The following is a 72089-nucleotide window of genomic DNA, read 5'->3' as shown; positions in this document are numbered from 1 at the left end:
ACCCAAAACGGGTATGTTTTAAATATTTATATCGCAAGCGCGCAAATCGTTTATATAGAATAGTGATCGTATAAGCAAGGATGTCGAACACAAAGGAGTTGTCTTAAAATCAAAAAGAAAACTATTTTAAATCAAAATTAATAAATTCTAACCTAGTTCCAAAGATTGATAGGAATTTTGTATAATAAAAAATAAAATAAAATATAATAATAAATAAATTAAAAACAATATATAAAAATAAATTAAAAGTAGAAATCAAGATAGTAAAAGAAAGATTATTAAGGTATTAGAATCCACGAAATATAAGTTCAATAATATTTATAAATACATTGATTCCCAAGTTTTAGTGATAGTTAAAATAAATCAAACTATCATTTTCCAAATAGATTTATAATTTTAAGCACAAATTACTTCAAAAAGATAGGATTTTTCTTCACTTTTCAAAAATTATAATTTCAAAGTATTTAATGTGAATCAACCTAATGAAACAACAAAAAATCAAATAACAATATTTATAAGACAAAACATGATATTTTTGTTCTAAGCATGGATGTGTGCAATTTAATGACACATCTTACACAAAGAATATTATATTTTTGCAAAATGAAGAACAATGTGCATATTATCTAACAATCCAAAATATCAGATATTAAAGATAAAAGATATATATGAACAAGAAAAATCCATAAACTTTGTTGCACAAAATGGGAAATCAATATACAAAATAAATACTATCTAGTTACATATTGTTTCATCTTCACGTTAATAATCTTAAAAATATTAGAAACTCATAACTAGATGGTAGACCCAAAACGGGTATGTTTAAATATTTATACTCGCAAGCGCACGAATCGTATTTATAGAATAGTTTTCGTGTAAGCACGAGGTCGAACCCAAAGGAGTTGTCTAAAATCAAAAAGAAAACTATTTTAAATCAAAAGTAATAAATTCTAACCTAGTTCCAAAGATTGATGAGTTTTAATATTATGAACATAAAATAAAAGATTGAAAAATAAAGCTATTTAAGAGAATGAAAATAAACCAATAATGAGTTGACAATAAGTGTTAAAAGAAAAGATTATTAAGATACTAGAATCCACAAAATGTAAGTTTAATAATATTTATTAGTATATTGATTTCCAAGTTTTAGTGATAGTTAAAATAATTTAAACTATCATTTTCCAAAAATATTTATAATTTTAAGCACAAATTTCTTATAAAAAGATAGGATTTTTCTTCACTTTTCAAAATTATAATTTCAAAGCATTTAGTGTAAATCAATCTAATGAAATAACAAATAAATCAATGAACATTACTTATAAGGCAAAACATAATATTTTTGTTCTAAGCATGGATGTGTACAATTTAATGACATATCTTACACAAAGAATATTATGTTTATGCACTAATGAAGAACAAAGTGTAAATATGTTCTAACAATCTAAAATACAAGATATTAAAGATGAAAGAAATATATGAAGAAGAAAAATTCATAAACTTGTTGCATTACAAGGGAAATCAACATACAACATTAATATTACCTAGTTATAAGTTGCTTCATCATGATCTTAATAATCTTATGAAAAAGATTAGAAGCACATAACTAGAGTAGAAATTACAAAATAAAAGACATACATACTTGCAAAATGCTCTTGAAAAACCCAAATGGAAGAGAGAATGGTAGAGAGAAAATGAGAGAAAAAAAGATGGTAACCAAAATTAAGCACCCCAAAATGGTCTTCAAAACCCTTATTTATAGCCAAAATGAGATTATTAAAATAATCAATTTAAATTAAGTAAATTGATTAAATTAATAATAATATGGTAAATAGGGGTAAATTGTAGGAGTGATGATGATTTTGGGGTAAAAAAGTGTGTAGAAAATGGGTAAAAAGGTGGCATTTTTGTCATAGGGGACAAAATGTGATTTTATGGGCTCAAGAGGCTGATTGAAGGCAGGTGGCTGGGCTGTTTGTGCCAGGCGTGGAGCTGCTGGGCCGTACGGACGGGCTGGTGCAAGGCTGGGCCAACGTGGTCCTGCTGAAGGAGATGAGGCTGATGCTGAATGAGATGGCCAGGCGGGCCGAGCCTGGTGCAGAGGCAGAAGAGAGCCCACGTTTGGGCTGAGTGCTGGCTGAGATGGTTGAAGAGCTGCAGGCGTACGGCTGGGCTGCTTGTGGATTGATGCTGCTTGAAGAGGCTGGGAGACATCAGGCTGCGACAGGTGGCGTGGGCGTGTGAAGATGCTTGCTTCATGAAGAGGCTGGGTGATGAAGCGTACGGCTGGGAGGAGAAATGCTGAGAGAAAGGGAGTTGGGCCAGGCGTGGGCCTGGTTGTGAGGCCCAATCCGTGGGCTTGAAGGAGATGAAGGCTGCTGGGCTCTAGCGTGGGCCTGGAGTTGGGTTGGCTATGGCATATTTCAAAAATGCTATTTTCTCTTCATAAATGCCACTTTTGTTTTCTTTTCTCTTCTTTCTTTCAAGCATGCAATATAATTCCTACAAGATAAAAATAAATTAAATAACAATCAAATATTTTCAATTATAAATAAATCATATTAATTATTTGAAAATATTGATTATAACTTAATTTAATAAAGCATTTAAGTTCAAAAGAATTACATTTTTAACTTCTAACTTAACAATACAAATTTCATATAATTAAATTACAACATATTATAATAAAATATCTATAAAAACATATAAAAATCTATAAAACTACACTAAGACTAATAAATTAAAAATTACATAAAAACTTAATAAGTTAATTAAAAACTCAAGAACTAAACAACAATTAGCATATAAAATATGGTAAAATAACTCTATTTTGTAGAGTTATCACTAGAATAGATAATACAAACAAAAAAATTACAACCATAACTTAGGAAAATTTGAAGGAAAACCCCCAAATTTTTCCTCTAAAACTCATAGAAAAGTAACCAAAAAGAAGAAGAAGATGAAGAGAATAGAGGATCTTGAAAGTGTAGGAATTGAAGTATATCGTCCTCTAAAATTTAGCACCCCAAATAGTCTTGAAAATTTCCTATTTATAGCCAAAATTGATTAAATTAATAATAATATGGCAAATATGAGTAAATTATAGGGTGTAATGATGGTTTTGGGGTAAAATGTGTAGAAAATGTTGGGTAAAAAGTTGGTATTTTTGGCAAAGGGGACAAGTAGATAAAATGTATTTGTTGGGTTGAAAAAATGGGGAAAAGGCAGTTGTTGGGTGGCTGGATCGGTGTTCAGGTGGCTGGATCAGGTGTTCAAGCGGCTGGGAGGGACCTTCGGCTGGGCTTGCTGGGCAGGAAACGGGCTTGAAGGCTGAGTGGGAAGCCCGAATGGCTGGAAGAGAGGCTGGTTCACTTGGAGGCTTGGGCCACTGGTAGGCGTCTGGGGAGACGGCCCAAAGGAGCAGTTGGAAGTTGCTGAGTACGGCTGGGGCTGGAGGAAACAGGCTTGGCGTGTTGGGCTTCGCTGGCAGCAGGTCCGAATGGCTGGGCTAGATCCTCTAGTGGGCCGGCTGGTGGAGACGGGCCCAGGAGGGGCAGAGGTGCAGCAATGACAGGCAGGCTGGGCCTTGGCGAGCTTTTGCTTGCTTATGGCATTTTAAAAATGTCATTTTTTCTTTCTTTTCAAAGCTCAAAAAAAGTAATAAATTCCTTACAAAATAAATATAAAATATATCATAATAAAATATTTTCAATCATAAAATAAAAAAATTTAATTCATTGAAAATATTAATTATAACTTAATTTATATTTAACATTTAAGTTCAATAATACAACATTTTTTTGACCTCAAACTAAACAACAATAATTCAAATAATTAACTACAACATTTTACAACAAAATAATTATAAAAATACACAAAAATTTATAAAATTAAAATAAACATAATAAATTCAAAATTACTTTAAAACTTAATAAATCAATTAAAAACTCAAGAATTAAGCAACAATTAGCACATATAAAGTGGTAAAATAACTCTATTTTGTAGAGATATCAAGATTGTCATTCTTTTGAGAATAAATTGAATGGTTGGTATATTTAGGTAATGAATAATTTATGGAAATGTCTTAGGATTTTTATAGTTGGGCTTGACTTTGTGTTTTGGAGATGAAACTATAAATTTGGCACCACTGCAGTCGAATGTTGCGCACAAGACTAAAGAAGAAAAACAAAAATATAAACTAAAGGAATTACAGTTTGAATTGAATAAATCAGTCTATATTCTATATATTCTAACTCACCACGAGAAAATACGGCCATTCTTATTCTTGAGTGTTATCTATTTTGCACCGCTATATCCATTTGTTACGCAATAATAAATATTCTTTCTAAAACAAAAAGTGTATGTTAATATATAATTGTTAAATTATACCATAGAAACACATAAAATAACTTATACTTCACCTTGTAAGTTTTTCCCAACCCTTACTAATGATAGAATCTTCCACCCATAAAAAACCAACAAGGATAAGAAATTAGTATCGTTCTGTTGATCCACATTTCTTGGCCTGAGGCATGCAAGACCTCTTACGCACATATTTACTGGTGCCTGGTAAACCTCATCTACCATCACCTTGAGATGCAGAAGACGTCTACAATAATGAACTGAGCAGAGGGTGGGATGCAATTGGTATAGACGAAAAAGACGACTAAGAAGAAAATAATGGACCTTAGCTGGTGGAGGTGGCCTGAGATATTGACCCGAATGGCACTGGTAGAGACAACAAAGACAACTTAGATGGAAAACCTTGGCGGGTGGAAGTGGCCTGAGATGTTGACTGTAATGCCCCAAACTCCAGGGACCGTTAAGGTGTGCCTTGTAAACAGTGCTAAACTCGCTAATCGAGTCATTTGGCCAAAAACGTGATCTAGGTATGATTAGCGATTTAGGGATTAAACATTTTGGTTAAGATGTAACGTTTCACTAGAACGTTTAATATATACATTAGGATCTCGAAAATAAAGTTTCTGAGTTTATTACATAAAATATTTACAACAAGCCGTTCTAAGCGGCAAAACAGGGTTCAACCCTAGTTCCACTTTAAACCCCGGCCGTGACGGACGAGCAACTGCATATGTACACATCATCACCTAAGCTCTCCAACTCAAGGATGGTTCAGCTTCCTCTTGCCTTTACCTGCACCACGTAGCACCCGTGAGCCAAAGCCCAGCAAGAAAACACAATAAAGCGTGACATAGTCTCAACAACGATCATAATAACCATTCAGAACTATCAGTCCAAGCAGATAGGTGACAATAGCCAAAAGTCACAATAATGAGCATCGCTCCTTCTAGCCATGTGACGATAGGGTCACCAGGGCTTAACTGACAAGTGATCCTTTCATAAGTTTGATTAGGACAGGTGCATGGTGAATGGTCACCAACATAACCTTCCTCCCGACCCTAGAGTCGTGCTTGGACAGCGTCCCTTGGCCATGTGACAAACAGTCACCGGGGTCATATACCTTGGCCATAAACATATGATCATAGACCAGGCAAGCGCTTATAGTTCTCATTGACCTTCCGGTCGGTCCAGCATTAATACCCCATATGAGTCATTCAATGCCGACCTCGATTAGATCTAATCTTTAATCGGCCCGGCGTTCACAACGCTCTGCCACTTCTGACCCTTGGGTCGGTAAAACGCGACCAGTGCTCAGCCCGTGGTGAACTTAACTAATAAGTCACAGCTTCACAGACGGATCTGACACCATTGTCGATTCTGACTAATAAGTCAGCGCCATACATAGGTAAGCCATGCCACCAAACATATATCACATGTTCACTATCCATAAACAAGGTATTTAACATGCTTACTAAACAGATACCAGTACAATTAGGACCATGAACAACCACAGAGGCACAAGCTCTGAACAATATCATACCCAGTATACAAAGCATGTGCTAATCACATGTTTCTCAAGCATCATATGCAGCATATTCAACAATCCAACATGCACAAATAACCGCCATGCACGTCACGTTTAATAGCCAACCTACATGCACCGAGAATAGCCATGCATGTCACACATAATAATCAACCGACATGCATCAATAACAACCACGCATGTCATACTCAGTAATCAACCAACATGCATCATAATATCCATGCATGTCACATATACACAGGGTGCAGTTTTCTTACCTCAAAGTCGAGCTAGAACGATTTAAAGAACGACCCTTGAGAACGATCAACTTTTAGTCCTTTAGCACTCACCTAGCCATAACCAAATATAGGGTATCATCAATAAAAATGATCAACATAAGTTCCCAAACCAATATCTAGCCTCTGGGACATCAATCCCCACTTAACCGGGTACTAGGATCAACCCCGAGGCCTTAAGCTAGCATCCCTAGGCCAAAAACCCATTTTTGGCCAAATCTGCCTTAATGGGTCGCGGCTCACCATAGCCATGCCGTGGCTCACCCCCTGACAAAGGCATAATTCCTCCCAGAAACACACTCAGGCCGCGGCACACCATAGACAAGCCGCGACACATTACGCAAACCAGCAACAGTCAGATTTTTCTCCCCTACGTTTTCTTCGAAACCAACCCTTCAAACTTTTCCTAAACCCCAACCTAACACCCAATTTAACCACCAAACATCCTCTACAACTCATCCTCATCAAAACCCAAAGTAAACATCACCCAAACCTCCATTAATTCAAACTTTTCACAGTGATACACAAGTTAAAAACTAAAACTCAAAACAGAGTATGAACCAGAAACTAATGGTTGAAGCTTACCTCAAACACGATTTGAATCCTCTTTAATGGCTGAACTCAAGCTAAACCTCCCCAAGCTTGACTCCCTAGCTTGTTTCCTCAAGATAGGCTCTCAAAACCTAAAGAAGAGGGTGAAGGAGGACTTGTACGGGAAGGAAGGGAGAAAGAGAGGATAGGCTCTGTTTTAACTCTGTATTTTCTACAGCCTTCATGTCATATATATCCTTAGGGTCAAAAGACCATAATGCCCCTAAGCCAAATAAACCCCTCTAAAAGCTTCCAAGGGTAAAACCGTCCTTTCCCGCCTACCTCGTTAATTATAATTAACGCTCTCCAATTCCCGCTATTCTCAATATTCCCAAATACCAATAAATCATATCCCATTACCCTTTAATTCCCGGTAATGCTCTAGTCATCAAAATGACCCCGAGACTCACCCCGAGCCCCGAACTTTAACCCGTTATGACTAGACCGAACACTTACATCTCATGATCGTCTCATGTCGATTAGCTCGAACCAATCCACCTTATAATGTGGCTATATTAATTAATTACAATCATGCACCCAAAATATACAATTACGCCCACAATGGCCAAATTACCAAAATACCCTCACAATAATAATTCCTCCCATATGCATGCATTCACCATCATATAATAATATAATTCACATAAATATGCATATAATCATTAAATACTATAATAAATCAATTATGGCCCTCCCGGCCTCCTAATCAAGGTCCCAAATCTTATTAGGAAATTTGGGGCATTACATTGACCCAGATGTAACTGGTAGAGACGGCAAAGACAACTGAGATGAAAACCTTGGTTGGTGGAGGTGGCCTGAGATGTTGACCCAGATGCAGCCGGTATAGACTGCAAAGACAACTTAGACGGAAAACCTTGGGCATTGGAGGTGGCTAGAGAAGTTGACCCGAATGCAACTAGTAGAAAAGGCAAAGGCGGCTGAGAAAAAAACCTTAGCAAGTGAAAGTGGCCTGAGATGTTGACACATATGCAATTGGTAGATAAAGCTTAGAGGGAAAGGGGAAGCTTGGGTAAGTTGAAGTGGTGGCCTGAGAGATCGATACAAAAGTATGCATCTCAAGCAACATCGCTGAAGGGTACCACCATGGTAGATGCGGAAATACTCGTTGCTCTATACACTCCAACTCCACAAGGTCCATCTCCGAAAATATATTATATTGGCTAAAGAAGCTAGCCCAGGATTTTGAATTGAATGTATAAATAAGTTCGTACAGTGATTCCGGCCGATCACTCAAACCTTCAATCCCAAAAAGAAAGAAAAAAATCAGCCAAACCCTAAAACCAGTAATCATAAATTGAACATATATATCATAAATAGAATCTAAAACTATTCCTACATTGAACATATATATCTTTACTCCATGCACTGGTCAGTTCAAATCCTATTTTATGAAGAATAATTATTTTTTTTACAAAAAGCCTAAACTAAAACTATGATACATATATAGGTTGAACAAACACCTAGAGAGACATACCTGCACAAGAGTGCACCATGCCCTCGTAAGTTCAACCACGATCTCCTTCCCCTTCAAACAATTTTTTAGAAAGAAGAAGAAATAAAATTTAGGGAAACCCTAAAACTAATGAGGTATATTTAGGTTTTGAGTAATATATGGAAACGTCTCAGGCTTTTTATAGTTGGGCTTGGCTTTGTGTTTTGGAGATGAAACTAGAAATTTGGCACCATTGCAGTCAAATGTTGCGCACAATACTAAAGAAGAAAAACATAAATATATACTTAAAGAATTTCAATTTGAACTGAATAAGTTAGTCTATGTTCTACATATTTTAATTCACCACGAGAAAATATGGTCCTTCTTATTCTTGACTATTATCTCTTTCACACCACTCCACCCATTTGTTACACAATAACACACCTTCCTGAAAAAGTATAAGACATATGTAAATATATTATCGTTTGATTAATACAATAGAAGAACATAAATAAACTTATACTTTACCTTGTAGTTTTTTCCCAACCCATCCTAATCATAGAGTCTTCCACCCATAGTAAACCATCATGGACAGGAAAGTAGTGTCGTTCTTCTAATCCACATTTCTTCACATGAGACACGTAAGACCTACACACATATCAGCTTGTGCCTGGTAAACCTTGACTGCCGAAACCTTGAGATGGGGAAGACATCTGTAATGATGAGCTGACCAGAGGGTGGGATGCAATCGGTTAAGACGACAAAGACGGTTGAGACAGAAATAAAGGACATTGGTGGGTGGAGGTGGCCTGAGATGTTGACATGGATGCAATCGATGAATACGGTAAAGTTGACTGAAATGGAAAATCGTGGCTGGTAGGGGTGGTCTGTGATGTTGACCCAGATGCAACTGGTAGAGATGGAAAAGACAGAAAACCTTGGCCGGCGAAGGTGGCCTAAGATGTTGACCCGGATGCAACTAATAGAGATGACAAAGATGGCTGAGACAAAAATCCTTGGCCAGTGAAGGTTGCCTCAGATGTTGACCTAGATGCCATTGGTAGAGAAAGACCAAAGGGAAATGGGAAGATAGGGTTAGTGGAAGTGGTGGCTAAAGATGTCAACAAAAAAGTCTGCATCTCAACCAACATCGCTAAAGAGTACCTCCATGGTAGATGCGGAGATGCTCATTGCTCTATACGCTTAAAATTCATAAGCTCCAACTCCACACAATCCATCTCAAAAAGGATATCATTTTGGCTCAAGAAGCTAGCTCAATATTCTGAATCGAATGTTTCAATATATTCGTACGGTGATTACGACCGATCACTCGGACCTTCAATCCCAAAAAGAAAGAAAAAACAAATCAGCTAAACCCTAAAACTAATAATCATACATTAAACATATATATCATAAATAGAATCTAAAACTAATCCTACATTGAACATATATATTATAACTCCATGTCGTGGTTAGTTCAAACACTTTTTTATGAAGAAGAATTTTTTTTAGAGAAACCTTAAACTAAAACTAATGATAGATATAGCGTTTGAACAAATACCTAGAGACACTGGCCAACACTAGAGTACTACATCCCCATGTAAGTTCAACCATGATCTCCTTCCCCTTCAAACCATTTTTTAGAAAGAAGAAAAATAAAATTTAGGGAAACCCTAAAACTAATGCTATATATATATCAATATAATACAAAGTGAAACAGTCATACCTGAATCTTCATAAGAAATGGGCATCTTGCTTAAACACTTGTCAATATAGCGATTTCAATTCTTTTAAGAACAAATTGAATGGCTCGAATATTTAGGTTTTGAGTAATATATGGAAATGTCAAAGGATTTTTATAGTTGGGCTTGGCTTTGTGTTTTGGAGATGAAACTAGAAATTTGGCACCATTGTAGTCAAATGTTGCGCACAAGACTAAAGAAGAAAAACATAAATATATACTCAAGAAATTTTAATTCGAACTGAATAAGTTAGTCTATGTTCTATATATTCTAATTCACCACGAGAAAATATGGTCCTTCTTATTCTTGACTATTATCTCTTTCGCACCACTCCATCCTTTTGTTATGCAATAATACACTTTCCTGAAAAAACATAAGACGTATGTAAATATATTATTGTTCGATTAATACCATAGAAACACATAATATAACTTATACTTTACCTTGTAGTTTTTTCCTAACCCTTCCTAATGATAGAGTCTTCCACCCATAGAAAATCATCATGGACAGGAAAGTAGTGTCGTTATGTTGATCCACATTTCTTGGCACGAGGCACGTAAAACCAATGCACATATCAGTTTATGCCTAGTAAACCTTGGCTACCAAAACCTTGAGATGTGAAAGACATCTGCAATGATGAGCTGACTAGAGGATGAGATGCAATCGGTTGAGACAACAAAGATGGCTGAGTTGGAAAAAAAGGACCTTGGTGGGTGGAGGACACTTGAGATGTTGACATGGATGCAACCGATAGATATGGTAAAGTCGGCTGAAATGAAAAATCATTGCTGGTAGGGTGGTATGTGATGTTGATACGGATGCAACTAGTAGAGATGGCAAAGATAGAAAACCTTGGCCGACGAAGGTGGCCTGAGATGTTGACCCGGATGCAACTAGTAGAGATGACAAAGATGGCTGAGACAAAAATCCTTGGTCGGTGAAGGTTGCCTAAGATGTTGACCTAGATGCCATCGGGAGAGAAAGACCAAAGGGAAATGAGAAGCTAGGGTTGGTGGAAGTGGTGGCTTGAGATGTCAACACTGAAGTCTGCATCTCAACCAACATCACTGAAGAGTACCTCCATGGTAGATGAAGAGATGCTCGTTGGTCTATATGCTTCAACTTCATAATCTCCAACTCCACACAATCCATCTCGAAAAGGATATCATTTTGGCTCAAGAAGCTAGCCCAATATTCTGAATAGAATGTTTCACGATATTCGCACAGAGATTACGGACGATCACTCGGACCTTCAATCCCAAAAAGAAAGAAAAAACAAATCAGCCAAACCCTAAAACTATACATTGAACATATATATCATAAATAAAATCTAAAACTAATCCTACATTGAACATATATATCATAACTCCATGTCGTGGTCAGTTCAAACACTTTTTTATGAAATTTTTTTTTTTTTAGAGAAACCTTAAACTTAAACTAATGATAGATATAGAGTTTGAACAAATACCTAGAGAGACTGGCTTGCACTAGAGTACTCCATGCCCATGTAATTTCAACCATGATCTCCTTCCCCTTCAAACCATTTTTTAGAAAGAAGAAGAAATAAAATTTAGGGAAACCCTAAATATATTGAGATATATGTATATATAATATAAAGTGAAACAGTCATACCTGAACCATCATAAGAAATGTGCATCTTGCCTAAACACTTGTCAATATAGCGATTTCCATTCTTTTAAGAAAAATTTAATGGCTGGAATATTTAGGTTTTGAGTAATATATGGAAATGTCTCTGGATTTTTATAGTTGGGCTTGGATTTGTGTTTTGGAGATGAAACTAGAAATTTGGCACCATTGCGGTCAAATACTAAAGAAGAAAAACATAAATATATACTCAAGGAATTTTAATTCGAACTGAATAAGTTAGTCTATATTCTATATATTCTAATTCACCACGAGAAAATATGATCCTCTTATTCTTGAATATTATCTCTTTCGCACCACTCCACCTCCTGTTACGCAATAATACACCTTCCTGAAAAAACATAAGACGTATGTAAATATATTATTGTTCGATTAATACCATAGAAACACATAATATAACTTATACTTTACCTTGTAGTTTTTTCCTAACCCTTCCTAATGATAGAGTCTTCCACCCATAGAAAATCATCATGGAAAGGAAAGTAATTTCGTTGTGTTAATCCACATTTCTTGGCACGAGACACGTAAAACCAATGCACATATCAGTTTGTGCCTGGTAAAGCTTGGCTACCAAAACCTTGAGATGCGAAAGACATCTGCAATGATGAGCTGACTAGAGGGTGAGATGCAATCGGTTGAGACAACAAAGATGGCTGAGTTGGAAAAAAAGGGCCTTGGTGGGTGGAGGTGACTTAAGATGTTGACATGGATGCAACCGAAAGATACGGTAAAGTCGGCTGAAATGGAAAATTGTTGCTGGTAGAGGTGGTATGTGATGTTGATACGGATGCAACTGGTAGAGATGGCAAAGACAGAAACCTTGGTCGACGAAGGTGGCTAGAGATGTTGACCTGGATGCAACTAGTAGAGACGACAAAGATGGCTGAAACAAAAATCCTTGGTCGGTGAAGGTTGCCTAAGATGTTGACCTAGATGCCATCGGTAGAGAAAGACCAAAGGGAAATGATAAGCTAGGGTTGGTGGAAGTGGTGGCTTGAGATGTCAACATTGAAGTCTGCATCTCAACCAACATCACTGAAGAGTACCTCCATGGTAGATGAAGAGATGCTCGTTGCTCTATACGCTTCAACTTCATAATATCCAACTCCACACAATCCATCTCCAAAAGGATATCATTTTGGCTCAACAAGCTAGCCCAATATTCTGAATAGAATATTTCAAGATATTCGCATGGTGATTATGGCCGATCACTCGCACCTTCAATCCCAAAAAGAAAGAAAAAACAAATCAGCCAAACCCTTAAAACTAATAATCATACATTGAACATATATATCATAAATAGAATCTAAAACTAATCCTACATTGAACATATATATCATAACTCCATGCTGTGGTCAGTTCAAACACTTTTTTATGAAGAAGAATTTTTTTTAGAGAAACCTTAAACTAAAACTAATGATAAATATAAAGTTTGAACAAATACCTAGAGAGGCTGGCCTGCACTAGAGTACTCCATGCTCATGTAAGTTCAACCATGATCTCCTTCCCCTTCAAACCATTTTTTAGAAAGAAGAAGAAATAAAATTTAGGGAAACCCTAAATATATTGAGATATATATATATATAATATAAAGTGAAATAGTCATACCTGAATCATCATAAGAAATGTGCATCTTGCCTAAACACTTGTCAATATAGCGATTTCCATTCTTTTAAGAAAAATTTAATGGCTGGAATATTTAGGTTTTGAGTAATATATGGAAATGTCTCTGGATTTTTATAGTTGGGCTTGACCTTGTGTTTTGGAGATAAAACGAGAAATTTGGCACCATTGCACTCAAATGTTGCGCACAAGACTAAAGAAGAAAAACATAAATTTATACTCAAGGAATTTTAATTTGATCTGAATAAGTTAGTCTATATTCTATATATTCTAATTCACCAAGAGAAAATATAGTTCTTCTTATTCTTGACTATTATCTCTTTTTGCACAACTCTATCCTTTTGTTACGCAATAATACACATTCTTGAAAAAATATAAGACGTATGTAAATATATTATTGTTCGATTAATACCATAGAAACACATAAAATAACTTATAGTTTACCTTGTAGTTTTTTCCCAACCCTTCCTAATGATAGAGTCTTCCACCCATAGAAAACCATCACGGACGAGAAAGTAGTGTCGTTCTGTTGTTCCACATTTCTTCGCACGAGGCACATAAGACCATCGTACATATCAACTTGTGCCTGGTAAACCTCGACTACCGAAACCGTGAGATGCGAAATACATCTGCAATGATGAAGTGACCAGAGGGTGGGATGCAATCAGTTGAGACGACAAAGAGGGTTGAGACGGAAATAAAGGACCTTGGTGGATGGAGGTGGCCTGAGATGTTAACATGGATGCAACCGATAGATACGGTAAAGTTGGTTGAAATGGAAAATCATTGCTGGTAGAGGTGGTTTGTGATGTTGACATGGATGCAACTGGTAAAGACGGCAAAGATAGAAAACCTTGGTCGGCGAAGGTGGCCTGAGATGTTGACCCGAATACAACTCGTAGAGACGACAAAGACGGCTGAGACAAAAAACCTTGGACGTTGAAGGTGGCCTAAGATGTTGACCTAGATGCCATCAGTAAAGAAAGACCAAAGGGAAATGAGAAGCTAGGGTTGGTGGAAGTGTTGGCTTGAGATGTCAACACTGAAGTCTGCATCTCAACCAACATCACTGAAGAGTACCTCCATGGTAGATGCAGAGATGCTCGTCGCTCTATACGCTTCAACTTCATAATCTTCAACTCCACACAATCCATCTCCAAAAGGATATCATTTTGGCCCAAGAAGCTAGCCCAATATTCTGAATAGAATGTTTCAAGATATTCGCACAGTGATTACGGCCGATCACTCGGACCTTCAATCCCAAAAAGAAAGAAAAAACAAATCAGCCAAACCCTAAAACTAATAATCATACATTGAACATACATATCATAAATAGAATCTAAAACTAATCCTACATTGAACATATATATCATAACTCCATGCCGTGGTCAGTTCAAACACTTTTTTATGAAGAAGAATTTTTTTTTGAGAAACCTTAAACTAAAACTAATGATAGATATAGAGTTTGAACAAATACCTAGAGACATTGGCCTGCACTAGAGTACTCCATGCCCATGTAAGTTCAACCATGATCTCCTTCCCCTTCAAACCATTTTTTAGAAAGAAGAAGAAATAAAATTTAGGGAAACCCTAAATATATTGAGATATATATATATATATAATATAAAGTGAAACAGTCATACCTGAATCATCATAAGAAATGTGCATCTTGCCTAAACACTTGTCAATATAGTGATTTCCATTCTTTTAAGAAAAATTTAATGGCTGGAATATTTAGGTTTTGAGTAATATATGGAAATGTCTCTGGATTTTTATAGTTAGGCTTGGCTTTGTGTTTTGGAGATAAAACGAGAAATTTGGCACCATTGCAATCAAATGTTGTGCACAAGACTAAAGAAGAAAAACATAAATATATACTCAAGGAATTTTAATTTTAACTGAATAAGTTAGTCTATATTCTATATATTCTAATTCACCAAGAGAAAATATGGTCCTTCTTATTCTTGACTATTATCTCTTTTGCACCACTCCATCCTTTTGTTACGCAATAATACACATTCTTGAAAAAATATAAGACGTATGTAAATATATTATTGTTCGATTAATACCATAGAAACACATAAAATAACTTATACTTTACCTTGTAGTTTTTTCCCTACCTTTCCTAATGATAGAGTCTTCCACCCATAGAAAACCATCACGGACGGGAAAGTAGTGTCGTTCTGTTGATCCACATTTCTTCGCACGAGGCACATAGGACCATCGTACATATCAACTTGTGTCTGGTAAACCTCGACTACCGAAACCGTGAGATGCGGAAGACATCTGCAATGATGAAGTGACCAGAGGGTGGGATGCAATCAGTTGAGACGACAAAGAGGGTTGAGACGGAAATAAAGGACCTTGGTGGATGGAGGTGGCCTGAGATGTTAACATGGATGCAACCGATAGATACGGTAAAGTTGGTTGAAATGGAAAATCATTGCTGGTAGAGGTGGTTTGTGATGTTGACACGGATGCAACTGGTAGAGACAGCAAAGATAGAAAACCTTGGCCGGCGAAGGTGGCCTGAGATGTTGACCCGGATACAACTAGTAGAGACGACAAAGACAACTGAGACAAAAAACCTGGGACGTTGAAGGTGGCCTAAGATGTTGACCTAGATGCCATCAGTAGAGAAAGACCAAAGGGAAATGAGAAGCTAGGGTTGGTGGAAGTGATGGCTTGAGATGTCAACACAATAGTCTGCATCTCAACCAACATCACTGAAGAGTACCTCCATTGTAGAAGCGGAGATGCTCGTTGCTCTATACGCTTCAACTTCATATGCCCCATCTCCAGACAATCCATCTCCAAAAGGATATCATTTTGTCTCAAGAAGCTAGCCCAAATTTTCTGAATCGAATGTTTCAAGATATTCGCACGGTGATTCCGGTCGATCACTCGGACCTTCAGCCTCAAAAAGAAAGAAAAAACAAATCAGCTGAACCCTAAAACTAATAATCATACATTGAACATATATATATCATAAATAGAATATAAAACTAATCCTACATTGAACATACGTATCATAACTCCATGCCGTGGTCAGTTCAAACCCTTTTTTATGAAGAATAATATTTTTTTAGAGAAACCTTAAACTAAAACTAATGATAGATATAGAGTTTGAACAAATACCTAGAGAGACTGGCCTGCACTAGAGTGCTCCATGCCCTCGTAAGTTCAACCACGATCTCATTCCCCTTAAAACCATTTTTTATAAAGAAGAAGAAAAAAACTTAGGGAAACCCTACAACAAATGAGATATATATATATGTATATAATACTAAGTGAAACAGTTATACCTGAATCATCATAAGAAATGGGCCTCTTGCCTAAACACTTGTCAATATAGCGATTTCCATTCTTTTAAGAATAAATTGAATGGCTAGTATATTTAGGTCTTGAGTAATATATGGAAATATCTCAGATTTTTATAGTTAGGCTTGGCTTTGTGTTTTGGAGATGAAACTAGAAATTTGGCCCCATTGCAGTCAAATGTCGCGCACAAGACTAAAGTAGAAAAACATAAATATATACTCAAGGAATTTCAATTTGAACTGAATAAGTTAGTCTATGTTCTATATATTCTAATTTACCACGAGAAAATATGGTCATTCTTAGTCTTGACTATTATCTCTTTCGCAACACTCCATCCATTTGTTATGCAATAATACACCTTCCTGCAAAAACATAAGACGTACGTAAATATATTATTGCTAGATTTATACCAATAGAAACACATAAAATAACTTATACCTTAACATGTAGTTTTTTCCCAATGCTTCCTAATGAAAGAGTCTTCCACCCATAGGAAACCATCATGGACAGGAAAGTAGTGTCGCTCTGTTGATCCACATTTCTTCGCACGAAGCACGTAAGACCTACGCACATATCAGCTTGTGCCTAGTAAACCTCGGCTACCGAAACCTTGAGATGCGGAAGACATCTACAATGATGAGATGACCAGATGGTGGGATGCAATCGGTTTATACGCAAAGATGGCTGAGACAAAAATAAAGGTCCTTGGTGGGTGGAGGTGGCCTGAGATGTTGACATGGATGCAACCAATAGATATGGTAAAGTCGGCTGAAATGGAAAATTATGGCAGGTAGATGTGTTCTGTGATGTTGACCTGGATGCAACTGGTAGAGTCAACAAAGACGCAAATCCTTGGCCGGTGAAGGTGGCCTGAGATGTTGACCTGGATGCAACTAGTAGAGACGACAAAGACGGCTGAGACAAAAATCCTTGGCCGGTGAAGGTGGCCTAAGATGTTGACCTAGATGCCATCAGTAGAGAAAGACGAAAGGGAAATGGGAAGCCAGGGTTGGTGGAAGTGGTGGCCTGAGATGTCAACACAAAAGTTTGCATCTTAACCAACATCGCAGAAGAGTATCTCCATTGTAGATGCGGAGATGCTCGTTGCTCTATACGCTTCAACTTCATACGCTCCTACTCCACACAATCCATCTCCAAAAGGATATCGTTTTGGCTCAAGAAGCTAGCCCAATATTTTGATTCGAATGTTTCAATATATTCGCATGGTGATTACGCCCGATCACTCGGACCTTCAGCCCCAAAAAGAAAGAAAAAACAAGGGGTCCTTGGCAAAATGACCTCTTTTTATAGTGCAATTTGCACTATGGCCTAGTTTCAATAGATTTTAGCTAAATGACTTTTTTTATTAATAAATTTTTTATATTACCCATTTTACCTTTAAAATAAAATAATAATAAATTAAAACAAAAATCCTAATAATAACTATCATCTTCCTCCTCTCACCCATCCACTCACACCCATCCACAACTACCCACTATCATCCCCCCCCCCCCGCCGCCACCACCACCACCGGCGACCACCGCCCCCTACCACCGGCGAACACTGCTCATCACCGGCTGCCACCATTTCTCCACAAATCCGGCCACCACTCATTCAAAAGGTTGGTTTATAAAGCTTTTTTTATTTTTATAAAATATGAGGTTTTTGATATTGTTTTTGTAGATTTAAAATGCAAATGATTGTTTTAGTATGTTGAAAGTATAAGTAAGAATTTAGGTTTATTTATGGAGTTTTATGGAGGTTAAAGCTTGAAAATCTGAAGAAAAAAATTAATGGTGGTTTCGGTTATTTTCGAGATAGAAAAATCCAGAATTTTTTGGCAGCTTGTCTAATTTTTCGACAAGGAGTCTAAATTTTAGACCAGTTGTCTAAATTTTAGACCAATAGTCGTATTTTTTCGACCACCTGTCTAAATTTTAGATAGGTTGTCGAATTATCAGACATGATATTTAATTTTTAGACAGGTTGTCGAATTTCTAGATTTTTCAACTTGATTTTCATTTTTAGATTAATACCATACACACACATAAAATAACTTATACTTTACCTTGTATATTTTTCCCAACCCTTCCTAATGATCGAGTCTTCCACCCAAAGAAAACCATCAGGGAGAGGAAAGTAGTGTCGTTTTGTTGGTCAACATTTCTTTGCACGAGGTACGTAAGACCTATGCACATATCAGCTTGTGCCTAGTAAACCTTGGCTACCGAAACCTTGAGATGCGAAAGACATCTGCAATGATGAGCTGACTAGAGGGTGAGATGCAATCGGTTGAGACAACAAAGATGGCTGAGTTGGAAAAAGAGGGCCTTGGTGGGTGGAGGTGACTTAAGATGTTGACATGGATGCAACCAATAGATACGGTAAAGTCGGCTGAAATGGAAAATTGTTGCTGGTAGAGGTGGTATGTGATGTTGATACGGATGCAACTGGTAGAGATGGCAAAGACAGAAAACCTTGGTCGACGAAGGTGGCCAGAGATGTTGACCTGGATGCAACTAGTAGAGACGACAAAGATGGCTGAAACAAAAATCCTTGGCCGGTGAAGGTTGCCTAAGATGTTGACCTAGATGCCATCGGTAGAGAAAGACCAAAGGGAAATGGGAAGCTAGGGTTGGTGGAAGTGGTGGCCTGAGATGTCAACACAAAATTCTGCATCTCAACCAACATCGCTGAAGAGTACCTCCCTGGTAGATGCGGAGATACTCGTTGCTCCATACGCTACAACTTCATATGCTCCAACTCCACACAGTCCATCTCCAAAAGGATATCATTTTTGCTCAAGAAGCTAGCCCAATATTTTGAATTGAATGTTTCAAGATATTCACACGGTGATTCCGGCCGATCACTCGGACCTTCAATCCCAAAAAGAAAGAAAAAACAAATGAGGTAAACCCTAAAACTAATATTCATACATTGAACATATATATCATAAATAGAATATAAAACTAACCATACATTGAACATATATATTATAACTCCATGCCGTGGTCAGTTCAAACTCTTTTTTATGAAGAAAAATTTCTTTTTAGAGAAACCTTAAACTAAAATTAATGATGGATATAGAGTTTGAACAAATACCTAGAGAGACTGACCTGCACCAGAGTGCTCCATGACCTCGTAAGTTCAACCATGATCTCATTCCCCCTCAAACCCTTTTTTACGAAGAAGTATAAACTTATTTTAGGGAAACCCTCAAACTAATGACACACATATATAATATTAAGTGAAACAAACATAGGTGAATCATTATAAGAAATAGGCCTCTTGCCTAAACCTTTGTCAGTATAGTGCTTGCCATTCTTTTAAGAACAAATGGAATGGCTGGTATATTTAGGTGTTGAGTAATATATGGAAATGTCTTGGGGTTTTTATAGTTGAGTTTGACTTTGTGTTTTGGAGATGAATGGGAAATTAGGCATATGAATTTCTTTCTCATCTCATTTAGAGATGGAAATTTTCCCCACGGGGATGGGCTCTGGGGGACCCGCCCCTAATGGGGCGAGAATTCCCCACCTAAACAGGTAATGGGGCGTGGACAAGGGTCATTTTCTTTCCCCGATTATTAAACGGGGCGGGGATGAGGATAACACTCTCCACTCCGATGGGGTCGTTTAACTTTTTATTTATTTTACATATTTTTTATGTAATTTTGTAACATATTATGGGAGCAACCCCTGCCAATTACTTGCCCCGTTTTCATCTCTATTCTCATCTCATCATCCACAATTAAATAAATTTGAGGATTGGAAAAACAATAATACTATACAATTGATAATAATATTATTATAACTATGATATTGTCTCTCTACACAATTAATAAATAAATAAATGAGGTAATATAATATAAGATAAGTGTTGGTATAAATAAAATAATTATAGAAATTCTAAAGTTTTCTTTAGTTTTTGTTTTTGTCTGAAATTAAGGTTAAATTTAAAATAAAAATAAAAATACTTTACGTTTAGTAATAATAGATGATTTGACTTTATTAGGATTAATTAGTTGCCTTAACTAATTATTACTTGTTATGAGTCAGCTAGATTGTTTTTCTCATTGTTCCTAGTCTACCCTTTGTTCGTAAGGTGCTAATATATGGGAAAATTTGTGCTTGATAAATGCTACTATTTAAAGAAAATGCTACATATATTAAATATTTCAAAATAATATTATTTTTTGGCACTTTATCCAAAATATTCTTATTATTTCCTCTCTCACTTTTCACTTCTCATTTCTCTCTTCTCTCTTCCTCCTTTCTCTCTCTTAGTTCACTCTCTCTCACCTCACGACACCACCAACACCACTACTATACTAAATATTGTATCTAGAACAAATCTGGGTATGATTTTTTGGGTTTTTTTTGTGATTTTTTTTTCAGATCTGAAATTTGTAGAAAATCGACCTTGCTCGATAGTGGTTAGATGCCAACTTGATGGGGCTTTCAAAATCATAATTTTTCATGAAAAAATGACTTTACTCGATGGTTGCTCGATGCAATTCTTGCAAGAGACATAATTTTTCACTGGGGTGTCCATTTGGGGTGATTTTTTTTTATTTTGGGTATTTTTTCAAGATCTACACATTTGACATGTTCATACGCACATTTGTGAAGTGTAACACTTGTAAAAAAAATACAAAAGTGCAAGCATACCTCATGTTTAAGACATCTTTTGGTATGTTTTCAAGTTTTAAACTTCCCTAATGTTCATATTAGCATGTCAAACATGTAGATCTTGAAAAAAATACCCAATATAAAAAAATCACCCCAAATGGGCACCCGAGTGAAATATTATGTATCTTGTAAGAATCGCATCGAGCATCATCGTGCACCATCGAGCCATAATCGAACCACTATCGAGCAAAGTAATTTTTTCATGAAAATCTTGATCTTGAAGGCCCCAACGAATGGTTGCTCGATAGTGCTCGATGCCAGCTCGATGGGGCCTTCAAAATCAAGATTGTTCATGAAAAAATGACTTTGCTCGATGGTGGTTCGATGATGCTCGATGGTGCTCAATGCGATTCTTGCAAGATACATAATTTTTCACTCGGGTGTCTGTGTTTGGGTGGTTTTTTTTTATTTTGAGTATTTTTTCAAGATCTACACGTTTGACATGCTCATATGCACATTTGGAATTTTTAAAACTTGAAAACATACCAAAAAAATGTCTTAAACATGAGGTATGTTTGCATTTTTGTATTTTTTTTTTTCAAGTGTTACACTTCACAAATGTGCATATTAGCATGACAAACGTATAGATCTTGAAAAAAATACCAAAAATAAAAAAAAATCACAAAAAACGGACACTCGAGTGAAAAATTATGTCTCTTGCAAGAATTGCATAGAACACCATCGAACCACCATCGAGCAAAGTCGTTTTTTCATGAAAAATCATGATTTTGAAGGTCCCATAGAGCTGACATCGAGCACCATCAAGCAATGTCGATTTTCTGCAGATTTCAGAGTTTCAGATCTGAAAAAAAATCACAATACAACCAAAAACTCATGTCCAGATCTATTCGAAATGTAGTATTTAGTGTCTTAAGTGAAATAAACATCATTATATTTGAGAAACAATTAATTACCCATAAATTTCTACTCAAAGAATCATCAAAATATATGTTTCTTTGGGTATATTGTGTTTATCTCTACGAGGTGACCGAAGTTATCGAAGTTTTTTTGGTGTTGAGGTGACGTCGTTGCTGTGGATGGTGATGTTGTGAGGTGAGAGAGAATGAACGGAGAGAAAGAAAGGGAAGAGAGAAGAGAAAATAGAGAAGCGAGAGAAAAATGACAATGGTATTTTGAGTAGAGTGTCAAAAAATGACATTATTTTTAAATATTTATTATGCCTAATATATTTTTTAATTAGCACGTTTTATGATGCACAGAATATGAAATTTCCCTATATAAGTTGGCAGACCTCTTTATGTAATTGTAATGTATCAAATACATTTTACACAAATAAATCAAAGCAAAAGAGTGTTTTCTCTAATAGACTTACCACTTTTATTTAACTTCTCCTAAATTACAACACAAAATAACGAGTTGGTACCTATAACGCATATATGCTGACCATTTTTGGACTATTTTTTTGTGTCTATTTTTTACTATTATATTTTTGAATAGTCAAACGCATAGATGGGTTTGACTATTTTTTTGGACTGATAGAGATGGGTTTGCCTGTTATTCAAAGCAAGATTGCCCTATCAAAAAAAAAAAAAAAACAGGACTGCAAGTGAAAGTGTATTTTTATGTTAGAAAATGAGAGATGCAACAATACATCAATTGAGAAAAATATGTGGAAAATAAAATATGAGCTATAGAAGAACTAGACTAAAATTTTAATTCCCAGGTGGAGATCGAAAATATAATAGTAGAATAATAAAATGCGGAAGAAATCAAAACACAACGACCATAAATTTAATTAAAATTAGAAATAGCAGTTATTAGCCTTATTCATCAATATTATACATGCATGATGGAAATTTTCTCCACAAGGACGGGCTCCGCTGGTAGTAGGAGCGGGATTCTCTGTTTCATTCAAATTTATTTATTTTACATATTTTTTTTATGCGATTTTATAGTATATTAATAATTTTTTTTAAAGATTTTGTGTTTTATTTTAATAATATTTAATATTTGGAGTAATTAATAATAATGTATATTAATTTTAAATAATTTGTTTTTGTTTATTTTATTTTTAAATAAATAGGTAGTCGAGAAATTCTCAATCTGCGTTTCTAGCAGATTAAAAAATTATTATAAAATTAACCACTTTTGGGAGAAACAAAACACTTGAAAACATTAAAATAACATTAAAATGTAGAATATACATTTATTCATAGAAAAAAATTAGAATTAATCTGGATAATTGTTACTAAAAAAACGTGAACCAAATCAATCGATAAATCGATGTTCAAGTTTTAAAGTGTCAATTATAGAATCCAATCCATTAGTTGTTATTAGTTGTAAAATCCGAAAAGTTCAAATTTTAAATAAGATATAATTTTATATTTATTGATGTAATTCTTTGATAAATAAATAATAAAAAACCAAATGCTCGCAATTTCTAAAGATTAAGTAAGATTTAATAGAACTATAACATAAATTGGAAAGGTGAAGTAAATAATAATTGTATCATAAGAGTACTTATATTATTAGAAACAATAATTATAGGTTTATATTATAAGGCAATAAATAAAGCTAATCCATGTCTAAACAAAGTATTTGTTTAGATGAATCAATATACTAAAACAGTAACAAAAACATCAACTTACTTATAGTACCTAATCTTATTTTGTATACTTCTTGGCAATGGTGTGTAGATAAATAAATTTTTTGGTTTTATCAGTTTTTTATTTTTTTTCGTGAACTTTAATAGAATATTTTTATATATAACAGAATATTATTATATTTAAAAGTAGATTGCAAACATGATTTAAACTAAAATTAAATTAAATAAATAAATAATCAAACAAATTAAAATATGATATTTTTTAGATATTTTACAATGACAATTATTTAAAAATAATAAATTATATGTTTTATAACTTAAATGAAATTTAATTAAACTTAAACTTTACATATTAGAATAATATCATATTATATATATAACATAATAATCTACTATCAACTAGAAATAATTTTTTTTTTTAAAAAAAAAACTAGCAACAAACTTAAATTTAAAATCTATATATAATATTAATATTATATTAAAACATATAACATATAATCTCTTGTTATTAGTGTCAAATTAAAAAACTAAAACAATCATAAACTTAAACAAAAATGAATTAATTAACTAATTAAAATAGTATATTTTAAGATATTTTATGATAATTTAAATAATTAAATCATATTTATTTAAAAATAATAAATCCATACATATTATTTTTTTATATTATAAATTTGTGTGATAGATTATTTTTTATTTGTAATTCTTTTTCTTCATCAAATTTATCAAAAGATATATTAATATTTTTTTTAAAAAAATATTTAACTAAATTGTATTAAAATTATAAATAATGTTTACAAATTTAAATTTTAAGATATACAAAATCTCAATGCATAATAATGCATCTACCTAGTATTTATACATAGACGAAATTTACTATCAATTTAAATAATTAAAAGCAGCACCAACAAGATTGTATTTGTGGCAAAATATACAAAACACACTTCGATCGATGGGAATGTAAAATATATCTATCTATTTTTTTTTTTAAAAAAATATCTTTTTTGAAATTTTAATTTTAATTTAAAACGCCACGTGTACGTAGAAGAAACTAGGAGACGAACAATCCTATAAATAAGGCTTAGGCATAGGCTTGTTACTTCAGAGTCATCAGTATCTTCTGATTTGGTTGAAACCCTCTCTCGGCTTGGCTTGGCTTCCCTTGACCTTGGTCGTTGTCTTCTTCTCTTAGCCATGTCGTCGTCGTCGTCGTCGTCGTCGTCATCCTCGAAGAAGATCATCCTCACGAGCTCAGACGGTGAGTCGTTTGAGGTGGAAGAGGTGGTTGCGCAGCAGTCCAAGACGATCAAGCATATGATTGAGGACGGTTGCGCAGACACTAGCATCCCTCTGCCTAACGTCACAAGCAAAAATCTTGCTATGGTGATCGAGTACTGTAGGAAGCACGTTGATGAGGGCGTCGCCGCCAAGGATCTCAAGTCTTGGGATGCTGAGTTTGTCAATGTCGACCAGGCCACGCTCTTTGACCTTATCATGGTACGCTTGCTTTTCTTTCTCGAAATTAAACATAATTACCTACTTTGGTTTGGTGTTTTTTGAGAGTGAAATTAATAAGTAGTGATGATATTTTTATGGTTAATTATGTTTTGTGGTGTTTTGATCAGTCTGCAAACTACCTCAACATCAAGGATTTGCTTGACTTGACATGCCAGACTGTGGCTGATATGATCAAAGGAAAGACCCCAGAGCAGATCAGGAACACTTTCAACATCAAGAATGATTTCACTCCCGAAGAAGAGGAACAGATTCGCAAGGAGAACCAGTGGGCTTTTGAATGACATTATTATCTATATCTAGTGGGTTTGGATTTGGGGTTTTTAGTTCTTTTAGTTCTGTTACTGAAATTGATTTTATTCATCATCTCATCTTTTGGATTTGTTAGGCTAGGCTAGGCTAGGCTAGGCTAGAGATGAGCTTGTTCAGTGTTTGTTAGATTGATTCTCTTTGTTTACATTTTAAATTCATTTTTTAATTTTCAGTTTATTTTAGAGTATATTGTATGAGACAGTAATTTCACTATTTCTTTCATCATCAAAATGAGTTATAATCTATGGTATTGGCCAGTATATAAAATGGTCATCTTTTAAAACCAGGTAGTCATAAAATATTGTATATACACAGTACTATCTATGGTATTGGCTAGTATTTACATTTAAATATATAATATTTTAGTTAAATTCAATACCAAACATATTACTATATATATAAAAATATGCTATAAAACAATATTTATTATATTACAATACCATAAACGTACCCTTAACTTGAGAAAATGTAGAAAAGAATGATCAATAGAGGGTTGAGAGACAGTGTTTTATGTGCTTGGTTTTAATGGGATCAGCAGAGTAGAACTTTGATGCTCTATACTCACTCTTCTATATCTCATTACATTTTGCTATAATTCACATGTGAGTTTTTACTCTATTTAACGTAGGAAGAACATGAGTGCTGTGCTAATTAATTTGTTTGGTTATAGTGAGAGAACTATAATCAACTAAAACATCTTTTTCAGTTCTTCATTTGTTTCAGTTAGTGAGAGAAAATTATTAATTTGTTTTTTTTGTTGTTGTTTATTTATCAATTACAAAGTTGAATGTTTTCATTATTATTGTGTAGTCGTTTTCGAATTTTCTTTTGAGGGGTATTTCGGATCTATCTATTCGAAATGGGATTTGTTTTTACAGGTGTAAAACTTAGGTGCATTGTTTTCTGCTTTTTGTTTTTAAAGTTGTGTGTTCTTAGAAATGAGACAAGAGGTGTTTGGTTAATGTTTTCTAAAAATAATTTTCTAGTTTTATTTTTTTTTAAACTTAAATAAAATATTAACAAATATATTTACAAAGAGAAAAATATTTTAAAAGTTTGTAATAAATAATGAGATAAAATAATTTGAAATAAAAAATGATGAAAAATAAGAAGTGAGAAAGTTAAGAATTTTTTTTTTAGAACAATAAAAATCAATTTTTTATTGTTCTCAAAATTTTCTAGTTTTTGTAACTTTATTTTTAAAAACCATTTTCTGAAAACAATACTCCAACTTGTTTTAAAAAAACAGTTTTTAGCTTTTAAAAACAAAAAATAGTATTTTAGTTAAGGTGCCAAACACTCTCTTAGTCTTTCAGATTCACTTATGTGGTATACTTGGTTGGATTGAAGTATTTGTATTGTTTCTAGCTTTGTGTGTTAGCCTTGCTGTTTTTAGAATATGTAGTGTGATGAATACTGTTAAGTAAAGTTTCCAGCCTTGTTTCGAGGAACCAAATGACTTCTTTTGAGTCTAGAATAAAACAATATCTATCTCCTTTCTCAAAAGGGTTCCAAAGATTTGTGGTTTATGTTTAGAATTGATTCTAGTTAGCTGTCTTAAAACTTAATTTTTTTTAGTTCGGATTGTCAGTGTTTACACTGTTCGCACTAGTAGATCAACTTAATTCATGTTGGTCTCTACTATGAAGAACTTACATATATCTAAATAAGACAATTCTATTTATATATATGGTTTGAAAGATTAGTCTAAAATAATGACACACTAATTACTATTATTAACTAGTAAGTACATCATCATAATTAGTGTCTGTCTAGAAGTAAACATGACAAAATCAAAGCTAGTATATTGCAATTAAACAGAAGTAGAAGCAGAGAAACTATACATATATTCTGCTGCTATGCATGGCTCAGTTACTAGTTTTGTCCACACACAGTTAATTCACAATGTAGTATCGGTCGGTTGATCAATTTGAACTTCCTGGTCAAAGACCTCAAAATTGGATCATGACCAAATTACAATTTCATATACTAATTGTAATTTGGACATACTTAAGCAGTCACTTTTCAAATGCCTAATTATAACTTAAGAATGAATACTATATTTTGCTAAGTTCTTTATAGGTAGGAATCTGTTAAAGGAGTGGAGAATGTGGATTCAGATGCAGTAAGAGATAAGAAGATGATATCATATCAGAATACAGAAACTGGTCAATTACTTGGTCTGATCTTGAATGAAATTTTGAGTCTTAAATGTTATTTACTGTAATCCAAGTCTATATCCGGTGATATTTTTACAAAGCATAGCACTTGATGAAATACTTCAAAAGATCAATGAAGTCAATGCAAATTCTGAAATCGAAAACGGTGGAGTCTTCTTCAAATAAAGTTGAAATTGAAGACGTTGAACTACCTCATTCATTACCTGGAAAAGGAGATCAATATTGTCAAGAACCTGGATAAGAATATATTACTCAGAGAAGATCTAAATATTTTCAAGGCTGCAGTTGGATCACTAGAGAAAGAGTTGAGAAGATTCTTACATGCCATTGATTCTTATATCTGTTTTTTTTTTTTTTGTATTTATGAAATTTTAAAAATTGTATTTTTGAAAACATGATAGCATTTTTTTTAAAGAAAAAAAAGTAAGAACTGTAAGAAAATAAAAAAGGGAAATCTACAAAAATGCACTAAAAGTTAAAAAAAATCTGAAAAATACGGTGCATTACAAAAATACGGAATTTTTGGATAAAAACACGGAATGGCAAAATTGTAAATACGGAGTGGCAAAATCATAAATAAAAGCTGTAAAATACAATTTTTTGTGAACAACGTTTACAAACTAGTAAATATCTGTTACAAACTTGTAAATATCTGTTACGTGTTTGTAAATAATATTTACAAAATCCGTTATAGAATTGTAGATTTTTTTTTGTTTTTTTGTAGATAAAACTTTCAAATAAATTTGTAACTAAATTTTTTATTTTTGTAACAATAGTTTACAAATCTAGTTTTATAACTAAGAAATATAATTTTGTAACTAACATTTACGAAAATATTTTATAGTTAAGAAATCATAACCAAAATATACATAAAAATATTATATTTTTTCCATATTGTTACAATATTGTACCAAATAATTATAGGAACCTTCATATTTATGTTATACAACTTAAAAATATAAATTTAAGATATTCATTATTTATAAAACACTCTAATGAATATATATAGTGGTGAAATACAATATTTTTTTTAAACAAATTTTACATTTTGTAACAACGATTTACGAAAATAATTTCACAATCAAAAAATTTATTTTTGTAACTAACATTTACATAAATATTTATAAAATTTATTTAACATGATTGTTACAAAAATTTATAAAATTAACTTGTGAATTTAGTACATGTTTGTAAAAAAATTTATAAATAACAAATATTAGAAAAAATATATAACTACTAGTATAGAAATAGATTATATTTATTAAAAATATTATAATTTATGCCAGCATAAATATTTATTTAATATTAATAATACATTCATTTTAAATAAATAAAAATACAAAAATTGAAAAGAAAATGATTGAATATTATTATATCACATCAACATAATTAAATTACATCAATTAATGATGTTACTTTTTTTTTATGAGTAAACGACAAAATAAAATTTCATCATACTGACATAAAAAAAGTTATTCTTTACTCATTAGAGATCAAATTGATACATTAATGAATTGTATTCTTGTTTTATTTCCTTTTACTAATCTCCGTATATTTTTTTGAAAGCACCGTATATATGTAATTATTTGTATTCACCGTATATTTCAAACTTTTTTTAAACATACAGTGCTTTATGTAATTAATCCTAAGTGTGTATTTTAGAAAGGCCCATATTGTAGGCCCAATAAAAGGCCCATTTAAATTGAAGAGAATAGATCCAACTCCTTCCGGGTTTTCGGCCCAAAATCTTACCAGTCGGCCGATTCTCGCAAGGTTAGGGTTTTGTCGTCCTAACACTATAAAACCGAGTAGTCTTCCTTCTCGATAAATTTCCCATAGTAGATAGGCTCACTCGGACACTAGGAAGTTCTCAAAGGTATGCCAATCTGTGTTGTATTTCCATTTATTCATGTAAGCGGTCATGATTTATGGTTTGGTTCTTCTGATAAAATTTTTGAGGAATGTTATGTAGACCTGAACTGAAGAGAAGGGACATTTTAATTCGTTGCCGAATGTTTCTTCGATTCTCATGGCAGATTCTTTTATGAATTTCACTATAATGTTATGTTTCATCCTCTCTTAAGTAATATTGAAGCAAACTCTTTCGTTTTTTTTGGTAAGGTGCTTGCTTTACTGAGTAAATATTGTCCATTTTATGATCTTGGAAGTTACTGAAATTTTGAAAATGTTGATGTTTTCAGATATTCTTTAATTTTTTGTATTGCCTCTGAGGATGATCAAACTAATAACTTTCGTTCTTCCGAGATATCCCATGCGGAAAAATATTGGAGACCTGAACTGAAGAGGCTAAACTAAGTAACTGTGTTGATTTTTTTTCTTCCCTTCACTAGGATTCTTGGTTTTGTTGAAGTTTTTTATTTATTTATTGATATTATTATATGTTTGTGACTACTTGATATTCTCTCTCGCTTCAGCAAATGTTCTCCTTTTTCTTTGAAAACATTCAAAATTTGATAATGTGAAGTCTTTTTAACTCGAGCCCCTCCACATCATCTGCCCACCCTCTTGAACTCGAGCCCCTCCACATCCGTGAAACCCCCCACCCGAGCCCTTCCACACCCACGACGCCTCCATATGAGCCCCTCCACACCCACAACACCCCCCACCCAAGCCCTTCCACACCCACAACACCCCCCCACCCAAGCCCTTCCACACCTACGGCACCCCCCAATCCGAGCCCCTCCACCCGAGCCCTCCACACCCACAGCACCCCACAACCCCCACGACATGTGTTTTAAATTTTATTGTTTAATTTTTTAAATTTTTGTTTAAATTTATAACATATTCTATTTTTTTGTCTAAGGTCTGCTGCTCCCCCTGCCGGTAATGATTATTACCGCTAGATTCCAGTGTTATTATCGGCTTAAGGCTTCGCTGGTAATAACAGACAAAATTTCTAAAGACTCGTTAATTATTATAATTGATTTTAAAATTGTAAAAGTCAAATAAAATTATATTTAATTAATAAAAAATGTAAATTAATTTCACTAGTACATTTAAAAATAAATATTACTTTTTTAAAAAGGAGAAAAATATATATTACTTCAAATTACTAACATAAAATTTTATTCATTAATAGATATTTACATATTTGCTAAAATATTTACATAATAAGTGATGTTTAGCCTGACAACTAAAGACTTGTGTGAATTTTATCTTGAATTTAATTATATTATATGGGCACTTAATGCCTCAAGAAATTGGGCCTACAACCCAAGTGATACTATTAATATAAATTGGGAACTCAAGTGCCATTTATCCTTTCTTTTTAGTACTATTTTAATTAGAAAACTAGATCGGGAAAATAACATTAATATTAGAACTTGTATTTTGTGTGATTACTCGGTTGGACCCGAAGTTATGTTAAGTGGTGTTTCATACCCTTTGTCTGACAACATAGATAAAAATAATACCCTAGACTAAATTTCGGGCAGAATAATTTCAAATAAGAAAATGATCATTTTGCATATTGTGTTGTGAAAATCTTATAGATCAGATCTTTTATTTTGAAAATTGACAATTTAGACCATGCATTTTATAAAACAAATTAGTAACCTATATTAATTATGGTCAAAATAATTTATAATATAACCAAAATACTCTTACTTTTATAAATTACTTAATTAAATAAAAAGAAAAGTAACTAGGAACTCTAATTAAAATATAATATTAATTAAAATTTCAAGAAAAATAAGCTTATAAATTTTTATATTCTCTCTCTCTCGTCTGATCTCCCTTTTCCCTCCCACACCTCTCGTTCTTCTCATCCCCACCCCCATTTTAGATTTGGCAATAAACCTAAAAATCCACATGAGAAAAAAAAAAAAACTATTCAACCCTTAGCTTCGTGTACCTCAACCTCAGCATTGAGCTACGCGTGAACAGACCCCAACCCTAGGCCCCTCAGCACCACGTGGATGGATCAATCTGAGAAATTATGGCAAAGTCTACTCTTTCAACTCCGGCGATGCTTAATGATGGTGAATTGGTTTCGTGGCGACAACTCTCCATCAACGACTGCATGCCTAGTGGATGTCGACCGAGATTGAGATCTCTGGAGTGAGCTAGGCAAGGTGAATAACTTTGTGATGAACTTTTCTCCCCAGATCTGCTTGCCCAGTGTCGTTGACCGAGATTGAGATCTCTGCAGTGAGCTTGCTCCAAAAAATTCATAGCCAACCATGGGATTGAGATCGAGTTGAAGCCACTTTGCTAGTAACCCAAATGTCACGCCCCTTCTCCCTCTGTTGAAGCTCCAAAGATGTTCAAAGATTGGGTGTATGGAGAGAAGAAACAAAAAATCACAGTGTTCACAAATTAAGGCCCAAAAGTGACTTCCACAGCGCGGGAGTCGTAGTAGTATATGGATGGACGGTCGATTTCACAAGTTGGTAAGGAAACAAAGAGACAAATAAAACAATTAAAATGTAAGTAATATAAAAACAGTAAAAAAAATATATATATTTTTGTGGATTTGTTTATTTGAAGGATTAAAATAAAAGATAATAAATAATAACAAAATTTGGTGATGCATCGGGTTCCACAGTATATTTTGGTCACCTATTTATTTTGATAAACTGTAACTATATTTGAGTAATAAAGTTTCATACTTGAAGTATACGCACATGTTATTATTATGAGAAACCTAGAATCGACATAATAAGTTGACAATATGCAATAAAATACCATTTACAAAATAACAAATTAAAATTTCATGCTAATACTATTGTTACGAGAAATCTAGAAGCGACAATTACTATTTTGGCTATAATGTAGTAAAAAACTACTCACAAAATAATAAAATTAATATAAATTTTTTAAAAATTACATAGAAAAAGTTTGACTGAATCTATATAAAATTAGTAATAAATATTAATTACATAAATAATGATAGAAATAATAAAACTTAAATAATTAGCTTTGACAAACATTTATAAAAATAAATAAAGATTACAAAATACAAAGTTTCGCCCCTAATCTCGCAAAAATTTACCCTAGCCTAGTTAAATAGTCATTCTCACAATTTTACTAAAAAAATATAACCATTTTTCCTAACTTGGAGAGAGAATTTAAAGAAAATTGTCATAGGTGTGGTAGATAAGTGAAATTGTGATCCTATTTATAGGAAGAGGAAGTGACTACAATGTAAAAGAAAATAAAGTTTATGGGCTTACAAAAGAAATAATAATATTAATAATAAATCTAATTATTTAAAACCAAATTATATTATAAATATTATTATTTATAGTGTTATCATATCTATTTTTGGCATTTACATTTCATGAGAGTTGAGTGTTAAAATAAGGAGTTCATGGGATTACAAAGACAAAAAATGAGTAGAAAATGGAAGCTAATGTGTTTGGGCTGCTGAAAGAGAAAGGAAATGAGGCCCAGGCGGGCTTGGGCCGCGTGGGCTGGGCAAGGGAAGCAGGTGGACTGGGGTGTGGGTAGGGTCACAGGCGAGTTAGGCGCAGAGCTCCAACAAATCAGCACGTGGCGTTAGGACAAAGAGCCAAGTGGCGCGCTGGGTGGAGAAGGCAGGCGAGCCTGGGCTTTAAATTTAAATTGAGCTTTTTGACTTAGAAAATGATTTCTTTTTCAGCTTTACTTATTTCTTTCTCTTCCTTTTTGCTAGAGCCCAAAATGCTTTTTATTATTACAAAATAAAATAAATAAAATTAAAAATAAATATATTCAATTATAAAATAAATCATATAAATTAAAATTTAATTTATTTTAGCTATTAAAATAAATAAATGTGTATTTTTGACTACTAATCATTCACAATTGGGTGTCTAGAGAGAAGAAAGAGAGGAGAGAGAGAAAAAATAGTTTTTATTTTAAAGTCAATATAAATTATTTTCTATATTAAAATCTTATTTTAATTATTTAATTAATTCTTCAATTAATATAGTTAAAGGTATTTTAGTCTTATTTTAAAAAAAATTGACCGAAACCGAGCTAGGAGATTATTATATTTTATTTTTCAAAACGCAGAGTCTAGATTGTTATTTTCTAAAACAAGGGTTCGATTGATAATTTTTGTACAATACAAAGTTCAAAATTGTATTTGAAATTGTAGAGTCTTCTGACATATGATGAGTTTAGAGAAGTAGAGAAAATGATCGAGAAAAAGAAGATGAAATATTATATTTAAAATTATTTTGAGCAAAATTTAATCTAAAACACTGTTTTGATTTATTTTGGAAAATATGATATTTGAAATGTAATTTAGCAAAACACAATATCTAAATATGTATTTAGCCAAAATACTGAAGCCTAATTGGCAATTTCTAAACCAGATTATGTACGTAGGAGACCAATTTTTTAAACTTTAATTTGTCAAAGTTATGTTTTGTTTTTTCTTTCAATTGTTATACTATTGCCTTTCTTCAATCTTGTAAAAAACCATCAATATTATAATCTTGTCTTAATATACTATGGTACTTATTAATTAAGGTTTCTTTTTATGATAATTATCGTACCTAATGATAGTTTAATATTAACTTATTTAATACAGTGTTTATTTTGATATTTTAATTGAACAAAATGAATTAGCCAGGTGTACGTTTTTATCAAAAATGTATTTTGTTGCCACTCTAGTAGTAGGGAAATCGAAATGTGAAGGTTAGTTAAACATTATCACCAATTAATTTTTTCTTAATTTCTATTAAATAATCGTATGATTAATCAAGATTCTCTGCTACAAATGCATAATCATTTTTAGAATGATACCTCATTATTAAAATGGGATGTCGAAAGAGTAATGATATGTCCACTTAAAATATACACTCAAACATTAGACACAATAATGTGATAGTTTAATTTAATAAATCATATTTTTTTAAAATGGGATCAATTGTTCTAAAAAATACAAACGCATCACTATAAATAATATTTAGTTACATATATTTTGTGCGTACGTATCATTACTATTTCCACATGTATGAAATATTACCTGACACAAGACGTGTGAAATATTCCTTACATTTAGATATAGATTTTATTCTCCTTTAAATTATCTATATATTTGTCAAAATATTTTATGCAGAAAAAAATTGTTTTCATAAAGCAGATTTTTAAACTTCTGTTTGCACAATGCAAAATATTAATAATTATTATTCTAATGTTAAAAATTAATCAAACATAAACTATTAGAATTTAGAAGTAAAAATAATTAATAATTATTGCCCATTAATTGCGTACTTCCTTTTCTTTTCATATGAGATCCAAAAATTTATAAACCAAAACTTAAAAAAAAAAATGATGATCATCAAACTGGGAATCACCTCCCAAAAATTCAGAATTTCAAACACTCGCAGAGTAGGACCAATAACTTGCAAGAGAGTCGGCCTCCTCTTATTAAAATTACGACTAATCCAAACCATTGCTTACTTCCTTGATCTGTCACACCAAGAAAATTAATGGCAGTAATTAGTACAAATATATACGCCCATTAATTAATTTTGATTATAATTTGCAAATAATAATATAAAACTTAGGAGAATTCTCCTAGGAACTTAAAAAGGGGCACATCGGTGCACACCTAGTGTTTTTGGCTCGGAAAGTATTTTCGGTGAATTTTTTTTTATCACAGTGTACATTATAGTTATTTAAAGCATACTGAAAAATTTTCAGAAAATTCCGAATAATTTCTGGTACCGAAAATTAAGTTCAAAACAAGTTGTTGTACGAGTGACTAATTTTTTTTTATGTGAGTAAAAAATAACATATTTGAATCTTATTTTTGCCACCGTAAATTATTAATAATTTTTTAAAAATTTGCCAGATACTCTAAATAACTACTATGCATACGTTCCTAAAAAAAATAAGTCGCCGAAAATACTTCCCGAACCGAAAAAACGCCAAAGGTGCACCTATGTGCCTCTTTTAGGGGTTCCACCGAGAATTTGGCTAAAACTTACTTCCAAAGTTTATTCTTCCTCACCTCATCAAGGAAATCCATGTACCAATACACCAAGTACAACCACTCCAATCAAACTCGAAAGAGCAGGAACAACAATTTTATCTTCACTATTCTTCTTTTCACCTATTTTGCAAAAAAGATCTCATCAATATCATACAAAGTAAACACATAAATAATACTATTTGCCAGCTAAAAATTGTATAGGTAAAACGTACCTGTAGATGTAGAGGGACCACTACCAGAGGTCTGATTATTATTAGTGGTAGAAGACAGTCTAGTAGGGGTGTAGAAAATTGCTTTCTCGTAGCGGAGAGTACAATCAGGTTTAAGTACTCTGGCTCCTTCAACTCGATCTGGGATCTTCGAGCTCGACTCATCTAAGCAATCACTACACTCCTCTAGGCTCAGGCTTGGTATGCACTGAACAAGAGAGTATCGTCCGAGACGCCGTGACATTGACACTACCCGATGCGTACTTTCCACCGCTCGAACTAGCGGCCGTGGTCAAATTATCAAGCAGAGCCTTTAACTTTGGATTGAACGTTTCAGCCCCCACGTCTGTATAATTAGTGGGACTTGTCAACACCTGAAGTGGCTCCTCCTTCATGAGATGAAAACTCGAGTCGTTTGAGTACCTTATCATACACTGCTCGGCCCATATGATTGCCTCCTTTTGAGTTGGACAATTTGCCAAAACCGAAGTGGCAGCTTCGCTCAAGCAACTCTGGCAAGGTTTATTATTAGTGTCGTTGACTATGTCTCCTCTGCATAGTCCGATCACAGTGACTGTATCATCGGGCGTTGTACCCTTTGAGATGTTGTAGTATCCGACGTCGTTTTGGTCGGCGGTTGGGAAGGAGAGCAAGAGAGCTTTGAGGTTGTCTTTGTATGTGGCCGATGGGGATGAATCACTGTCGTTCTTGTCTGAACATTTCCAGCATAGACTGGCGCCATTGTTGCAAGCTGACTGGGCAAGGCTGGGAGTTATGGTGAGGAGAATAGAGAAGAGAATAAGTAGGGTTGTATGAGCCTTGTCCATTGTTGCACTAGTATATAATGATATGTGCTGTATCATATGGCCATGATTATAAATATATATATTTATGTATAGTATATTTGTGTTTAGGAAAGTCAATGAGTCAATGCAATTGATCAAGTTTTACATAATGGGATCAGGCCTAACTACTATGAAGGTTCTAAAATTTGGTTCGTACACATAAATCACAAAGCGTAGTAAGAATTTAAATAAAAATAACAAGTTAGAAAATTATTTATTCGTTGAAAAAATTGGGCTATTTATTAAACCAAGTGATACGCTACACATACAGTTACTACGTACGTACGAAGGTTACATAATCATAGGCACCTCTTTATAGTTTAAGTGGAATGTTGTTTCTACCGTTTTAGAAAAATTGATCAATGTTCTTCTTCTTCTTCTTCTTTTTAATTAAAAAGAGATAATATTATTCTAATGCCGTTGTGATTATATATATATATAGATGACAATTCTCCGACAGGGCTTCACTTTAAGTTTTACTGATGAGACTCTTAGTTTTCTTGACCCGTGAACAGTTTTCGGCGCAATTTTTTTTTATGACCGTATATATTGTATCTATTTAGAGCATCCTGCAAATTTTCAGAAAATTTCGAATAGTTTACCGTACCGAAAACTAAGTTCAAACATGTTGTTGCACGCGTGACTAATTTTTTTTATGCGCGTGAAAAACAATATATTTGGACCTAATTTTCGGTACTGTAAACTATTCGGAATTTTCTAAAAATTTGTAGATGCTCTAAATAGCTACAATATATACGGTCATAAAAAAAAATTGCGCCGAAAACTATTCACGGGTTAAGAAACACTGAGAGCGCCACCGATAGGGCTTAAAGTGAAGCCTCTATAGGAGATTTGTCCTATATATATATATATATATATATAGTGAAGCCCCTACATGAGAATTGTCCTAAATATATATATATATAGTGAAGCCCCTATAGAAGAATTGTCATAAATATATATATATGACAATTTTCCTATAGGGGCTTCACTTTAAGCTCTACCGGTGGGGCTCTCAGTGTTCTCGACCCATGAACAGTTTTCGCGATTTTTTTATGACCGTGTATATTGTAGCTATTTAGAGTATCTTGCAAATTTTTAGAAAATTCCGAATAGTTTAGAGGGTGTTTGGCTCCTTAACTAAAAAACTGTTTTTTATTTTTAAAAGCTAAAAACTGTTTTTTGAAAACAAGTTATGCTGCTTGGCTTTGTTTTCAGAAAACAATTTTTAAAAACAAAGTTTAAAAAAAAACAGAAAATTTTGAGAACAAAATTTTAAATTTAAATAAATGATCATCCAATATTAAATTACGTGACATCATTTTGAATTTTACGTCAAATATCAAAACTTGATTTATGATGATTCATCGAGTTCACATTATTCGTGGAAATGTGAGAAAAAATGTAGAAATAAAGTAACATGCGTAAATATTCTCTTGTCGATTTATAAGGTTTTCATAGAATTACGATTACTATAATTGTAAAATATATAATTATTTGTTTACGGGAAGATAATATATAATTATTTGTTTACGGGAAGATAAGCCATCCAACTTTGTAATTTCTCCAAAAATATAATCGTGTGTACACATGAAATATAAAAAGAAAAAGAATAATTTTATATAAAAAAAAACATGGATAAAGACTAGTTTAAATGCTTGGTGTTTTTTTGTATTTCTTTGTGAGTTTTTTTATTTTATTTATTTATTTGAAAGGGACCAAAGAAGAATTTTTCTAAGGAACCATAATTTGTTTGCATAAGGGTCCGCCCAACTTGTAACTTTTGCCAAAAGTATCGTAATTATAATTCTATCTCCATTTTGATCATTAAAAAAAAGATGAATGACGTAATTTTCTGAATAATAGAAAACTTACTTTTCTACTTAATGATACAAATATTTTTCGTGGTCACTTCATAAGCCATTGTCATTTATTTCGTTAAAAATATAGGATAATTAATATTTTTTGTAATTAATAGGATTTTTTTTCTTTTCTTAAGAGAACAAAGATTTCATTAATAATCACAAAGCAGGGTAAGAATTTAAATAACGGGACATGCATAGAAAGGATTTAAATAATGATTATTAAGAATTTCATTAATAATCACTAACGCGCTGACAAAAGAGTCTATGGTTTGCCGACACTATTTTGTGCTGGTATAGGTACCTTTTGTCGGCGGGTTACCCAGAAGGTATTGGCAAAGGTTGGAAAATTTTCCCACCAGGACGCGCCAACTTTTTGGTGGCAAAAGTTTTGGAGGGAAAATTCCCGTGTGCTGAAATGGAACCAAAATTTTGGTGAGAAAGGTAATTGCGCTGGCAAAAGTATATCGCACACAAAACTCTGTGTTTCCACTTATTTTTTAAGTGGGGACTTTTGTCGGTGCCTTTGTTAGCTTTTGCTGGCGCAGCGAAACGTGCCGGCAAAAATCTCTTAGAATAAATCCCCACCCGAGCCCTTTTCTTGCTCCCCTCTTCTCTTTTCTCTTTCTCTCTCCACTGGTCCGAAAACCTCCGCCTCCACCAACGGGTATGCCCCTCTAAATGTTATTTTTTGAGTTTTTCTCCCTCTAAATTTCTCTTTATTTGTCTCTATTTGTTTATAAATATCTTTAACAAATTTTTTTTATGCATAAAATTATTTGGGGCCACATTTTTGGATTTTTTCTTCCCTCACAATTGTTGAGTTTTCCTCACCATTCCGACCTTGTTGCCGCCAATCTTTGCCCATTCTCTTAGGTATTACATTTTTTTTTAATAATATTTGTTAAATATTAATATAATTTTTTTTATTTTTTGTTAAAAATCAATATAGTTTGTTATTTTTTGTTGAAAAATCAATATAGTTTGTTTTATTTTGTTAAATGTAATATATTGATAGATTAAGTTGATATATTGATTGAATAAGTTAATTATATTGATAGATTTTATTTTTCTAAAATTTATTTTTTATTTGTCAAAGAGGACATTGTTGTTAGAATTGATTTGTGGTTTAATTTATTTATTTGTTTATGTTTAAATTTGATTAGTTTTTTTTTTTTCAGATTTGTTTTTCATAAAAAGGAACAAAGTTTGCATTAGATTTGGAGTATTCGCAAATTTCATTTGAGAAAAAGTATGTTTCTATATGGATAATTTATTTTTATTATTGTGTTGAATTAAAATTACTATATGAAATGTGTTAATATGAATAGCATGATATAGGTAATATGAATAACATGAGATAGGTAATAAGAATCACATTGTTGACCCAGATTTTGGTCAACTGACACGGAGTCAGAATATGCTTGATGTGAATGAATGCGTTGAGAAGAACGTAATGACAAAAATAATAAGAACACGATATTTTATAGTGGTTCGGCTATGCTTGATGTGGATGAATGCGTTGAGAAGAACGTAATGACAAAAATAATAAGAACACGATATTTTATAGTGGTTCGGCCCCAGGATCTGGTAATAACCTACGTCCACTTAGGCTGTTATTGATGTGAGAATCAAAGAAGTGATCAAAGAACTAGGGTTCAATGAGTTTCACCAACCTCTGAAGAACAATACAATATTTCAGATAGAATTACACTAATATCAAGTAATTTGAAAGCCAAAAGTCCCTTCCTTGAGCTATCTTTCTCTATTTATAGGCTCCAAGGGGATTACATGATTTTGTTACAGATATTCTCTCCTAAATAACCGGATATCCAGGAGATTGTGTGAGTTAAATTCGGGATTTACAAAGATCTTTATAGTAATATTACGTTGCATGCGGAACTATCGACCAGATTGGTCGTAGGTAAGACTGGGCTGCTTACTGCTTCTAATACGTCTTCTGGTCGATACCTTAGCAGAGTTCCTCCAGGTGTCAGCCACGTGTCTGGGAATCACATGCCACGTCATCATGCCAATTTTTTGGATAACACACATGATCATAGGTAATATGAATAACATGAGATATGTAATTGGAATAAGTAATATCTTGTTAGTATAATAATAGGTAAATTAATAGCATGAGATAAATTAGGTTTACAATAAAGTTTTAAGAAATATATTTATTTTTTGTTTATGAATGTCTTAATCTTATTTGACTTTAGAAATAAGAATATGAATATTATTCTTTGTTTAATAATACTATTCAACTGTTAGAAGAGTTTGAATATCTTAAATATTCATCCGCAGTGAAATAGGTTCTGAGATTAAATATTGTGTGTTGCAGTGATAACAGAAGGTTTATAACTTGTGTGCTGCAGTGAATATCTTAAACTTTTGCAAATTCATCGTTCGAACTACTATTACTTCAGTGTCTTGAATGGAAACAAGTGCCTGCAACAGACATCCAGACAGTGTTGCACATATTGGATGTAATAAAACTATTATATTCATTGCAAAGTTCATAAAATTAATCATATTATATTCTTAACAATTATGATTTTTTTTTTTCAATGTTTAAATGTTTTGCAGATCAAATTTACTTATCCAAAAGACAATGTTAAAGTCATGGATGAGCTTGCTTGTACCATGATGAAGGGTCTTTGAGATTATATGGCCGATTTGAAGGAGGTATGGAAGAAAAAAGTTAAGGATATGGGTGCTGAGATAGCAAGTAAGAGTCCGACCACAACAGTTACCCAAGAGGATTGAGAATTTCTGATTGCATACTGGACAACTAAAAAGCATCAGGTACAAATAACCTAAACAAAAAATATTAAATTACACTAAATTATCTCTTAAAATAAAATCCTCAATAAATTGTATAATACTGTTTTGAAGAAACTTTCTAATCAAAATGCTGCGAATCGGAGCAAAATGTCAATAAAAGGAGGATGGGGATCAAAGTCTATTGTAGCTTACCTTCATGATTAGCTAAATAATTATAATATCATTTATTTTAAAAAATTAAATCTATTATCATTTTTTTAATTACACTATTTATTAACTAGGCTAATTCAGAGACTGGGGAGCTTCCAAGTATCATTGACACCTTCGAAAAATTCCATCACAAAAGTGAAAATTGGTGAAATAAGTTTACGAAGAATAAATATGTAAGTTAAAATTAATTTTTAGTAAGCTAATATATTATTTATGTATATTTCTAACTTGATTTCAAATTTTATTTTGACTACTAGGTGGAGATGTGTTAGATTCGTAATTCCTGGCCAGCGCCGACTACCGAGTATGCTTTTTCTTGCGATGCTTCACCAACCTCTGCTCCTCGAAACCTACACATTATGATAGAGATCCTAGGTCAGTGATCTCGTCACACGAGAGGATATAACCAACAACCAAGACTGAAAGCTATTGGTGGAAAATGAGCGACTAGCATCTCTTCTGGTTCGAGTTCCAGTCAGACACAATATAGCCTAGAAGAATTTACTCAACTTCGCATGCAACTTAAGGAACAACAGAGGCAACATGAGTAATGGCAGGGGCAACAAGAGGAACATCGAAGGCAAGAACAGGGGAAATTTCAAAGTTATTTTCAGACACAACAAGTCTGGATGGCTCAAATGGCTAATTTGTGGTCACAATATAACCTTGGACAATTGGCGCCCCCGCTTCCTCATTATCCTCCACGATTCTTTTAGGCACAAGCTCTGCCACCTCCTACTCAGGATGATTTTGATGATGATGATGATGCTGGTACCACTCGACTCTAGGTTTTAGTATATTTCTTATTTGTATTGAACTTTATATTTATAAGTTAAATTTTTTGTACTGAACTTCTTGCTTGTTGCGTGTTATTTGTTTGTACTGAACTTCATAATTATTCTGTTTAAGTATTTGTATTGAACTTATTAACTATTGTGTTTAAGTGTTTGTACTAAACTTATTAATTATTGTGTTTAAGTGTCCGTATTGAACAATTAATATGTAAACTTTTGAATTCTTAATGTTAATTAAGTATTAGTTATTTTGATTTTAATTTCAATTAATTATCAATTAATAATTAAATATAAAAAAAATTATAATTATATTAATTAATAAATATGAAAAAATAAATTATATAATTTCTAAAAAAAATTAGGGGGACTTTTGCGGCGCTCTATAGAGCGCCGATAAAAGTCCCACCAATTCAACTTTCACTGGCGACATTGTTCGCCGGTGAAAGTGGTCCAACCGCTAGTGAAAAAAGGTCGTCGATGCAAATTCTGAAGCACTTTTGCCGGCGAGTTGACTTTTGCCGGCGTTTAAAATCGTCAGTACAACATACTTTGTCGAGGCAATCAGTAACACGTCGACAAAAGGTAATTCACCGACGAAATATCAACGACAACCTTTGCCAGCACTAAATTGCACCGGCAAAATATTTTTGACCTTTATTGGCGCAATATGGGTACTTTTGATAAAACATAGGGTTCAAATAGATAATGAAACAAAACGCAGGGTTAAACATTGTATAAACCCACAAAATATGTGTAATATGATAACCTTTTTAAATATAAATAATTTTTTTTTAATAAAATTAAGAATATGTATTATATCTTATTATTATTATAATATTTTACAATATTTAAATTTATATTAATATAAGTAATAAATATCTAGTTTTGTCTTAAATATTATTATAATAATAATATTTTATAATATTTAAATTTAGTAAAAAAATTAAAATTATATATTATTATCATAATAATAATTTATAACATTTAAAGTTATATTAACATAATTGTTAAATATCTAGTATTGTATTATATATTATCATAATAATTATATTCTATAATATTTATATTAATATAATTATTATATATGTAGTTTTATATTAAATATTATTATAATAATGCTATTTTATAATATTTGATTTTATATTAATATAATTAATAAACATTTTAATTAGTTATTTTAGAATATTCAGTTAAAGTTAACTAAACAAATAGTTAAAAGTAAGAATTTCTGTTATCTACACACTTTTTATATATAAGAGATATAAAAGAGAATACCAAGGAGATGATGTTACACTCTAAAACTTTTCAAATTACTCTATTTATTTTCTCATTTAATATAATTTTTTATTCATTTTATAGAATATAATAATATTAATTATACTTCTTAACTACTTAATCATTAAAAATTAATTTAAAAAATGTAATAACACTAATAAATTACCATACATGTTATTTATTTAGAAAAATGTTTTCTCATATTTCTTATTTACCATATTAATAAAATAAAAAAAATATTGTTACACTAATAAATTATCATACTTGTATAATAATAAGATAAAAAAGGTTGCAAAAGTACCCAATGTTTAACGTTTCTTACGATTTAGTACCAAATTTTTTTATTTGGTGGCAAAAATATCCAATGTCAAATTCTATGAGTATCCGTTGGTTGGTACCCCTCCGCTTAATACTCATTGGGTATACATGTGACGTCATATAATTGGTCCACTCTATAATCTTTTTTAAAAATTAATTTAAAATAAAAAAAATTTATTAAAAATATAAAATCTTAAAAAAATTAATTTTGAAAATTAAAATTAATTATTAAAAAAAAAAATGATTTTAAACTAAAACAAATCTAGATCATTAAATATAAATCAAAACAGATTATTTATAAACTCTAACCAGATCTAATTCTATACCTCCTCTCCTCAACTTCTTCTTCGTCACAGGCAAGCTTCGGATCTGGGCATGCTTGAAGACAAATCTCCGCGACGACAGGTTGCGATGGGGAGGCGTGGCCTCTACCTTCATTTTCTCTGATAACGAAGCTTGGGTGTTTCACTGTGAAGAACAAGGCCTCTACCGCCGTCATCGGGAATGGGTCTCTAGATTTGGGTGGGCTTCGACAGAGGAGCCATGACGATGGTTGGACTGTGTTATCCCGTGGATATGGGTCTCCACATTTTCTCCACGAAGGCATCAAGAGAGGCACCAACTTGGACGATGCCAATTGTTGCAATGCGGCGGAGCTTTCGGTGGTGAGGATGGTGAGAGATTGGGCAGAGCTTTCAGTTGGCTACTGTGCAGAAGTTGTGGTGGGCTATGGTCGGAGCTGCTATAGTGATGAACACTGTTTGTGGTGGGTTTGTATGATTTAATTCTTTTGTTTTGATGAATGGATTGATTATGTTTGATTGTGGTGGGCTATGGTCGGAGCTTTGGGATTGATTTTTTGTGGTAATTTTTTTGGAAAAAATAAATAAATCAGATTATATTATAATTGTACTAAAATCAAATTTAGTTTAATTGCTCCTATGATTTAATCAAAAGTTTAAATGAGTTTAGATTTTTTTATTTAAAAAATTATCAAAAGTGGGATAAAATGCAAAATCACTTTAAAACAAGTAAGTTTATTTTTACTAATTTCTTTTCTTTTAATTTCATTAAAATTTATTATTTTTTTGACAAATTAGTTTGAGAATTAAATTATTTATATTTAATTTTAAGATTTTTAAAATGATTAAAATTAATTTTCATATTTTTTTTTCTATTTTCAATTCAATTTAAATTAATTTTTTAAAATAGATTATATAGTTGACTAATTGTATGATGCCACGTGGATACCCAATCAGTATTTAACGGAGGGGTACAACAAATACTCACAGAACTTGACATTAGATACTTTTGTCACAAAAAAAGATTGGATACTAAATCGCAAGAAACGTTAAATATTGGGCATAAATACATAGGAGAATTCTCCTATAAGGGTCCTACTGGTGGAACTCTCAGTGTTTTCGACCTTTGAACAATTTTCGGCGTAATTTTTCTTATGACCGTGTATATTGTAACTATTTAGAACATCGACACAATTTTTAGAAAATTCTGAATAGTTTACAGTACCGAAAACTAGGTTCAAATATGTATTTGCACGTGTGACTAATTTTTTTAATGCTTGTGGAAAACAACATGTTTGAACATAGTTTTCGGTACCGTAAACTATTCAGAATTTTTTGAAAATTTACAGATGCTTTAAACAACTACAATATACACAATCATAAAAAAAAATCGCGACGAAAACTGTTTACGAGTCGAAAACAATGAAGAGTCACGCCGGTAGGGCTTAAAGTGAAGCCCTATAAGATAATAGTACTAAATATATTTATATATGTTGACGCGATTCTTCGCCAACAGGTAATTAAAAGAAGAAGAGAAAGAGATTAGTGCTAATAATGAACCGAAACAGATATATGATCTTAGGAAATGGAAAGGTGACTCAAGACACGGTTTTTAAGTGGTTCAAAGGTTAAAATCCTTCTACTCCACTAGTCAGTATTATTGCTCTATACTGGGTATTTAATTACAGGGCATTTTTTACAATTGAGAGTCCAACCCTTATTATCTCCCAGGGTCTCCATATTTATAGGAGAAGACACCTGGGAGTTGGTAAGAAGGTCATGCCGTGGCCTTCTTACCTATCATATCAACTCTGTGACATTCATAATTAATTCCTAAACCTGACACATAAGTGTGGTCAAATCGATAGGTACAGAGGTAATGGGCCGCACGGCCCAACCCAATCGTGGGTGTTTGAATACGCACGTTCCTGCTGCGTGTCCGAGAAGTCAGGGGCGTATCAGACACGTGATGTCTGATATATGCACGTTTACCTTGCGTGTGTAGACTTTACAAAGGGTCATAGCCTCCATATCCAGATCGTACCACGAGCTGGATACTTAACTTGACCTTCGGCCTTCAGAGTCCGGACTCAGGTCCTAGGCAATCTTGGCAAACCCTTGGGTTACCTCGAGCTAAAGAGGTACGACCTCTTGACGAGAGCTCCGGTCTTGGGGATGTCCATGGGATAATCATGATTAGGTCGCAGCTCCGTCTGCTAATCAGCCCGTGGTAAAATCAGGGCATACAATATATATGGACAATTCTTCTATAGTAGCTTCACTTTAAGCCCTACCGATATGGCTCTCAGTGTTTCTTGACTCGTGAACAGTTTTCGGCGCAATTTTTTTTATGACCGTGTATATTGTAGTTGTTTAGAGCATCCTGCAAACTTTCAGAAAATTCCGAATAGTTTACAGTACCGAAAATTAGGTTCAAACATGTTGATTTCCACGCGCATAAAAAAAAATAGTCATGCGTGCAACAATATGTTTGAACTTAGTTTTCGGTATTGTAAATTATTCAGAATTTTCTGAAAATTTGCAGGATGCTCTAAATAGCTACAGTATACACGGTCATAAAAAAAAATCGCGCCAAATACTGTTTGTGGGTCGAGAACACTGAGAGCCCCACCGGTAGGGCTTAAAGTGAAGCCCTTATACAAGAATTCCCCTATATATATTTAGTTATAAATTTGGTTTATACATTTTTTGACCTTGTGTTTTGTCTCATTACCTATTTGGACCATATTTTTGACAAATTACTTTTTGGACCCTATGTGTTTATAAAATGATTAAAATAGAACCCTAAACTCAATTTTAATGAAAAATAAATAAATATGACAATACATTTTTTAAGCTGAATGATTTTATTTTTGTTCTGAACTATTAGTTTGGTAAATTATTTGTGATTTTACTTGAAAAAACATTGACTAAAATAGGGTTTAGGGTTTTATTTTAACCATTTTATAAAACACAGGTTTGTCAAAATACAGGGTCCAGACAATTAATAGGAAAAAACACAGGGCCCAAAAAAAGTATAAACCCTTATAAATTTATATTTATCAAATATTGCTAATATTTCTTAGTACATGTAATTCCACAATCAGGTACATATATAAACTGCCTTAAAAATGAGATAGACAAATGTGGTCTTATCAATGAGGGTTGAGTAGTTTCGAATTTGAGAGATCTTCATCATTTGCGGCTTCTTGAAAAGAACCACCATTTGCTGATCCGATAAAAGTACTTTCGTTGAACAATGCTGGTTTTGATGGTTCAGCAAGAGCCTCAGAGTGAGTATTAAACATGTGAAGAACTGAGTTCATTGTTGGTCTCTGAGCCGGTTTTCTTGCACACACAGCAATCCAATATGAACACATCTTATTATTTCTTCAGTTCTTGACCCAAAAATGACAGGGTCGATAAGACTTGAATAGTTTCTATTTCTCCAAATTTTCCATGCCTGAAAAATTGTGTTCATGACTTTGTATTATATATGCATACACATTTACTATGTAAAATATTATTTTAGTGACTTAAAGTAATATATGTTATCACAGGACAATTCTTCCACATGGACTTCACTTTAAGCCCTATCGGTAGGACTCTTAGTGTTTCTCGACCCGTAAACAGTTTTTGGCGCGATTTTTTTTATGAGCGTGTATATTGTAGCTATTTAAAGCATCCTACAAATTTTTATAAAATTTCGAATAGTTTACAGTACTGAAAACTAGGTTCAAATATGTTTTCCACGCGCATAAAAAAAAAATAGTCACGCGTACAACAACATGTTTGAACCTAGTTTTTGGTACTGTAAACTATTTGGAATTTTCTGAAAATTTGCAGGATGCTCTAAATAGCTACAATATACATGATCATAAAAAAAATCGCGCCAAAAACTGTTCACAGGTTGTAAATACTGAGAGTTCTACCAATAAAACTTAAAATTAAGTCCCTATAGGCGAATTCCTCAATTATTATACAGTAATATGTTTACATGAATAATATAAATATGTCCACTTACATAGGTTAAAAGATCACCGCCGTCTTCTTCTTCTCCATCATATTGGTAAGAATTATTCTTTTGTCCACTCACAATCTCCAAAAGTATCACTCCAAAACTAAATACGTCCGATTTATCAGAAAATAATCCATGAATGGCATATTCTGGAGCCATGTACCCACTGTAAAAATATGTTAATTTAGAATTTGTTAGGTAGCTTTTAAAAAAATAGTTTATTTATTTAATTAATTAAAAATTTAAAAATAAAACATAAAATAGTATTTGGTAACTCTATTTTTATTTATTATTTTTAAAAACTTTAATTAATTAAAATTCATTAAATTTTAAAAGTAAAAAATTTTCACTTTCAAAATTTTGGTAACTTTTCTTTTTTTTTCTTCTCTTCTTCAAATCAACATTTCATTTTATATTGTTAAACAAAAAATAAAAACAAAAGTTATCAAACACATTTATTATTTTTTGTTTTAAAAACAAAAAACAAAAATAGTTAGCAAACATATTTTTATTTATTTTTTAAATAAAGAAACAAAAATAAAAATAATATTTATATTTTTGTGTTTAAAAAACTCAGGAACAAAAATTTACCAAACACAACTTTAATTAGCATATATATGTGGCTAAAATTTTGCAACAAAAATTTTCTTATCTATATGTATAAATATTAAATAAAAAAGTTGTGGCTGAAAATATTGTGATGATCGCCAAAATTTTAAAAGAAAATATGCAATACAATATAATAAATAATAGGTGAATTAAATAACTTACTGGGTCCCTGCAATTCGATTTGTATTGTGTTGAGTTTGATCGACTCCAACTAATTTTGCCATTCCAAAATCTGAAATTTTGGGATTCATTTTTTCATCCAACAAAATGTTATTAGGTTTGAGATCACGATGAATAATTTTTAAGTGAGAATCTACATGAAGATAAATTATGGCACGAGCAATGCCTTCAATAATTTTGTAACGAATATCCCAATCCATATTTGCACGCTTGTTTGAATCTACAAATTCATACACATGTTATATCAGTTTGACGTACAAAACGTTTTGGTGAAAAGAGGATAATAATGAACAATATATATGTTCTTTATTCAACAAGAATTTTATTAAATAAAATTAAAATCATACAAATGAATAATTAAGTTCGATTCACTTCGTTTTATATAAATATATATATGTATATATATATATATATGCTTACCAAATATGAATTTATCAAGGCTTGAATTGGGGACATATTCATAAACGAGAAGTCTTTCCATCCTATCCAAACAGAAGCCTAAGAGCCTAACTAAGTTCCGATGTTGAAGATTAGCAACCAACTTCACTTCATTCTTAAACTCTGGGTCACCCTGTTGAGAAGTCTTAGACAGTCTTTTCACAGCTATATCTTGTCCATTATACCTACCCTATACATATATATATTATAAGTCAAAGTCAAAGGCATAACAGTTTATAATTTATAATGACAAACTTGGTGAGTGGTGGAGTTTGGTGGAGTTTATCAATTGATTGTTTCTATTAGACAGGTTAAGGTATCCATTGTGAGGCGATAATATAATTAGATAGTGATACTTCACCGTACTTATTAAATTTAAATAAGTGAGACCTGATATTGAATTGCACTAATAGTATTATGTCACTTTCTTGTGATGTTGGACATCAATTATGTCCCTTAGCAATTCTCTTATTAATTATGTTACCTTATAAACAGGTCCAAATCCACCCTCACCAAGTCTGTTTTTGTGGGAGAAGTCTTCTGTTGCCGCCCTAATAATGGCGAAATCGAATTGTGATGGTTCAACACTTCCAATTTCCTCTGTATTTATATAAATGTATATGAATAAATTAATTAAAACCATGTAATTAGGAAAATAGTTAATTTGCAAATAATAATAACAACCAAACTTACTTTCAAGCAGTTTTTCTCTTATTGGTTTATTCTTCCTCATCTTCAAGAAAAACCATATACTAATGATTAGTACTACCACTCCAATAACACTCGAAACAACTGAGATAATAACAATCTTATTTATTCCTGCACAAATACACACATAAGGACAAAAATTAAGGTTTTGAAAAACCCCAAAAGGAACCATACAATCTAAAAGGAGTAGTGGGAAAATTTTAGAACTACTTTCGAAAATAATGGGGCAAGAGGAGAAAAATTCAAAGGACATGGATGAGTATATGACAATCTAAGAGATAGGGGACCATTGGGTTGTTTGTCAAAAGAAAAAAAAAAAGACTAAATCAACTTGCCCTGAATTGTCTGACAGGTGTAAACTTATCTAACGCTTCTTTTTTTTCTTCTTCTTCCAAGTGTGAATGTAAAATATCATTATTATTATATAAATATTTTGTTTATTTCATATATAGTTTTTTCGCCTTAATCTTAATATAACTATCAGATCTACAAGTTTCTGCATTAAACACATAAGACTTTAGACTTATACATAGAATTAATTACCTAACAAAATTTTCTACATACCTTGAGGGGGAGGGGGATCAACAATCGTCAAAAGCTCTTGATCAAATGTTCGTTTAGTAATATTGTAGAAAAATCCGTTCTCGTACCGGAGAGTACAACCAAGTTTGAGAACTCTAGCTCCATCAACACCAGCTGGCCGGATCATCGAACTGGAGTCATTCAAGCAATCACTACACTCCTTTTGGCTCAAGCTTGGTAAGCATTGAGCAAGTGAGTGTATCTTCTTCGACTCTGTGATGTTGATCAAACCCGATGCGTACCTTCCATCATTGGAGCTAGCGTTCTCGATCAACTTACCAAGCAGAAGCTTTAACCCTTCGTTGAACTTTTTGGCATCCACGTAATCTGAGTATCCATTGGGGCTTTTCAACAACTGAAGTGGCTCCCCCTCCATCTGATGAAATCTAGAGTCGTTTGAGTACATCACCATACACTCCACGGCCCAAATGATTCCCTCCTTTTGCCTTGGACAATTTTCCAAGACTCCATTCCTAGTTCTATTCAAGCAACTCTGGCATTGTTTTGGATCCCCCTCAAGGTCTCCTCTGCATAGCCCGATCACAGTGACTCGATCATCGGGCTCTGTTCCGTTTGACTTGTTGTAGTATCCGACTTCGTTTTGATTTGGTAGAAAGTTTGATAAGGGGATCAAGAGAGCTTGGAGGTTTTGTTTGTAGGTAGCCGATGGGGAGTCACCCTTGTCGGAACACTTCCAGCATAGACTGGCGTCGTTGTTACATTCCGACTGGACAAGGCTGGGAGTGATGGTGAGGAGAATATAGATGATGATGATGATGATCAAGGTTGTGTATGCCTTGTTCATTGTATCATATACAGATATAATGAAGGCCAAATAGTTTTTTATATATATATATACTAGATACACAGACGTGCATTGCAAGCTTGTTTTTAGTTTTATTTATATAATTTATTAATTATTTTTATTAAATTTATATTAATGTCACATAAATTTCAAATAAATATTTTATTTTAATTAAATAATTTATTTATTTTTGTTTAAAGTTATATTTTTTCTAATTTTTTAATTTAGGAATGACAATAAAAATTATATATTATATATTTAATGTAATATTAAATATTATGCGGGGACTTTAAATTTATGTTTCTTGCTAATTTTTTTTTTAAAAAAATTTATTGATAATTCACAATATATTATATTATCTATTTAATATGATATTATTATAATAAGTGAGTTTAAGTTTAATTAAATTTTATTTAAGTTATAAAACGTATGATTTTATTATTTTAATTTTATTTAATTATTTATTTTTAAAATATTTTTAATTTTGTTTAATTATTTATTTTATTTTATTTAAGTTTAAGTGTTTATAAACTACCGTTAAATATAAGAAGATTCTGTTAAATATAAGTATATTCTGTTAAAGTTAACATTAAAAAAATAAAAAATCGTTAAAATCAAGAATTATGGTCATCTACACACTTATTATATAGAAGAGATACATGGGGTACTCTTAATGGATACTACCCATGGATGATTACTTAATATTAACCATTAGATTAAGATCATTGATCCATATTTATAGTTGTTAATTAATATTTCTAAAAATAAATTTTGATTTTTTTTTAATTTTTGAAAAGACTATCTAATTACATGGCGGTCACATATTTATTAAATTAAATAATTAAAAAAAAATCTTATTTAAGCATTATATATATGCAAATTCAAAATTAATGTACTGTTGGTGACTTGTTATACCAAGTCACTATATTACCACATCATTATAATTGTTAGTACCCGTATGTATAGGTAATAACCATTTAGAAATCTTTTATATATATATATATATATATATTAGTTTTTGTGTTTAGGGAAGTCAACGAGTCAATGCTTTAGAAAAGTGAGTAGAGTTATGGAAATTGGAAATATACTTATCCTCCACATAAAATGATAGGACCGACCCACAAATATTATCTTCCCTTACTTTATTTTTTTTCTCTATCTTACATTTTCATAAAAGTAGAATTTCCAACTTAACGCGTAAAAAAGGAAGTTTCCATGTAGGTAGTGTTCAATCAAATTATTAAGAAATTAGAATTATAATTTACCCAGTTAGGTAAGCATTTAATTATATGAGTAATAATTTCTAGGGGCATTATCTGGCGCTTGAAAAGTTGGTTGAGAGGCTTGAGGTATTAAGGTAATGGGTTTAAGGTTCATGGTCATGGTGACGATGATAGGTTTGAATTGGGAAATTTTAGATAGTATGTGTAATAACATACTTAATTTTTTTTAAATGCCACCATAAAATAATCTCTCATATATATACTATTTTAAAATTTTGGACAAAAATACCCATATCAATCGAGACCCCTCACTTTCTCTCTTCCCAGCCAAACCAAACTCTTTCCTCTTCCCAGCCAAACCAAATTCTTCCCTCTTCCCAGCCAAACTCTTTCATTTCTATCTCATTATTTTCTCTCGGGTCACATTCTCACCATCTCAGGCGAAGCTCTCTCTCTCCCCACAGTCGCCGTTGCCACCGTCTTCTCTATCTCCGGCCACGGTAAGGTAAGACATTCGGTTTTCATGTGTTTTAAAAAAAAAAAAATTGAATCGTAATGTATAAATCGATGAAATGGGTTTGATTGTTAATCTTTATTTTGCAAAAAATGTAGCTTAAAATGGGTTTGATTCTATGTGCATTCTGCAAATTCTGCAAAAATTTTGTGGGTCGATGTTCTTTCGATTCCACATCGATGCTCCATTGATACTCCATCGATGCTCCATCGATGCTCCATCGATGACATACAGTGAGTAATCGATGCTCCATCGATTCTCCATCGATGGTATATCGATGCCATGTCGATTCTTTCATAATCGATGGTTTATCGATACCACATCGATGCATAATCGATACTGAAGTATAATCGATGCCACATCGATGCCACATCGAGTCCATATCGATGCTGAACATATATGGCATCGATTCGACATCGATACACCATCGAAAATAACATCTCAATTAGATGTTCGCATCAGCATCGACATGGCATCGATGGAGCATCGATGTGGACTCGAAAGGCTGCATCGATGTACCATCGAAAGGCCATCGATGGTATATCGATGCTACATCGATGCTACATCGATGCCATGTCGATACTGATGCATAATCGATGGCAAATGATGGTTTATTGATGCCACATCGATGCCATATTGATGCTGAACATATATGGCATCGATTCCATGCTCCATCGATGCTATTTCAATGGTACATCGATCCCATTTCGATGACAACAACAGATTGAGTATTTTTTATAAATTCAACTAATTTTTTTTTTGTGTGGATATTTTGCAGATGCCACCCAAACGTATCCCACCACTTGAGATCCCTATGGAGGATCATTATGTCGGTCGTATGACCTATAGGGGTTCCGAACAAAATTGAAGAAAATATTTGAGGAGCATGGATTGTTGGGGAGGGTGAATGAGTCTGTTTTTGGACCATTCTTCACAGCCCCTCCCTTTTCGTTCTCTGGGGCATTGGTTCACACACTACTTTTGCGGAAGGTCAAGTCTCCGCGTGGCGATGAGGTGCACTTCTTGATGGGCCCAAACTTATGTAAGTTTGGGGTGCACGAGTTTGCCATTATCACCGGCCTGAGCTGCTCCTGTCCACCACTTGCCGTTGACATTGAACCTCACATTACTTCCTCCCGCCTAGTTGATACATATTTCAGTGTGGAACCCGAAAAAGACATTCGGTTCAGTATCTTGGAACGAGCTTTTAGTATGTGCGATGTACCTGATGATTTGTACAAGCTCGGTTTGGTTTACTTTGTGGAGGGGATACTATTGGGCGCTGAGAACGACAATGCTATTTGGCGAGATTCATTGTCGATGGTCGAGGATTTAGATTATTTTGAGAAGTATCCATGGGGATCCCTTTCATTCGATACAACTGTGAAACAATTCAGTAGAGATATGAAAGCGATTGGTGGTACAATACCAGGTAAGAAGGCGAAGAAGATCACTGAGGTGGAGTCTTCTAAGGGTTTTAAGGTGGAGGCAAAGTACACTTGCAAGGGGTATCCACCAGCCTTGCAATATTGGGCGTACGAGACGATTCTTGATTTACAGAAGGAACACGCCAAGCCCTGTGGATTCAAGTTCCCTAGGATGCTACAGTGGGAGAGCATAGGCCAGCCGAAGCATTTGCATTTGAAGGATGTACTTGCGAGGAGACATGTAAGTTACAATACATTTAAATAATTCAAGAAATTTTGAATTATACTAATCAACTTATGTCATTTCTAATTTGATTGTTGTGTTTCCATTACAATTGTCATGCATTTCTATCCTAAGGCCTCGACCAAATGAGCGAGACTTCTTTGATGCCGTATATCAGAGGACAGAGGGGGATGCTCCTAGGTATGCGATGCTGCAGAATATGATCCAGCCTGAACCAGAGGATGGAAGACCTTACGATCCTGAGGCAGAGGCTGTTGCGGTGGCTGAGATAGCCGTTGAGGCTGGCATATTTGTGGAGGATGCCCCGACAGAGTCTGCTCCAGATACTAGTACAGAACCTACTTCTGCTCCTGCTCCTGCTCCTGGGGCTTATGAGGAGGTGTTGGGTGAGATAGCCAGACTATCAGGTGCAGTGGACGATGTTAAGGCCACTCTAGGTATCGTCCTTAAAAATCAAGAAGTCATATTAGAGAAGCTGGCAACACTAGGTGGTATACCTACTCCTGCACATACTCATGCACCCACTCCAACTGATGATGTAGAGTACGACATTCTCCCCTCATGTTACGAGCCTTCTGTTGGAGAAGCCACACCTTCTCAGCCAGTGCAGACGGTCTTAGGTACGACTAATCCATGAGTTTTTTTTTGTTTTAAAAAGATTAGATACTAATTGCTCCTTTACAGGTAAGCGTACTAGACAGAGACCAGTAAGGTACGAGGACTATACTCCAGCAGCCAAGAAACCAAAGTTCAAGGACCCAGTTACGATCCTTCCTTTAAAGGTGTTGGATCAAGATATGTTGACAACTTTTAACCGATGGGTACTCGGTGAGATTGATAACAGCAGACCGAGGAAGTTGGAATGTTGTGATGGGACCCCTGTTTGGTTCTTGAAGTTGAAGGTGGCAAAAGAATGGTTGGCAGAAACTGTAAGTCTCTTATGTTTGTTAGAACATTTATCTCATTTTAACAATCCACTCTTCCTTAACGTTACTCTATTTATTTGCAGCATCTCGACGCTGCGAATTATCTTATACGGAGACGTCTTTTTGAGTTGCCGAAGACGTACCCCGTGAAAGCCACCGTACTTGATTCATCATTTGCACAATATATTCCCGCCAGATACGAGGAATTCAAGAAAAATGGCAGGACTTACCAATGGGACTCGGACATTCTTAATTTCCTGAAAGGAGATGCCAAAAATTACAAGAAGCCTTGGGGTGATTGCAACGAGGTCTACTTCCACTGGTGCATGGAAAATCGGCACTGGGTCCTTTGCGAAATAAATTTCGCTGATTGGATGATCACTGTATTTGACTCAGATCATTCTAACTTTAGCCATAATAAGTTGTCTGAGTTGATGGAGCCTTGGACTAGGATGCTTCCATCTTTACTGAACGCTTCTGGTATGTTTAAAGGACACCCCAAGTTGAAAATAGCTAGACCGAAGATCACCGTTCCAAACTTTGATTGGCGGCGCATGTCCACTGATATTGTCCCACAGTCTAGAACCAGGTAGACGTACTAAATTCAGATTTTCAATAATGCTCTCCTTTAATTTTCAATACACTCACAATAAAGATTTCTTGGTTTCAGCGGAGATTGCGGTGTATTCGCCATCAAACACTTGGAGTTCATTCTTGGAGACATTCCCTTATCATATGCCATCGAGGACAACATTCAGTACTTCAGGGATAAATTATGCATCGACATTTTTTATGAGAATGTGTACCCTTGATGTTAGAACATTTATTTTGATTTCGATGACACACAATAGTATATTTCTCCTTAGTATTGTATATAAAAAATGTCGTTTCGATTAACAAAGTCCATTAATACACAAATATAAAGAGTAACAAAGTCCATTAATACACAAATAAAAAGAGTAACAAAGTCCATCAATACACAAATAAAAAGAGTAACAAAGACCATTAGTACCCAAATAAAAAGTTTAACATTGATGCCATAAATTTCAAACACGAACTTTACAAGTTGCCCTATTATGGCCTAGACCTCCACAAGTGCTGCACTTGCGTGGAACAACCAATTTATCTCCATTGGAAGGATGGCGTTTCATCTTAGGCCTACCTTGTTTATTCTTTGGACGACCAACCGGGTTTTTCTGCGCAGGTGTTCTCACTGTTATTGTCATAATGTCATGTGGAACAATCCACTCTTCCTCGTTACCAGTAGGATATATAGATTCTGTGTAAGAGGACCTCCATGTCTCAATTTTATAGTAATCTGAACACAACGAATAAAAGTTCACCCCTCGCTTAAGGGATCCAGATAGTGCATGAGCACATGGGATACCAATAATCTGAAACACGCCGCATGTGCATGTCTTATTCAGGAGGTCGACTTCACCATTCAGCTCACCATCTAACACATGGAACTCATGCCTCCCTATTGCATAAGGAATCAAGAATTGAGCTTTCTCAGCCATATCCACCAAATTTTTCTCATAGGTCGGTGCAAGAGTGGTAGTTGTCTTCTCGCTAGTTTCTCTCCTATTACAGAACCAGGACTGTAGTGTGAAGCGAATAAATTCGACGAATGTAGTTATCGGAAAGCTCCTAGCGTCCCGGGTCTTATTGTTGAAACTTTCAGCGTAATTGCTTGTCATTATATTGTACCTAGTATCCAGGAAAACTAAAATTTAATAGTAACATACATTTAGAAGATTTCATAAATTAAAATACAATTGACAATGACATACCTATTTCCAGGAAAGTAAGCACGGGACCACTTATCAAAACCCATTCCTTCTAGGTATTGAGCAATGGCTGAGTCTTTTGATTTGATTTTTTTGAAGTTAGCATGGAACTCGAATTTCCTAAAAGCATATGCCGCATTATACATCAACACATGACAATGATCAGTCTTGAATTTAGCAACCACATTCATACTAATGTGGTGGTAGCAAGCACCTGATAGGCATCGGGGAAAATAGTTTCCAAGGCATGTGTAATACTTGCATGCCTGTCAGATACAAACGCCAGGTCCTCGACTTCCCCAATCGCTTCTTTTAGCTTTGACATGAAATACTTCCAAGAATCATGATTCTCACTATCCACAATACCAAATGCAACTGGATATAGATGGTTATTTGCATCCAGCGCGACTGCACATAACATCTGCCCACCGTATTTTGTCTTTAAAAAGGTACCGTCCACACATAACACAGGACGACATGTACGAAACCCTCTTCTACTAACTCCGAGTGAGAAAAAGCAATATTTGAATCGATTTTCCTCAGTGACAAAATCTGTCAACGTCCCGGGATTTTTCTGTTGAAGCATGAACAGGTACGATGGTAACTTCTGGTAGGATGCTTCCAGTGTCCCTCTGACATAAGAAAGAGCCTTCTCTCGGCATCTCCAAGCTTTTCCATATGACAACTCAATGCCATAATCATTCTTAATGTCCTCTCTTATGTTGTTTGCCATGTACGCATTCGATCCAGTCTGATATTTTTTCTTTTTGCAATGACCAATAACCCAAGGTGCAGCTTGGCGATGGCCTTTATGTCGGAGGTCAAGTGAGCAAGTGTGTTTGTTGGTGAAACGAGTTATCTCGAACATATCAGATTTAGGAATTCTCTTCCCCCTCAATCTCCACCCACAATCAGGATCCTTGCAAGTGATATACCAAACTTCAGTACCTGACTTCTTCACCACAAACTCGAAGTTCTGCTTCATTGCATACAAGTGTGCCTTCGTCTTCAACTCTAACTTGTTCTCAAAAACTTTCCCAACTTCTATTACTCCACAACTCACCCCAGATAACGTGGGGATAACATAAGAGGGGCATGGGATATCTTCAGCAGTATACGCTGGAGAACTCCATCTATTTCCATCATCTTGTGTAGTTGGACGACTGCTCTCTGATCCAGCAGTCCTCCGTCCTTGGCTTTCTTGACGACTTGGCAATGGTCGTACATTTAAATTATCTACTTGAACCACATGTAGCATCGACAACTGATCCTCTGAGTTATCTTCAGAACTACTGCACCCCTCAACTCTTTCATCATCATCACCAATAAGGGCAATTGGATCGTCATTGACATAAGGCTCATACTCATACCCATCATCATGCAGGAGATTTGTTGGGGGAAAAAAAGTTTCATTATGACTAGGACCTCCCATGCATACACTTGGCCCAGTAGCTGTTTGTGGAATAGCCGTCCATATTAACACTCGCTCTAGGAGATGGATCAATAAGAGCAATGTTCTTTGCAATCGAACTAACGCATAAAGGAACCCGATGTTTTAAGGACTTTGAATTTTCAAGAATAAGAGCACTAACTCCTTCATCATCTGTGATTTCAATGGGATCTACACTAAAATCATTGCATGTAAACGACACTTCCAACTTTAAGTCAAACAATGACCTATCCACTTTCAACTTTGAATACAACTTCTCCAATAATTCTATGTAACCAACATCAATTGGTACATGTATTATAGTGTTCGAACCAGCTTTGAAATTCCATTTTTCTCCTTTCTGTTCCCAAACACCGTTGTAAGAAACAATTATATTAACTCTGGAACCTGCAAATTTACAAAAAAAAAAAACATAAGAAAATTATAAAATTAAAGTGTAATCTATGAAGAATCGATGGTAAATCGATGCCTATGAAAATCTGTATTGTAGTTCAAAATCGATGCCACATCGATGACATTTCAATGCATCATCGATGCTGATGGTTGCCATTTCGATGCGATACCATTTCGATGCCTTACCGACGCTGAACCAAATAAACATATATGGCATCGATTCAACATCGATACATCATCGATACCACCATCGATACATCATTGATACCAATATCGAAATTATATATTTGCCTCAGTATCGAAATGGCATCGATGGTGTATCGAAATGTCATCGATGCCATATATGTTTATTTGGTTCAGCATCGATGTTACATCGATGCCACATCGATGCTACATCGACGCTGAACCAAATAAACATATATGGCATCGATGGCATTTCGATACACCATCGATATTACATCGACACTAACGTCGAAATTCGCCTCAGTATCGATATGGCATCGATGTAGAATCGATGTGGCATCGATGCTGATGGTTGCCCTATGTATGCGATTCAATTTCGATGTAATATCGATGCCACATCGATGCCATATCGATGCCACATCGAAGCCATATCGATGCCACATCGATGCCATATCGATGCCATATCGACGCTGAACCAAATCAACAAATCTGACATCGATTCAACATCGATACACCATCGATATTACATCGAAAATATCATCTAATTTAGATGTTCGCATTAGCATCGACATGGAATCGATGGGGAATCGATGGAGCATCGATGTACTATCAATTTTGGAAATCTCAGATCCGAAGAACAGTTCAAAAGTTGCAGAAAAAAAATACAAACTCAACTGCGGAACAGTTCGAATCTAATATCTAACTATGTCATTTCATATTCATAAGTAAATTAATGAAATGATACTTACCCATGATTTTTTCTCTTAAAAACGCCAAGAAACTTCCAATCCGTTCCACCTCCGAGCTGTGAAAAAATGGCTGTAAATGAGGGATGAGAGAAAGAAATAGAGAGAGTGAAGTGTTAGATTTGAGTGAGGAGGGGAGGAATGTATTTGTGTCCAAAATATAAGAGGGGGCATAATATGGGGAGAATTTTTATGTTGTCATTTAAAAAAAATTAAATATATTATGATGCATAAAGGGTAAAATTTCCCTTTGAATTTCACAAAAATATAAAGGAAGGTGTTGAACTAGGGTTAGGCCTACTCATACAAGGGTAAGGACTTGAGAAATTATAATAAATAACCTAAAATAATAATACAAAGAAGTTAATGAGCTTATTTTTAAAATTGTAAAGAAATTACTATTTTATATTGTTGATTATCTAATTTATCATTTTGCACCAAGACCCAAGTAAATATTAGAGTTTATTTAAGACTAAAGAAGTTAAAGAGAATAAGGGTAAATGTATAATTTCTCTATACTAATTGTTAAGCAAAAATTTCATATTTAGAAAAAAAATAAATGCGAAACACAATTTCACCTATGCCAAATTTATAGCATAAGATTTTATTTATTTAAGTTCGACTCATCCAAGATTATAAGAATAACCTCTTAATTACAATCCTTTTATTTAAAGGAAATACCCTTTGATTCCAATTACGATGATATTAAATAATTTAGGGAGAACTGTGATGAATTTAGAATTGCAGCTGAACTCAGTAATTTTGGCTAACTGAGTTGTCTACATACCTTCTTTATGAAGGATCAAGCCACTTGTAGTTCAGATTAAGATATTTTAGAATTTGAATATAAGAATTGTGGTATATGACTATTTTCAGGAATTCTTTGCCATTTGAAAATTTGGAAAAATTCCTAGGTAGATGACCTTTTATGGAATTTTGAGATTTGTGTTTTTATACCATTTTGCGGTATCGGCGACTGCACTTAGTCTTAGCAACTAAGTTGCCTACGTATCCCTTTTTAGGAATCAAGTCTAACGTAGTTCCGGTATATTTTCAAATATTTTATGATACTTTGATAATTAAGAGGTGAATGTGTAGCACCCACATTATTTTGATATAATATAGCCAATAATCACATGATTGCATTGCATTGCATTACATATCATACAATATGTATAATTTGAGCATACACATTGTAATGCCCCGGATTCCCTATTGTGGTTAATGGCTGGTTTAGTAGGCCGGGAGGGCCATAACTGTTTAATTACGCCATTAAATGTGTTTATGCATGTTTATGAGAATTATAATATTATATGATGTTAAATGCATGCTTGTGAGTCCACATTTGTTTACAGGGGTATTATGGTAATTTGGCCCGTTGAGGGTATAATTGTATATTTGTATGTGTGATAATGATATATTGTGAGACCACATTATAATGTGAATTGGTTCGAGTATTCCGACATGAGACGATCGTTAAACGTGATTATCGGTTTGGTCATAACAGGTTTGAGCTCGGGGCTCGGGGTGAGTCTCGGGGTGATATTAAAGGTTATAGCGTTACCGGGGATTTTAGGGTAATGGGTTATGAAATATTGGTGTTTGAGGATATTGAGATTAGCGGGAATTGGGAAGCGTTAATTATAATTAACGGGTTAAGCTAGAAGTACCAATTTTACCCCTAGAGTAGTTTGAAAGGCTTTAGATGTCACAAGGGCATTTTGGTCTTTTTAGGGGAGGATATATACAAGGTTTAGTGGCTGAAGGCTGTGTAATAAAACAGTGTAAAAACAGAGTTTTGCCTCCTCCATTCCCGTACATCACCCTCTTCATTACTCCTTTGAGGTTTTGTGCTCTAGGAGTGGGATCAAGCTAAGGAAATTGAAAGGCAAGGTTGGAGCACTTGTTTCAGCAGGTGTGGGAGGTTTAAAGCTAGTTCCAAGGTGAGCTTTTACTATATATTTCAGCTGGTGCTCTGTTTTATCTTTGGTATTTAGTTCATGGTTTTTGATGTGAGAAGTGAGGATTAAAGGGAGTTCTTGGTGTTAGATGATTGGGTTTTGGTGAGGAGGTGTTATAGGTAAGGTTTGGGGGTTTAATTACATGTTTGGAGAAGGTTTTAAGATGATTCGAGGGACTGGTTTGAAGGGAAAAACGCAGGGTTAAATTCTGGTTCGTGTGTGGCCGACTTGCCATTCTGGGCTGGGCGCCGCGGCGCAGCAGGGGAGCGCCGCGGCCCTTGGCTTTTGGCAGGCAGGGAGCCTCTCTGTCTAGAGGCGCGCCGCGGCGCAAAAGCAGGGAGGGCCGCGGCCCTTAGAGCCAATTTTGCTAAAATAAGGTTTTTAGCTTGGGGATTCAAACCATAGGCCTCGGGGTTGGACCTAGTACCCGGTTGGGTAGTATTTGATGTCTCGGGGGCTGGGATTTGGTTTGGGAACCCTTGGTTATCATTTTTATTGATGAATCCTATATTTTGGTTATGACCAGGTGACCATCGAGAAATTTAAAGGTTGATCGTTCTCAGGGGTCGTTCATATTATAATACTCACTCGAACCAGAGGTAAGAAAACGGTGTTTTAGTACAGTTGCACCCTGTATAGATATATGGCATGCATGGTTTGATATTTGAGGCATGATGGTTGATATATGTGGACATGGATTGCATATTAAATGCTATTGAATGCCGATTACCTGCTTGAGACACTGACTAGTCAGGGACCGACTCTAAAGTCGAGAATCATGCATTGAATGGCTCTAAAGCATTAATGCCAGTCCGACCCTAGGGTCGAGGAACTTATAAGCGCTTGCCTGGTCTACGACCAGATGATTATAGCCAAGGTATATGACCCCGGTGACTGTTTGTCACAAGGCTAAGGGACGTTGTCCATAGTTTCGACTCTAGAGTCGTGAGGAAGGTTATGTTGGTGACTAATCACCTTGCACCTGTCCTAAACAAACTTATAAATGAGACTCTTATCGATTATGCCCTGGTGACCCTATCGTCACATGGCTAGAGGGAGTGATGCTCATTATTGTGACTTTTGACTATTGTCACCTATTCGTTGGACTGATAGTCCTGAATGAATAATTGTGATTATTGTTGATATTATATCATGCTATATTGTGTTTTCTTGCTGGGCCTCGGCTCATGGGTGCTATGTGGTCCAGGTAAAGGAAAGGAAAAGCTTTGCCAGCCTTGAGTGGAGAGCTTGGGCGATGTAATGTACATACAGGGCCGCTTGACCGCCACGGTCAAGGAGTTCTCAGAGGGACTAGGGGTTTACCCTATTTTTGCCGCTTAGGCCGGCGGAGTTTGTATATTTGAAACTGTAGCGACTCTTTTGTAATACGAACTACTTGTAAACATTTTAAAAAGGCTCATGAGCAGTTTGTTTACTTAATAAAATGTACCCTTTCCTTTTTATTAGTTTTTCACCTTAACCTATTAATGGTACCTAGATCACGTTTTTTAACCAAAGGACTCGGGTAACGGGTCAAATTTCCGGTTCACCGTAACTATTCTGGGGTAACCAGGGCATTACACGCATATTCTTATAAGTGTTTTCATGTATAAGTATAAAAGTTGTGTATGTGATGTCTATATGTATGCTCAATATTATTAACCTTGTGGCATTTGAGTTGTCTTTTATGGGTGTTTGATGTGCTCAAGATATAAGAAAGTATGAAAAATATGGTCAAGGCATGGAATTAAGTGATGAAAGTGAGATATAGAAGGCAAAATAGGTTAAGTAGTGAAAAATAGTACAATGTCGATTACTAGTATTTCAGTGTAAAATTGAGTATTTATTGATTTACCAAATGTAATCGAGGTATGATTAAGGTCTCATTGATGATGTAAAAATAGTTTTAGAACCATTAGATCAATTCTTGATGGGAGGTATACATAAAATCAGTGGTATTGATGCAAAGTCAAAACGAGCTTAGCATAAGTGCGCTACGCTCGATCGGGTAAGCATAACTATTGGGTATGCAGTCATATGGACCTAAGGTTTGGTGTGAGTGTTTTACACATAAGGATAATAGGCCTAGCAGATGATTAAGTCGAAATTATTGAAGTGATAAGGTTTTCATAAGTCAAAAGGTGAAATGATGAGATGAAAGGTATCAAATTTTGATACAATAAGTCTAAATCATTGAAAATAAAGAATTTTCATCAACCTTATCACTTTGCACGACCATTACTCTGAAAAACAGAGAGAAAAGAAAACCAAAAACCATTTCTTGGCTGGTTTGAAGAAATTCTAAGGAAATCCAAGTGAAATCAAAGCCAAAGAAGTGGATTAAGCTTAGTTCTAGCCTTTTTATGGTAAGTTCTTGTACTTGGAAGTTAAACTATGTTTTTGAATTTTGCTGAGAGCTTATCTATGGTGTTTTATCTCTTGTTAAGATATTTCTTGGTGGTTTCCAAGTGGTTTGAGGTTTAGAAAAGCTAGAAGAGATTGTTTTCGCCGAAAAGTTGCTCGGTAAGTGAAATTTTGTGTTTTATGAGGTTTTTGGGGTTCTTGGAGTACAAACTGGTTTTTGGTTATTTAATTGAGTTTATAAGAGAGTATATATGTTTATAAATGTTTTAATAGATGTGGAGACTCATTTAATTTGGGTGATGATCTAGGAGATTTGAATTTTATCAAAATCGGTATATGATAACTTTATGATGAATCATGTTGGTATTTGGGATATATGGTTATGGCAGGTTATTTGATGTTGATTATTGGTTGATTTTGATATTTGAGGATAGCTAAAATTAAGGGGAAACTCTGTCAAAATTTCCCCAAATGTCTAAGATAAATGTAATGCTCGATCTAGGTGGTTTAAGGCATTTTAGGCATGTTTTGGGTATGAAATTTGATATGAAGTTTTATGGGTATTTTTAAATGAGAGTTAAATGTATTACTGCCATCATTATGATGAGAAATCCATGCCATTGTCAGGATAAGCACATCAATACCTAAGACACCACTTGTTACACGGTGAATTATATTTTGGACAGAAGGTAAGTAAAGTACTCAACTGCAACACAAGAATTACATGTTATGTGAAAGTATGCATTATATGAATATTTTGTGAGTAAGTGGTATTAACATACATTGACACTTCATCATAAATTTATATGCATGGCATAATAGTGATATGGTAAATTATTATATGATATAAGACCATGCATGATATTATGATGATTAATTATATGATGCCTTTGCAAGTTTTATGCAACATAAAAGAAAGTTGTAATAAGAAGTTTAAGTTCAGTGCCACTGTTTTGAAAAGGCAAATGAAAGTGTTAATAAGTGTAAACGGAGGCCTATAGTAGGCTTATAGTGGCTGCCAACAATTTGGGCTAGGTTTTAGTGAACCAATTATATTGTTTGCCATGTTTCCATTTTTATTTCTCCTCCATATGAGTTATTGTTATATGTATTGACACCACAGTGTGTTGCCGTCTTAACTCTTGAGCCCGACGGGGCAACGATGGAATAAGATTTTTAATGTGCCCTACTGTGGTGATGGCTAGCCGGAGGAGAACCCATGGGATTTTATATTATATGTGTAACAAGCCCTGCAGGCATTGACCAATTCAAACAGTGTGCACAATATTAAGGGGCCCAAAATTTAAAAAGAAGTTGTGTATGTCCATTGATATTGGGTAATCATTAGCATTGCATGCATTACTTTGCTTACTGAGCTTTAGGCTCACAGTTGTCTTGTGTTGCAGGTAGAGAAAGAAATGTGTGAATGACATGAGGAGAACTGAAGCATGGTCCTGACCCTGATTTGTACATATGAACATATCGACATTTGTGGGTTATTTCAGTTTATCAATGTGATATTTGTAATAAAGTGTGAGGTTATGTTTTGAAAACAAATTGGGTTATTTAATACTTATGTATAATATGTTTGAGACACACTTTATGTTTAATATAAATAATGTGAAATAAGTTTTCAAGTTTGAAAAAAAAATGTCCACACTTCCGCATTAAGAAATTATGATATAGTTTTAAAACGTAACACCTCAGATATGGTTTTAACTAAAATAAGTGAGGGTGTTACAGAATGACCTCTTTTTGGGATACCATTTATTATGGCTTTGAATTTTAGTGCACTTTTAATTTTGAGGTAAAATTACTATTTTGAGATTTTGTGAGCTTAACGACCTCTTTGAGATTTTGGAATGATATTTCATCATTTGAATTGATTTTGATGAGCTCATTTGGGATTTTGAAATTTCATACAATTTCACATGGTTTTAGAATTTTATCATTTTGGCGACAATTTTATGTCTTAAAATCTCTTTATATATATATTTTATCAATAATTTATTTTATATATAAAGAGATTATTAAAAATCAAAATTTTAATTGATTATTCCAAGATTTGTGGGGAATAATCTAAAATTTTATATCAGGTAATATCATTATTTTAAAATTCAAATTTTATTTTTTTCTTTTTAAATTTGAATTTAAAATTTTGAGATAAAATCTGACTGTTTTATGTTTTGAATTCATCAAATAATAAAAATATCTTAAAGTTTGAATTTAAATTTGGTTTTAAATTCAAGATATTTTTATTATATATTATTTGATTATTAATTATATCTCTGGGTCTATTTAATGGCTTTACAGAGATAAAGTGAGAGTTATATGATAAGCTGTCATTCTTCGACAGAGCATACACACAACTTTGTTATACTCACGGTAAGTCCTTTTTAAATATATTTTTGCATATGCATAATACATCTCAATTTTTTTGATTTTATATGTATATACATATACATGTTATATTCTTCCCAAATTAATTAAATACATACATATATATTGGGTTTGGCTCACATGTCAGACTGATTGCAAAACTTAAAATAAATTTTTGTTTTATTTTGTTTTGTTTACAGTTGATATTTATTACTTTTGCTTTAGTCGGTTTGACCTGAGACTTTTGGATTTGTTTCAAATTCGATACTCATACGCATGAATAAGAGACGAGAAGCTCTGAACGTTTCACAACTGGATAATCATTTGGTAAGTTGTACACATATATATTTTCAAGCTCACATATATATGTATATATGGTCGACCGAATACTAGGTCATGACTCATTTTGAAAAGCACTGAAGAATACAAACTTTGTTTTTGCTTTGTTTATCATTATAGTTTTTTTTTACTGGCCGTATAAGACAAAAATGTATTTATAACATATGCATATGCATTTAAATCATTTCTTTCTTTGTATATATGGTATGCAAGACCAGCCATTTTTATATATATATATATCAGCAATTGCCTGATTAGAAGTCAGAAACCACCACGATAAAGATCTCAACCATTGGAGGCATTTTGAACTATATATATATAAATTCTGAACTGATTTATTTGCAAACATATGTCAGTATTCAACCAGTTTTCGTGCTATTAGGCCTTCCGGTTTTCATTTATTTGCTTTGGTGTACAACTATACACATATATGTCAATATTCATTCAAACTTTAGTAATTTTATCTCTTTTGAACTTGACTAGGAAATTGACTAGCCAATCCCAGCACTGCTTAGACAAATACTTTGATTATTTGCAATTTCAGTGAGGTATGAGATATTCAACCAAGTTTTCTATCTTGCTCTTATTATTTTTCATTAAAACTCACACTTAGTGATAATTTTGGCAGCATAACAATTTCTTTAAATCTTCTATTATTTCCTTTGGTTATGTACCACATATTGACTTATTTTCTTAAGTCTAGTGAACCAAAAGGAAGCCATGAAGATTTACAATAAATCAAGCAGCATAACACCATGAAAAATTCATTTTTTTTTCTTTGATTATGTATCACATGTTGAATTATTTTCTGAAGTCTAGTGAATCAAAGAGAAATATAAGAATCCATGATGAAATTGACAATATAAAAATACTAGTCTTTTCATTTCCCCTTTGATTATATATCACATCGACTTATTTTCTGAAGTCTAGTGAATCAAAGGGGATTAGAATGACTCTTAATCACCATAGATTAAAAAAATAAAAGAGTCAAAAGAAGAAGATATAGGTCCATTTTATGAATCTGCACTTACCTTAGTAAAGCTTGAAGGAAGACTTTAGAATATGCAGTGTTTTTCTTTTCTCAGTTTCTCTGGTTCACTCTTGCGTATCAATTTTTCTTTGCCCAAAAACCAAAAAAAATTCAGTAACTGTTCTGCTCTCTACCTTTTTATAGAGGCTTTTATTTTATTATTTTTATTTTTAATAAAAACCCACTCAACGTAAAAGTGGTGGAAGTGGAGAAAATATCTCATTTATCTGCTCTTTTGACTGACTCATCCCTTTTTTTTATATATTATTATTATTTTAATAACTAAATATTCCTTTCAGGTTTTAACTAATTTATAAAGGAAATATTTATATATTAATAATAATAATAATAATTTGTTGCTGCTTTTTTTTTCGTTCAACAGATGCCCCCTCAAGAAAGTGCGTGTCATTTATGTAAACGTACCTTGCTTGAGAATTTTCCCTATATTCTTTTGTTTGACACACTAAATTTTGTTTCTTGTGCAGTATGTCTACGTTTGGGGCTCTAGGCTCTCAAAGAGCACCGGATGAATTTGGGAAAGAAGTCAGGATTGGGCCACGTTATCATCGTTCTATGTCATTAACAGAAGTTCAGGCATCTAATAACCACCAGGATCCTATCTCTCTTTTTAAGACTGAGACTGTCAGTTCAGGGGACTTAAGATACCATTCTTCTGATGATGATAATGCCGTCCACCATGTCAGAGGTTATGGTGCCATTTTTCGAGCAAATGTCTTAGGAGATTGTTATAATAAAGAGGATGGGGATTTGGATTACCAAGTGAATGAAGATTTCTTTCCAGGTCTTTATCGTTATTTAAAGGTGTTGCGATAATTTTGCTATGCAAGTGCACACAGTCGCAAACTTGTAATAAAATGGTAAAACCAAGTATCGTCCTCAAGGACTGAATTATCAATTACCAGTCAATTAATCTCTTGTTCTATTTGATGAATTAAAATTTCTTGATTTTTGTAAAATACAGCAAAAGAATCGATAGAGTGCAGAAATAATAATCGACAATTAAATAGAATAATAACTAATAGTAAAAACTCGTAATTCAATCACTGAGAAACAATTAGGATATTCAATCTCATCAACTATCCTTCCTATTATTCCCTAATGCCAAGTATGAATTCTTCTTATTTTAACCTAATTCAATTAACAAGTTGAGACAGCAGCCTATAATCATTCTATGAATTATAAACTCAACCTAGGTGACAATTTCCTATATTTCTATGGTAAATTGAACCACAAAGGTAGCATTAAATTCCACAACTTAATAACAGTTACACAATTAATTCAGATACTTTCGTTCTAAATTAAAATTATGTCCAATATAACCACAGCATAATTAAATCTCACTTCTCAGATTTTGACTTAAAAACATATATATATATATATGACTAAAGATGGCCAATCAATAATCAATCTATAAGAACAGGTTATAAGGAATTGAAGAAGATTGGAGAAGAGGAAATTAAAATTGCATTAGGTCATAATAGAAATTCAAGTGATTCAATTGAACATCCTAAACAGAAAATTAGTTCATAGTCATAGTGCTAATCACAACAGAATTTAAAGATAACATCAAGAAGAAAAACATGTAAAAATACTCTAAGCTTGAGCCTTCAACACCAGAACTCCTCTCTTCGTCCGTACCTCCTTCTCTCTTCTTTTTCGTCCTTTAAAACCTAGGATTTTTAGATTTTAAAGAGGCGGGCCGCGGCTCTACATACACTATGCCGCGGCCCGTGTCAAAATTTCTGGGCAGACTATCCTTTCAATGCCGCGGCTCTCTGAAACCATGCCGCGGCCCGCATCATTGTCTTCTGGGCAGAATGCCCATCCATGCCGCGGCCCTACCTAGCCATGCCGCGGCCCGAAGATGTCCTCAAAAACCATGCTTCTGTTTCTCCCCCTAGCCGCGGCCCTACATTGATCATGCCGTGGCTCTTAAGGAATTCTTCAATTCTTCAAGTTTTCATCCCAAAATTTCACCAACACTTCCAAATGGTATTGAGAACCATTCTTGATCAAAATATGATGAAAAACTCGATTATTTCTTCCCTTTCTTTGGCATTTCCTTCCACATGCTCAATTCTTCCTGATATTCACAAAAACAACCAAACAAAGCGTAAACCCGCACTAAAACAAGGAAAAACAAAATAAAAGACTACTAAAAACATCACCAAGACATCATAAAAAACTAGACTCATCAAAAGGACAGGAAAGCAAATAACAATTTTGTCTTTCGGGGACGAGCCGAGTTTATGCGGTGCCTCATGGAGTGGACCGAACAGGTGTTGCTCCACCACCAAAGTGTTTTGAACAAAGCTGGGATTTATGGTGCCATTTCTGTGTCCAGGTACCCTTTCTTATGGATTTTTCATGTTTGGAGAGCTTTTTCGGAACTTTGGGGTCCTTTGTCTAATACCTTCCATCATAGAAGTGGTGAGATGGGTATTTCTTTATATGACTTGAAGGTTATTGGTGGTTTGCCCATTTTAGGAGTTCCTTATGAGGAGTTCATTCCTCTTAATGAAAAGTTGGTGAATGGTGATCGATATTGTTCCACTACTGCGGAGCTTTTAAGAATCCATGCCCAAATATGTGATTACTTAAAAAACAAGGGTGCATATAGTCGTTCTAAGGGTATGGGTGTATCTTGGAAGCAATGGATTGAATTTTTTTACCGAGGGCCAATTATCTTTGAAGGGGTAAAAACAAACTCAACTGTTAAGACCTCCAGAAAATTTAGCCAGCAGAACATTGGTGAAGTTTATGATCTTCGTTCTATTCCCTTAAATGTATCAAAGGAGGGTGGTCTTGCAGCATTCTTGTCTTTATGGCTAAGCCGCTTTGTCTTTCCTACCCCGGGCCAGAACATTAGACCTGAATCTTTTTATATGGCTTTAGTCATGGCACATGGAGTCAGAGTTTCACTTGTGTCTTCTGTCTTGGGCTATATATATCATGCTTTACATAATTCTGCATTACTTTGTTAAGAACGAGGTGAAGGTTTTTTACCTGTGCATTATGTGTTGGGGTGGTTAGCTGAGCACTTTCGTGATTTTTATCGTGGTTGGGATCTTACTCCCGGTTTGCCTTATTTGAGTAAATATGCTGGGGTTCCTGCTAGATACCAGACTTTGAATAGGGCTAGGCATATTTTGAGAGGGGAGGATTATGTTATTCACCGACCATATTATTTCCCTTCAGAGGAAGATCATGATTGTTTGGATAATGAAGATTTGTCTGATGAAAATTTTGAATTTTTAGTGTCAATGCGCTCTGCTTTATTACCCGTGAGAGTTGGCAGTGATATATATACGGAGCCTTATTATCCCAACAGATTTGCTCGCCAATTTGGTTTTGACCAAGGTGTTCCCTC

General features: G+C 33.8%; 4 protein-coding genes, 4 long non-coding RNA genes, 1 other non-coding gene and 1 pseudogene across 11 annotated transcripts; 7 read left to right on the top strand and 3 right to left on the bottom strand.

Moving 5' to 3' along the window:
* Window positions 1-17252: 17252 nt before the first annotated feature.
* Window positions 17253-25715, top strand: LOC133799343 (SKP1-like protein 1A). The gene is made up of 3 exons (XM_062237364.1): window positions 17253-17362; window positions 24915-25326; window positions 25455-25715. Exons 1-3 carry the CDS (start codon window positions 17253-17255, stop codon window positions 25626-25628), a joined length of 696 nt encoding a protein of 231 aa, XP_062093348.1. The 3' UTR covers window positions 25629-25715.
* A 3906-nt stretch (window positions 25716-29621) lies between these two features.
* LOC133801730 (uncharacterized) lies at window positions 29622-30844 on the top strand. Of its 2 annotated transcripts, none has more exons than XR_009876928.1 (2): window positions 29622-29952; window positions 30661-30844. It is a non-coding gene; the product is annotated as an uncharacterized LOC133801730 (long non-coding RNA). The 2 variants fall into 2 exon arrangements; XR_009876927.1 differs by lacking the exon at window positions 30661-30844 and adding an exon at window positions 30038-30248.
* LOC133803050 (small nucleolar RNA Z159/U59) lies at window positions 30060-30144 on the top strand. The gene has a single exon (XR_009877781.1). It is a non-coding gene; the product is annotated as a small nucleolar RNA Z159/U59 (small nucleolar RNA).
* A 4182-nt stretch (window positions 30845-35026) lies between the features above and the next one.
* LOC133800558 (uncharacterized) lies at window positions 35027-36858 on the bottom strand. Its single transcript, XR_009876529.1, has 3 exons — window positions 36000-36858; window positions 35806-35907; window positions 35027-35261 (listed from the first exon to the last, which is right to left on the bottom strand). It is a non-coding gene; the product is annotated as an uncharacterized LOC133800558 (long non-coding RNA).
* A 2039-nt stretch (window positions 36859-38897) lies between these two features.
* LOC133800550 (uncharacterized) lies at window positions 38898-42613 on the top strand. 2 transcript variants are annotated; one of them, XR_009876525.1, is made up of 3 exons: window positions 38898-39370; window positions 41048-41511; window positions 41772-42613. It is a non-coding gene; the product is annotated as an uncharacterized LOC133800550 (long non-coding RNA). The 2 variants fall into 2 exon arrangements; XR_009876526.1 differs by lacking the exon at window positions 38898-39370 and adding an exon at window positions 39854-39955.
* A 4784-nt stretch (window positions 42614-47397) lies between these two features.
* LOC133800680 (cysteine-rich receptor-like protein kinase 15) lies at window positions 47398-51765 on the bottom strand (annotated as a pseudogene).
* Window positions 51766-55230: 3465 nt separating this feature from the next.
* On the top strand, window positions 55231-56361 carry LOC133799342 (uncharacterized). Its single transcript, XM_062237363.1, has 4 exons — window positions 55231-55757; window positions 55822-56066; window positions 56147-56282; window positions 56351-56361. The coding sequence occupies exons 1-4, from the start codon at window positions 55325-55327 to the stop codon at window positions 56359-56361; spliced, it is 825 nt and encodes a 274-aa protein (XP_062093347.1). The 5' UTR covers window positions 55231-55324.
* On the top strand, window positions 56351-56964 carry LOC133800683 (uncharacterized). Its single transcript, XM_062238716.1, has 2 exons — window positions 56351-56652; window positions 56734-56964. The coding sequence occupies exons 1-2, from the start codon at window positions 56390-56392 to the stop codon at window positions 56873-56875; spliced, it is 405 nt and encodes a 134-aa protein (XP_062094700.1). The 5' UTR covers window positions 56351-56389; the 3' UTR covers window positions 56876-56964.
* Window positions 56965-57109: 145 nt separating this feature from the next.
* On the bottom strand, window positions 57110-59285 carry LOC133799341 (uncharacterized). Its single transcript, XM_062237362.1, has 4 exons — window positions 58972-59285; window positions 58120-58485; window positions 57857-57973; window positions 57110-57773 (listed from the first exon to the last, which is right to left on the bottom strand). Exons 1-4 carry the CDS (start codon window positions 59283-59285, stop codon window positions 57110-57112), a joined length of 1461 nt encoding a protein of 486 aa, XP_062093346.1.
* A 5223-nt stretch (window positions 59286-64508) lies between these two features.
* On the top strand, window positions 64509-66592 carry LOC133800684 (uncharacterized). Its single transcript, XR_009876562.1, has 4 exons — window positions 64509-64952; window positions 65034-65109; window positions 65578-65639; window positions 66357-66592. It is a non-coding gene; the product is annotated as an uncharacterized LOC133800684 (long non-coding RNA).
* The last annotated feature ends 5497 nt before the right edge of the window (window positions 66593-72089 follow it).

This window comes from Humulus lupulus, chromosome 9 (genome assembly GCF_963169125.1).
Source record: "Humulus lupulus chromosome 9, drHumLupu1.1, whole genome shotgun sequence".
In the NCBI taxonomy this organism is placed as follows: Eukaryota; Viridiplantae; Streptophyta; class Magnoliopsida; order Rosales; family Cannabaceae; genus Humulus; species Humulus lupulus.
The sequence above is the reverse complement of the archived record's forward strand: the minus strand, read 5'-3'. Positions and strand labels throughout refer to the sequence as shown.

Coding starts and splice junctions, on each gene's coding strand:
- LOC133799342 (XM_062237363.1), top strand. CDS start 55,325: ATGCTGCAGAATATGATCCAGCCTGAACCAGAGGATGGAAGACCTTAC. Junction 55,758..55,821: donor GCCAGTGCAGACGGTCTTAG/GTACGACTAATC, acceptor GCTCCTTTACAG/GTAAGCGTACTAGACAGAGA. Junction 56,067..56,146: donor AAGAATGGTTGGCAGAAACT/GTAAGTCTCTTA, acceptor ATTTATTTGCAG/CATCTCGACGCTGCGAATTA.
- LOC133800683 (XM_062238716.1), top strand. CDS start 56,390: ATGGAAAATCGGCACTGGGTCCTTTGCGAAATAAATTTCGCTGATTGG. Junction 56,653..56,733: donor GTCCCACAGTCTAGAACCAG/GTAGACGTACTA, acceptor TCTTGGTTTCAG/CGGAGATTGCGGTGTATTCG.
- LOC133799343 (XM_062237364.1), top strand. CDS start 17,253: ATGGCTGAGACAAAAATAAAGGTCCTTGGTGGGTGGAGGTGGCCTGAG. Junction 17,363..24,914: donor GAAATGGAAAATTATGGCAG/GTAGATGTGTTC, acceptor AATAAGGCTTAG/GCATAGGCTTGTTACTTCAG. Junction 25,327..25,454: donor CGCTCTTTGACCTTATCATG/GTACGCTTGCTT, acceptor TGTTTTGATCAG/TCTGCAAACTACCTCAACAT.
- LOC133799341 (XM_062237362.1), bottom strand. CDS start 59,285: ATGGGAGGTCCTAGTCATAATGAAACTTTTTTTCCCCCAACAAATCTC. Junction 57,974..58,119: donor CTGGCGTTTGTATCTGACAG/GCATGCAAGTAT, acceptor ATATGCTTTTAG/GAAATTCGAGTTCCATGCTA. Junction 57,774..57,856: donor GCTTACTTTCCTGGAAATAG/GTATGTCATTGT, acceptor CCTGGATACTAG/GTACAATATAATGACAAGCA.